The sequence below is a fragment of the Rosa rugosa genome, chromosome 5 (genome assembly GCF_958449725.1).
Source record: "Rosa rugosa chromosome 5, drRosRugo1.1, whole genome shotgun sequence".
In the NCBI taxonomy this organism is placed as follows: Eukaryota; Viridiplantae; Streptophyta; class Magnoliopsida; order Rosales; family Rosaceae; genus Rosa; species Rosa rugosa.
The window spans coordinates 25,097,457-25,160,885 of NC_084824.1; the positions used below are offsets into that span (position 1 = coordinate 25,097,457).

The 63,429-nt window shown below is 38.9% G+C and overlaps 4 protein-coding genes across 6 annotated transcripts; 2 read left to right on the forward strand and 2 right to left on the reverse strand.

Moving 5' to 3' along the window:
- Positions 1 to 4,848: 4,848 nt before the first annotated feature.
- On the forward strand, positions 4,849 to 11,996 carry LOC133712553 (uncharacterized). Of its 3 annotated transcripts, none has more exons than XR_009847472.1 (9): positions 4,849 to 4,997; positions 5,205 to 5,861; positions 6,512 to 6,955; positions 7,140 to 7,656; positions 8,427 to 9,886; positions 9,971 to 10,497; positions 10,813 to 10,881; positions 11,075 to 11,236; positions 11,590 to 11,996. XR_009847472.1 is itself a non-coding variant. In XM_062138653.1 (6 exons), exons 2-6 carry the CDS (start codon positions 5,327 to 5,329, stop codon positions 10,126 to 10,128), a joined length of 3,114 nt encoding a protein of 1,037 aa, XP_061994637.1. In that variant the 5' UTR covers positions 4,849 to 4,997; positions 5,205 to 5,326; the 3' UTR covers positions 10,129 to 10,598. The 3 variants fall into 3 exon arrangements, 1 of the variants encoding a protein (XP_061994637.1); XR_009847473.1 differs by having other exon boundaries at positions 11,075 to 11,164; XM_062138653.1 differs by lacking the exons at positions 10,813 to 10,881; positions 11,075 to 11,236; positions 11,590 to 11,996 and having other exon boundaries at positions 9,971 to 10,598.
- An 8,158-nt stretch (positions 11,997 to 20,154) lies between these two features.
- LOC133710977 (chaperone protein dnaJ 20, chloroplastic-like) lies at positions 20,155 to 21,946 on the forward strand. The gene is made up of 2 exons (XM_062137133.1): positions 20,155 to 20,810; positions 21,467 to 21,946. The coding sequence occupies exons 1-2, from the start codon at positions 20,352 to 20,354 to the stop codon at positions 21,614 to 21,616; spliced, it is 609 nt and encodes a 202-aa protein (XP_061993117.1). The 5' UTR covers positions 20,155 to 20,351; the 3' UTR covers positions 21,617 to 21,946.
- Positions 21,947 to 33,157: 11,211 nt separating this feature from the next.
- Positions 33,158 to 35,837, reverse strand: LOC133709663 (protein ECERIFERUM 26-like). The gene is made up of 2 exons (XM_062135472.1): positions 35,336 to 35,837; positions 33,158 to 34,149 (listed from the first exon to the last, which is right to left on the reverse strand). Exons 1-2 carry the CDS (start codon positions 35,762 to 35,764, stop codon positions 33,286 to 33,288), a joined length of 1,293 nt encoding a protein of 430 aa, XP_061991456.1. The 5' UTR covers positions 35,765 to 35,837; the 3' UTR covers positions 33,158 to 33,285.
- Positions 35,838 to 49,697: 13,860 nt separating this feature from the next.
- LOC133712866 (uncharacterized) lies at positions 49,698 to 57,859 on the reverse strand. Its single transcript, XM_062138982.1, has 4 exons — positions 57,541 to 57,859; positions 56,463 to 57,295; positions 51,026 to 52,067; positions 49,698 to 50,750 (listed from the first exon to the last, which is right to left on the reverse strand). Exons 2-4 carry the CDS (start codon positions 56,538 to 56,540, stop codon positions 50,266 to 50,268), a joined length of 1,605 nt encoding a protein of 534 aa, XP_061994966.1. The 5' UTR covers positions 56,541 to 57,295; positions 57,541 to 57,859; the 3' UTR covers positions 49,698 to 50,265.
- Between the last annotated feature and the right edge of the window lie 5,570 nt (positions 57,860 to 63,429).

The window sequence follows — 63,429 nt, forward strand, 5'->3', positions numbered from 1 at the left end:
CGGCTGAGGATCCAGCCTCGCTCAGGCGAGAGGGATCAGTGGTCCTCTGACGAACCTGTCAAAAGATACATAGTGAAGATCCTGCCCAGATTCTAAAATTTAAATAGGATAAGACGGGGCCGGAGTTTACCAATCGCATTCCCAGAGGTTCGTCATCTTCAAAACTCTCTTTGACGAATTGAGCTCGGTCGTGTTTGCGAGCTAAGACAGCAGTGGCCTGTACGAGAAAAGAATCACAACTCAAAAAGGGGGGAAGCACCAAATATACAAGTTTGGGATCATTCTTAACCAAATTATCTCAGCGGGATCTTCATCATGAGAAGACTCACCCTTAGGAGTCTCCTCTGCTATTGCCTTTTGTTTCCTGACCTGAACAGAGGCTGTCCTGCTCCCGGTAGTTCGCTGCAAAACACACTCAGGAATAAGAGCGGGAAAATCAAGACAAGGAAAAGGAATGGTGAAGAAAGACAAAAACTTACTGTTGCCCTAGGCTCGTGGATTTGTATCCCTAGACGCGATGAGCGAGAAGGTAGAATAGGTCGCGGGGGTTGTGCTGCAGGGTTGGAGAAGCGCTCAAGAATCTCGCGGTCCTCCGGACCAGGACTACTCATGCCACGAAAGATCAGGGTGAAGAGTTCGTCATATGGCAGGTTCCAACAGTTCACAGACATTTCTTTCCACCAATCAGCATAATCATCTTCGACATCGTTGAGGGGGTACATCGCTCTGACCCTAGGGGGAATCATTATCAAAGTAAACTGACTCTGAAAGGGGGCAGACCCAGGCGGGGCTAATCTTCGCCAAAAGGTGTAGTAATTGGCAGAATCAACCAGAGGCCAGGGTACCAACTGGGCCAACCCAAATTGGCTAGCAAAGTGGTTAGGGGCATAGAGCTCGTAGCTTACGCGGTCGGTGGCAAGACGAATATCCAAGCAGGAGATGGCGCGACGAAAGGCTAGGAGGGCTTTTTCGCTATGATCCCATCCACTGGGCAGAAAGCCATCATCAAGGGGAGGAGTGAATCGCCTAGAAAGGACTATTTTTGAGTCCGGCATCTCTTCCAGCAGGTACAAGTAAATAAAACACTCGGAGTAGGGTGGAGCTCGATACTTTACGTTGCGGCAAAGCCAGTTCCCTAAAAGGGAATTGACTGGAGGTTCTTTTGGAATATCACCGCGACGGAAGCGAGGGAAATAAATCTGCAGCCAAAAGGCAAGGATCCAGAAAGGGCCACTAATGTCGGTATCGAAGGGGCGCATTACGGCTTTATAAAGGGAGCGATATAACTCACCCAATACAGGTTGCCCAAGGGCAACGTAAATACCATTGTAGAGAGCAGTGGTCAGAGAATTCCAGGGCCCAGTAGGTTTGTTGGAAGAAGTGCAAAAGATAAATTTGCAAAGCCAGAATTCCAGGAATGCGATACCTCCTGTATGGTCGCGCTGGGTGTGGTAATAGTCGCGCCAGAATGGGTAGGATTTGCTGCGATGCCCCCGACCAGCCATATCCATTCTCAAAGGAAATTGAATGCCATCAAACTGACCATGCACATAGGGGTCAAAGTCAATGGGCAACCCCGTGATGGTGAGAACATCCAACAGAGTTATGCTCATCTTCCCAAACCAGAAATCGAATGTATTGCTGGAGGTATTCCAGAAGCAAAGAGCGGCGGCTAGCGGTGCAGGGCTGGTATTATGGGGAAGACATAAGCATAGATCGATGGTTTGGGTGATACCCACCGCATCCCAACTGGCCAAATCTCTCTCTCGGACCTCCTGATACCAATCATTTTCCTCGGGAGCGATGGTAAGCCAGAAACCCACTTTCCTCCTTGGCCCCCAACTGCTAAAATCACCGGGCACCTGCCGAAGAGCCGCTATGGGACGGCGGATTGGAAGCCCATAATTGGCCATAACATCATCTGGCAAACGATCGCGAGGTGTGGGACTCATACTCGCTTGATTATCACCTCCACCAAAGCCCATCAGTCGACTTCTCTCCTCTCCAGTCTGACTTCTGCATCGAACACCCATGTTAGTCCGCCAGGTGAATGCGGCTTTCTCAGTGATTTCATCTACCTGATCAATAACGAATGGTTTCTTGGGTGCCATTTCTGGGTTTCTTCGGAAATGGAAGACGACTGATGATTAATTTATTAGCTGGGCCATTGAGTGGCTCTAGTTGATAATTAATTAATCATTATTCCATCTTAAGAATTGCATCTGAGGCGGCGGTGAAGAGATGGCATTGCACCTTTCCCTACAACCGCAGGGTCAACGTAGTGGCCTGATGTTTTTAATTAAACATGATTAAAACCCATGCGGTTTTAGATGCTAAAGTTGTAGCAAGTATGGTGGTTTCACTTGGTCACATGTCATGATGTCGATAGCCATGATTCAATCATCCTCTTCAGCATAAGACTCGCGAAGGATTAAATGACAGAAAACAGTGTGCTATTCTGCATCTTATTTCGCCAAGTACTGTAGGCCTTGATTAAACTTGATTTAGCCAGTGAAGCGGCTCCAACACCTACATTTGAGAAAATCAACAGAGAGCCAGCGAACAAGGCAGATACTTGCTGCTATACATATGGCGAAGCTACCACCAAGGAAGAGAAGGATCCTCATTCGCGATCAAAAGCAGTCTCCTTCGCATGGGGGGCACGCTAAAGTTCTGATCTCCTGCAACCTGCCCAAGTTTCGTCAATTCACTGCATACCAGACATCAGATACATTGGGGACAATAAAGTTGGCAAAGAAAGCGTCAGTTCATGACAAAGGCAATTCAGATTGTGGCATTCAAGCTTTATGGCCTATTTAGAGACCTATATGGAATCAGCCAAGCCAATACAAGTGGCTTTGGAGCAACGACATTATAAGAGCAGTGCTGATTCAAGACCTCTTCAGTCAAGACGAAGATCTTTGACTTCGAGGTCTGGGGGGCAATGTTTGAACCCAAAATGGTTAAGCTCATCTCCATTACTGCTTAAGTGCTTAACCCTCCATAATCCTAATAAGTGCTCCATAATCCCATAAGTGCTCCATCATGATTTGTTTAAGGCCAACCACTATGGCTTGGTAGCCTATATATAGAGGCTACAAAGAAGTAACAACACACACAATTCATCAACTAATCTCTACGATTATCCAAGCCTTTCCAGAGCAACCCCTCTCCTTCTCTTACCGGTGATCACACTCTAGTCCCAGAATCCTCAGGAGCCGACTGTCAGTGCCACCAAACCCTCTGTCAACGTGCTTCGGTCCTAGTCTCCTCGGGAGCTGACTGTAGTACCGCGACCATAATGGTTACGGAACCAGCCAAGCAAGGGTAACGCCCTCGCAAACCAGCCAAGCTAAAGTCACGCTTTAGCAAATTCTCCCCACTTCCCAGTGATTTTCGCTCTACTCGATCTACGACATCAAGTATCGATTGTACGATTTTAAAGAAGCTTAGCCAAAGTCCTCACCACGAGGCATAAAGAATCCCGCGACGAGATTGGTGCTCTCCTAGTCCACAATCGCTCTAAAGAAGTCAGGTCAAGGGACAGCCCCGACGACCGCACCTAAACGGTGCTGGCACGCCCACGCAAGAAAAGAGACTGTTGACCAGCTCAAGAAAAACTGGAGCCAAACACATGGTATGTCTGTGAGATCCTATCTCCTACATGCACATGTCCACCTGGTCAGGTCAACCATATGCTTAGATCCTCCAAAGCTTTCTACCTTAATTTGGGGGCTGCCAGAGCCATATAGTATGCAATCTATTGCAGATTTGACCTTATTCTTCTCTAGGAGTTCTCTAGGTTTGGGACAAATAAGGTCCAGAACTTTGCTCATCTTGTCTCTTCTCATAGCAATCCTCTTCATCATCCTGACTCTAATATCTTCAAAGCATGAAATCACAGGCTTACTTCTAGCAGGTAAAATGAAAGCATTGAAACTTTCACACAAATTATTGAGAAGAACATCATATTTCAGGGTGGTGCCAAAATGAGCTCTACACCAGTGTTTAGGTGGTCTCAAAGGATCTACAAATGAAATACAAGACCATAATTAAACTTAGTATATCATCAGCATATACATAAGTACTAATACATGTGGCTTACAATAGATGATACCTGTTAACCAGTCATAAGTTTTGGGTTCCATTTGCTTCATCAGAACCAGCTTTTTGGTGTAGTAGTCTCAAAGTCTCCACTTGTTGTGCATCACAAAGAGTCTCAAACAGAAACAGGATCCGTGGCTTCTCCTGTCTGATGATATCGATCAGAGCCCTACGCCTGTAGTTCCATACAATGCCCCGACAATTCCAGGCCAAAACCCGAAAGCCATGCCGCCTCAGGCCGCCGTGTATGCGCCTCTAATTTGATTTCTCAGAGCTGGGCTCTGCTAGGGTTTAAGGTAGGGAAAATTATCACATTTTAATTCTCATTATGCTCTCTGAACAAAAAAATATATCCTTCTAAGCAGTACTACTATTCTTTGACATTGATGTCGTCCTTTCATGCGCAACAACATTCGCGCCCAACACCTTTTTCCATAAATTTCTCTTTGGTTATAAGCCCCATACCACATGTAAATCTAAGAAGATTTTTTATGCTCGTACTTTATTTTTTCCCTCTTTGCAAAAAAAAAAAAGAAAAAAGAAAAAAGATAGAGATCGAAATACATTAGGTGATCTTAGAACGCCACTAGAAGTGGCTGACTTGACAATGTTGGTGGCATATTGATAAACAAAAGGTTAAGTTCAGAAGTTTTATGTAAAAATCTTGTGAAGGGGGTCCAAATAATTAAATAAGAGTATTCAAACGAAATACTTTAGGAATAAAAAAGGAATAAATAGCATGTATGTAACAAAAAAAAAAAGAAGGATAAAAAGCTTGTAAACGAGTAAAAAAAAGGGTTAAAAGGGTCTGCGAATCTGGTGCCTCTCCCATTCGGAAATATCCCACCTTATCGCGAACCCAAATTCTACGCCGTCCGGAAGTAACACCGTAGGTACGTCCTCCGGCCACCCCTAATTCCTAACATCATATTCTCTCTCTCTCTCTCTCTCTCTTCATATTACCTCTAATTTTATCATACCGATAACTCTGAATCTTTGATAACTAAGAGAAAAGCTTCCCAAGTTATAAGATTAGGGTTTTTTTTTTTGGTTATTTTACATTTTTGGTAATGGGCTTTGTTTATTTTGGTTGATTCTAGGGATTTGAAGAAGAGTGTGAATGAAGGCGTTGGGTGTTTGATATAGTTTTGCACTCAATTGAATTGAAGAAAGGTGTAGTGAGATTTTAGGGTTTGGTATTTGGTGCGAACTAGGGGCATTGATGGCTGATCGAAACCTGGCTGTAGTGAAGCCAATATGGATGAAGCAAGCGGAGGAGGCTAGGGTAAAGAGTGAGGCTGAGAAAGCCGCTGCGGCAAAGGCTGCTTTTGAAGCCACATTCAAGGATGTGGACAAAAGCAAGGAGAAAGAGGTTGCGGCCGGGGCCGGATCTGATAGTGAATCGGAAGAAGCTGAGGACTTGGCCAACAAGCCAATTGGACCCGTGGACTCTACAAAGTGCACTGCGGCCGGGGCCGGCATTGCGGGCGGTACGGCCTGTGCGCCGTCTTCGTTTATGGTGGTGACGAAGGACTCCGATGGGAGGAAGGTTCCGAATGGCGGTGCGCAGATTAAGGTGAAGGTTATGCCTGGAGTGGGTGTTGGTGGTTCGGAGCAAGAAGGAATGGTGAAGGATATGGGTGACGGGACGTATACAGTAACTTATGTGGTTCCGAAACGAGGGAATTACATGGTGACAATTGAGTGTAATGGGAGACCTATCATGGGTAGCCCTTTCCCTGTGTTCTTCAGTGCAGGTAATTGCAATTTCTGAGCTTTTACATATCCATGTTACTGCATCTGGTCAGGTATTAATTGAAGTGTTGCAGGCTAATTGTTAGTTGGAGTTCTTAGGTTTCCGTAGTCAATTCGGGCTCTGTTTGGTTTTGCTTCTAAGACCTAAATATCATAAGAGCTTTTCAGCATTTGTCAAAAATAGTTGCAAGTGTTTTCGGAGTTATAGAAGCACTTTTTGGAGGTTTTTGAAGAACCAGTTTGTGTTTGCTTCTTACAAACTTAAAAAGTTTTGTAAAAGCTATATGTGCATCTGCTTCAGTGGAACCACTACATCACTACATAACTAAAGCTCTTATAGAGAATTGATCCCGAACGGAGCCAATTTTTGTGTGCATTCAGTGTGTATTCATTGTGAGCATATCAAATGCTGTGAGTTATATGTGGCTTTGGCTCTCTTTTTAGGAAAATCCAGTAAATAAAAGGCAAATACAATTTGAAATTGGAAAAAGAAAAAAAATTAAAATTATGTTTATGTGTAATTCTTTTGCAGAAAGAATTTGTATGTTTTCTTTCTTGTTCTTATTATTAAGAAGTACTGATGATAGGGTAAACTGCACATTCACGAGTTGCTAATAATCTTCATGACGGAAATTGCTTTATTGCCATGCAGGTAGTACTAGTACTGGAGGACTACTGGGTTTGGCTCCTCCATCCTCATTTCCAAATCTAGTCAACCAAACGATGCCTAACATGCCAAATTATTCAGGTTCTGTCTCAGGGGCATTTCCTGGATTACTGGGAATGATTCCTGGCATTGTTCCTGGTGCTTTAGGTGGGGCTATTTTGCCCGGAATTGGAGCATCTCTTGGGGAAGTTTGTAGAGAATACCTTAATGGTCGGTGTGCCAAAGCCGATTGTAAGTTGAATCACCCACCTCACCAGCTGCTAATGACTGCATTGGCTGCAACAACCAATATGGGAAATGTTAGTCAAGTGCCTATGGCACCTTCTGCAGCTGCAATGGCTGCTGCTCAGGCAATTGTCGCTGCCCAGGCTCTTCAAGCCCATGCAAATCAGGTGCATGCACAAGCTCAGTCAAACAAAGACTCCTCTGGTATACCTCTATAATTGTATCTGGTGATAAATACTATGTGATGTTATATTTGCTAGTTTCTTATGTCTACTTTGGCTTCTCTTTTACTCTTGTTTAAAGATGCGCTTGCCCCTTTTGTGGTTCTTATGGTTGCTATATTTTTATATGTAAATATGTTGGAACTGAATATGATTCTTCTACTTAGGTTCACCTGACAAAGCTGGGAAGGTTGATGTGTTAAAGAGAACGCTTCAAGTTAGCAATCTTAGCCCACTTCTCACTGTGGAACAGCTGAAACAACTTTTTAGCTTTTGTGGTACGGTTGTTGAATGTACCATCACTGATTCAAAGCATTTTGCTTATATAGAATACTCAAAACCTGAAGAAGCAACTGCTGCCCTGGCATTGAATAATATGGATGTTGGAGGCCGTCCTTTGAATGTTGAGATGGCAAAATCAGTACCTCAGAAATCTGCTATGAATTCTCAAATGACTTCTTCATCTTTGCCCATGGTGATGCAGCAAGCTGTTGCAATGCAACAGATGCAGTTCCAGCAGGCTTTGCTTATGCAGCAAACTATGACTGCTCAACAGGCAGCTAACCGAGCTGCAACCATGAAGACGGCAACAGAGTTAGCTGCAGCCAGAGCAGCAGAAATAAGTAAAAAATTAAAAGCTGATGGGGTGGAAATTGAAGAGACTGAAACAAAAGAGAAATCTAGGTATGCTACATTGATATGAAATGATGACTTCTACATTGCGTTTACATGTCTTGCTCCTCAATTAAGAAATATTTATATATTGTAGCAACCTTTCACCATCTAGAGTCTGACTTGAACCGTGTGATGCATTTTTTCTTTTTGTTTTAAGTTTATAAACGTGCAAGGCTGAAAATCCTACATTTGGAATTTTATATAGTATTGTTCACTCGTGCTTTTAGGAAGGGATGGTAATAAAACGTTCTGCAGGAATTTGTATGTTATGATATAAAGTTAAAAACAAAATTCTTGCTGAAGTTGAAATTGTGATTGAATATGTGCTTTTGTTGGAAGGTTAAAAGATTTTTCATTTTTTATTTTTTCTAAATTTTTTGTGAAAGCTAACAGAGCTAAAACTTATGCTAGCAGAAACATTCTATGCACAAATACTAATTAAAGATCAATGAAAATAAAATGGTAGAGAGAGATTAAAATGCCTAAGCAGCAGTGGCTTGTCCAGATTTTGGGGAAAGCGGTAGTGGTGGGCATGAATCTTGGGTTTTAGAGCAATGGTTTGCATATTCTATGACTTTCTCCTTTATTAAATTTTTTTAACTTTCTTTGCTGAGAACTGTAGACATCAACTGTGGATATAATTTGATTACATAGATAGGGAAGCAGATAATTGTATGCGGTTGTATTGAACATGCTATTTTTCACCTTCATTGGTATATGTTAAAAGTGCTTCTTTGGTTTAATCAAATTACTCACTAATCAAATTACTCTTTTTATAGGTCTCCATCACCTCGTGCAAGGTCGAAATCCAGATCGAGATCACCTATCAACTATCGCCGAAGGTGGAAGTCTCCTTCTTACTCTCCTCCACCCCGCTATGCAAGAGGTCGTAGATCCAGATCCCCATTCAGGTCACGCCACCATTCAATCTATGACAATGGCCGGCGGTCATATAGAGATGTTAGGAATGGCAGTGAAAGAAGTAGAAGGCGGGATTCAGATAGATCAGATGATCATCAGTCATATGCCTCAAGGAGAAATAGGAGTAGGAGTGTTTCTCCTCGAACAAGAAAATCACATCGAGTTGATTCGTTATCACCCAAACATCGACGAGAACGTTCTCCACGTAGAGCAACTCGTGCTGTGTCTAGATCACCAGGTCATCATACGGGGAGTAAGTTATCTCCAAGAGGTGATGAAGACAAATCCAAGCACAAAAAAAGTTCTAGGTCCAATTCTCCAGAGGATAAACGTCTCTTAAATGACAAAAAAGATGAAACCCGCTACGAAACATCAAAGCATCGAGAAAGAAGGCGATCCAGGTCAGTTTCGGTGGAAGGTAAGCATCACAGAAGGCGGTCATCTCCAAGAAGTCTGGATGAAAACAAATCCAAACACAAGAGGCGGTCTAGGTCAAAATCTGTGGAAGTAAAGCCGCGCTCAGCGGATGAAACTAGGGATCGTAAACTAAAACACCGCAGTGGAAGGCGGTCCAGGTCAAAATCTTTGGAAGGTAAGCATCTCTCTGATGAGAAAACTAATGAAATGAGAGATGAAAAATCAAAACATCGTGATAGAAGACGTTCAAGGTCAAAATCTGTGGATGGGAGGCGTCACTCGAAGGAGGTGGATGGAGGTAGAGATAAAAAATCCAAGCGTCGTGATAGAAGGCAATCGAGGTCAAGGTCCAGATCATCATCTCCAGATCCTAAGCTTGCCAGAGGAGGGGAGTCATCTCCAAGAAGACTTGATGAACACAAATTGAAGCACAGAAGGAGGTCAAGGTCAAGATCTGCTGAAGGAAAGCAGCGCCTCAATGATAGAGCTGATAAAAGTAGAGATGAAAAAGCAAAGAGGCATAGGAGAAGAAGGTCCAGATCAATATCACTAGAACGTGAGAGTCAGAGAGGAAGTAGGTTATCCCCAAGAAGTTCAGATGAAAATGATTTAAAGCCCAAGAGGCGGCGCTCTAGGTCAGAATCTTCTGAAGGCAAAAATCAAAGGTCTAAAAGAGATAAGAATGGTGATGATGAACTAAAGCATTATGAAGATGGCAATGAGGAATCAGGTTCTCTGATGAACTATTCAACCAAGAAAAGTATTGATCAGATGGTCACTTCAAGTAAAGAGGACTTTTCCTCAAAGGGATCGCTGGGAAATATGGAAACACAAGACAGTCGAGGTATCGGTGATCTTGACAGTGAAGGATTGAGCAGACAGGATGATCTTTGGAAAGCTGGTAATTTTAACAAATGTGATAGATACTGATTCTTAAGTTTTGATTATTGGGAGTAGCTAAATATTGATTTTTGCTTGCCTACAGGTCCGGAAAATCAAAGTGATTATGAAAAGTCACCTAATGAGGATGATGTTTCCAGAGCAGGCTCTGGGAAGGATTACAACATGCTGAAGGCTCAGAATAGAAGCTCTCTGGCATCCAAGGCGGATATGTTTTCTGATGACGCCAGTGCAGAAGAGTAAAACTTGTGAAAGTATGAATGGAGACCATGGGGCTTTAGATCAAGACTATCTCTCACTGTAGATGTTGATGAGTTTGGTTGCAATGATTGAGACTCCAGCATAATACGAGGGACTATTTGAGGAGCTCAAACAGTCTGGGGAATGGGCTGCTACTTCTCATAAGACGGGCGCTTTTTCTTGGAAGATTGCTTAGTGTTTCTATTGTTGTGTGCCTCTTCATAAGTACTCTCTTTCTTTGTTTATCTTGTTGCAGGTCCTCGTGTCGGTCTCTGAGCTGATCTGGATATGGTTTATGTATTTCAAGAGTGTTCTGATATCATCTGCAATCATCCATCCAGTGTTTGTAGTGAGCTTCTTTAACAGATTGATGTATGTTGGATCATTACCTCTATTTTTGCATTCTGAATTACTCAACTATTTGTTTAATAATTATTGCTACAATTTATGTTTCAATATTTTGCTCTTGTTAAGTTGGTGCTCAGTTGTTTTTTCAACAAGATATTCTTTGTCTTTAGTATCGTTTCCAAATTTTTTTGTTGGATTGGGGTTGTCTCTGATTCTACATTTTTCTTTTTCTTTGAGAAGTCCGTCCTTGGTGTGTATTGATATGGTTGGTCAGAGGTCCATTTTCTTTTATCTATGTTTGATGGTATGGTGGGCCTATTATGTCTCAAACACATGCAGGTTACTCATGGTGATTTTGGTTGGAGCTTTCTGAGATTCAATTTGGCAGGGTGATTTTCACTGACGAAGGTATGGAGAGCTTATGCTGTGAAGCGTCTGTCCAAGTTCTGAAAGTTTTGGGATTCTTGGTTGAGATTATATTAAATGAACAGAAGTAACATGCCTCAATGTTATAAATTGGTGTCTTACTCCTTCCGCATCTTTTCTTCTTCTTCTTTTTTTTTTTTTTTTTTTTTTTTTGTTCTTTTTCTCTTCCCCCTAGGACTGGTTCTGGTTAGGTAAAGCTACTTCTAAGTTCGAGTGATATCGGACGTTGCTGGGATGAATTGTGTCAAACTTGCACAATATTTGGGTATGAGCAGATCACCTGATTTACAATCTTGACTTAAATTCGTGGTGATTTGGAAATGTTGATTTTTAGCAGGTAATTGATAAAACTTCAGGGTTGAGTTCCATTTCTTGATATAACATCTGGTTTATACGTTCAGATATAGTTGTATCATTGGTATTGGAACTTTCACTAAACCAAACAAACAAATGTTGGTATGTGGCCAGCCTTTGATAGTTGGATTCAACAGTGGAATGATTTGTCTGTTTGGTCCGTCCCATATTATCTGTCATAGCTGCTTTTATGCTTGGAGTTCTAGCTACTATTGCTTGCTAGAAAACATGGAAATCCTATTATAAGTTGTCTAAAAGTGGCCTTTGTTGATAGCTGAACCATTTTCAATTTTTTTTTGTTGGTTGCGCTTCTTTTCCTTCTCCCAATTTCTTTAGGATGAGCTCTGGATGGTCTGACTGCTGCTGCCCCTTTTGGTCTCAACTTGGGATTCTGTAATATGCTCGACTGAGTATCCGTGTTTTATCTTTGACTGTGTTCTTCTCCCTTCTATATTTGATTACTTTTTTTTTTTTCAAGAAGAATTCATAGTTAGAGAGGGATCTTTAGGAGAGAACAGGTTTCAAGTTGGAAATGCATTTTGTTCTTGTTTGGCCTCTATTGTAAGACGTTGTCACCAATGGAGGATTTCGTACTTCCTCAGCTTATATACTTCCAACTTATCATGGTAAACATGTGCTTAGGGTTTGGGAAATGTGTCTACACTTCCTTTGAGATGTAGATCATTGCTGGTTGATCCGTTGATCAAAAAGAATAAAAGGTTCAAATCAATTTTATTTTTCTTCATTGTTGTCAATCTTTATCATGGGTGCAAGATTTGTTGTTGAGTTACTGTAACACTGCACATCGGCTGCAAACATAGCAACTCTCTTTGGTTAGAACCAACTAGTGAACATAACGTTAGAACCTCCAACTCTAGTGTGACCACTGCCTGCAATATCATCAAGGGTCTCAACTATATGAGGTGACCACTGCCAGCAATATCATCAAGGGTCTTAACTGTATGCGGTGACCACTGCCAGCAATATCATCGAGGAGAGTCTGAACCGTACGGGGGCTGACCACCTGGCATATCATCAAGGAAAGTATGAACTGCATGAGATCCCAGAAAATAGTTCCCGCTACGAAGTTTCGTTACAGAATAGGGATACAAATTACATTAAAAAAAATTCGTTTTGCTACCGAGAAGTTCGCCCTCCCTCACCATTTGAAAATTCCCTTGGGAGCTGATCTGAAGGAATTGGAATTCGATAAAATTATACGGTGCTATCGTGACACAGATGTCAATAGCTGCCATTGAAAATCTGAACTATGATCTGGATAGTTCTAGTAGGTCCCTGGGATTGTGTGCCAACTCCATGGTGTGGACTGGTTGGCCCAAATTCGGCAAACTGCTGTGTGAAGTTGAGAAACTATGGGCTCGTCTGAGATCTACAGCGGCAGAGTGCAGAGGTGCGGGCCTAAGAGGTGGCGGCGCCCACAACATAGACTCTATCAGACGGTTGAGAGTTAGGTATGACTTGTAATTGAGCCAAGTAGCCAAAAAAACCGCCAATATTTGAACAAACTCCCCCTGTGCCACTCTCTTTTGGTAACATGTATTCTCTGCTTGACATCTGTATTACATATGTATATTCTCCTTGTCACTATTTCTGAGCAAAAATAAAATTAAGTTACACTAGAAATGTATACAGGGCTTATCGTTAATTAAAAATAGCAAACATTCGATGACTGGTTTAATCACGCCACAGCTGGGTTCCTCTGAGATCGCCACAGTTGGGTTACACTAGAAATGTAGTCAGACAATTTCATGTGTGGGTGCAAATTTCTCCCCAGTAAGGGGTCTACAACTACTGAAAAGTCCCACATCGGGCACAAGCAAAAGGAAACATAAACTTTCCTCATTAATGGTATGTATTTATTACTCACTCCCTATACTCTTTTAACATTATTACACTCATTGACTTTGGCATCAAAGAGATGTAGACCGGCCGATCCAATCTACCTCTTGACGCCCGTATATCACATTTTACATTTGTCACCCACTGGTCACTACTTCATTTGATCGATCAAGCATCTGTTTTGGGTATTCACTTTAATAAAATAAAGATAGTTTCGAAACACCACTTAAAATTTTCTGGATTTTAATTGGGCAGCCCCACCGCCACGTGGTTCATTTGCCCTATATAAGAATCTGTCACGATGATGAACACTCGGCAAACCTAAAATGTAAAAGGAGTACTACTTGACAGCAGTTGAATACTTATCGACCAATGTTCACTTCCTTGCTTGAACAATCCTTGAACCTTCACATTGAAAAACAAAGAAGCTGACAGAATCCGAGGGCCATCGGCTTGGAAAACCATTAGAGGGAGAGCCACTGCGGTCAGAGGGCCTAAAAAAGATACCATAGTCCCAATTGTTGCACCTACAACATTAATTTCCAGGGCAATTTTTTTTGTTATTGACGAGATTAACTAAAAATTAATTATTGGTAAAACCAAACTAGTTAAACTTCAAAATAAGAGCAAATTATAATTTAGTAACTTGTAGTTTACACCGATAAATAAATTTTATTCTCGTAATTTAATGAATTATTTTTTAAAAGTAAATGATTTCATTCAACTAGCGATTGGCATCGCTCAAAATGACATCCCTTATAAACTCGAGAGCATACAAAAACCAAGAATGAGATACATTTGACTGAAGAGCCGTCTGAGCAAGAGTATGAGCTATAGTATTTGCTTGACGGTTTACATGAGAGAGAGACGTGAGGATAATTTAATGAATATTTTAAATTTGTCTGATTAAACTATTTTTTTTAATTAACAATAATTTTCACCAAAAGTGCCACATCACCCCACTATTATCACTTAACAAACACTAGAGTAGTGAACCGTCTAAATTGACAGAACGGGTATAAGTTTGTAACTTTGTATTCGGGCGTAAACTATATGGTTGCTAAATCAAAATTGGGTGCGGCTATTTCCACTCTACTAATTACTTTATTCATCCTATATTCTATTCTCACCTTACATATAATTTTTAATTTCAAGTTTACTTCGTTCACCCATTTGCAGTACCAAAAATACCCTTTTAAAATATAGAGTTTAACTCGAATTCTTTTTCTATTTGGCTTCCTCTGCGTCTCTCTCAATTTTTGAGAAGGAACTTCCTCCTAGTCTCTTTCAGTCAATCAGTCTCATAAAGTCTCAATCTTTTAAGTATTAAATTGTGAGCATTAATAATACAAGATACAACAATTTGTTCAAGAACATAAGCCGTAACATTTTCTATCCTAAAAAACTGTAACCCTTGATTATCAATCTTATATACCCTAAATTTGAGTTTTAACTACTACAGTGAGTACGCCTTGTCTTGATATATATTATTGGGACTTTTGGGACTACATTTACAAGTTCCAGTGAAGTTGGATTTTAGTTGTTTAAATAATTGAGACAAGAAGATTAGCCAAGACTTTTGCAACTATATATGTGAGTTAATTGGTAATGGCTAATCATGGTAGATGTGAGATGATCTGATGACTGATGTAGTTAGGGGAGTTGTGTTTGAGGCCTTATAAAATGAAGTTTAGGGTTTAACGAAGAATGAAAAAATTGAGAATGAAGTTTAAATACGTGTTTTGCAGGGTGTAATAAGAAAAATTATTATAATATTTAGTAAGATATTGTCATTTATTGTAATTTTATATTAGGGTATTATAGTTTTTCAATAAGTAATAAATTTGTAAGGTGAACAGAGTAATTAATAGGGTGACAATAGCCGCATCCATCAAAATTTGTCCCAAAAATAAATAATTTTTTTCGAAATAAACTTTTAGAACATTTTCTAGTAAAAAATTTTGGAAATATCTTGACCCCCCATCTATCAAATATCTTTTCTGTAAAGAAAATGTGTTTGTACTTCTGCCAACGCATATGCAATGATATCATTATAAAGCAGGTATGAAACTTGTTCATACCTGCACTAGCAAGGCTAGTTTGCTACATCACCAAGCATAATTAACACCCTCTTTGGGACACCCACAAGCCATGGTGAGGCCCAACCGCTACTTGCATCTTGTAGCCCTATGTTCAAGCTACGCTACGGTATCTGGAAGTCACAAATCCGCCGCCGGGAAGCCACCTTTCCGGCCTTGCCAAGTTGCCTCCGCAACTAGGCATTTCTACACTAGAATAGTTATTTGCTTGTCCCACATCGAAAACCATGTAAAGGAGATGGCTTCCTTCACCTATAAAAGGAATGCCTCCTCCCACTTAAGCCCAATCCAATTCATTCACTCCATTACAACACACTTTGTAGTCATGTTAGGCCGCAAGGCTCGACACACACTAGTATAAGCTTTCAAGTGGACGTAGTCTCCCGCTAAGGCGGGAGGTGAACCACTATACATCTCGTGTCAATCTCTCTCTCTCTCTCTTTCTCTCTCTCTTTACTTATCGTTAATTAGATCCCCACGGATCCAAGCATTAACATTGGTGCCGTCTGTGGGAAGCCGTCACACAAAGGCTTCGTCACACTTACCATTGAGTTAAGACATCTCAACATATCCTTAGCGGCCAAGTCAACGCCGACCATGGCTGGTCAGCGCCCGGCGGAGTCAGTCAACGCCCATCATGGCTTGATCAACTTTTGATCTCTGCTGACCATGGCGGGTCAACGCCCAACTCAAGAGTCAACGCCCAACAGGGTATGAACATAACGATCTGCTCCGCTGCACAGGTCTGATCAACATCACCGCCGCTCCGCAGCTCCTCTTTGGAATCCTCCGCCAACCTCCAGGTCACCGCCGAGCATCTCCGCTGAACTCGAGCTCGGAGCCTCAGCTCTACTTTGCAGCTCCGCCGGACCCAACTGCTGCTCCCTCCGCTAGCCAGCTCTGCTCTACCAGGCACCACCGCTAGCTGGCACTTCAACCGCCGAGCACCACGCTCCTCTCCGCTAGGCAAGCCTCGACCGGCAACGCTCCGGCAACCGCTAAGGCAACGCTCCGCCAAGAGCACCATTCTCCAACAAGCATCGCAGCAGCTCCGCTTAACCGCCGGCGAAGACCACCGCTGACTAAGAGCTCTGCTAACCAGCATCCTCCGCCGGCGAGTCTTCCGCTGGCCAACCAGTGGCCATCATCGCTGGCTTCTCCGCTGTCCTCCTCCGATGGTTTCTCCGCTGCTCTCTCCTCCGATGGCTACTCTACTGGCATCCTCCGCCAGACCTCTAGCTTCACCGCTGGGGGGCACCGCTGGCCAAGGTACCGCTGACCAAAGCTCCGCTCCGCCAGCGCGCCATCCGCTAGCGACCCTACCTCCAGCGACCCCTCCGCCAGCGAGAGCTACCGCCAGCGAGCCATCCGCCAAAGTGCCAATCACCAACAGACCTGCAAAACGCAACAGCTAGCATCGACCGCCAGCACAAGCTCCGCCAGCCACCATGTTGCTAGGAGCAACCACCAGCGCTCGTCAAGCAATCAACTTCCGGCTAGCTCCCGGCCAAGCCAACACCGCTAGCAGCAAAACAACGCCAGATACCGACCATCAGCGGCAACCTAGCACCGCCGGATTCCCCCGCTATACTCTTTAGCGGCAAGCACAAGGGCAGTCCGCCCAGCAGACACCGCCAATCTCCAGCGGAAACTCATCCAGACCCCGCTAGCCAGCTCCGCTCCGCTGGACTGTCTCCGCTCCGCCAGACTGTCTTCGCTAGCTTGCCTCCGCGGGCCATGGACAGAGCACCGCTGACAGGCTCCGCCGACCAAATCGAGCTCCGCTCCGCCGAGCATCCTCCGTTAGCCAAGGCTCCGCTCCGCTGGCCAACCCCCGCCAGCAAAAGGCCGACACGAGCCTCCGCTGCCCCTCTAGGAGCCAACGCTGGACTGTTCACCGCCGAACTTCTCCTCAGCTGGACTGTTCACCGCCGAACTCCATCTCCGCTGAGCATCCCCAACCTGGTCTGGGCACCCATGGAGATCATCTGTTCACCATGGCCACCACCATTCCATCTTCGATCATCCTCTCCGCAGGTGCTCTGCTCCGCCGAGCTTCAACGCTGGCCAAACCTCCGCTCCGCCAGACAAAGCTTCCGCCAGCCAATCCTTCCGCCGGCGAGTCCTCCGCCAGAGGGATCACAATCCGCCACCAGCCTCTTCTGGAACGCTACCGCTAGCACCAGCACCGGCCGTCACCTCAACACCGCCAACTGTAGCCTCGCTGAGCTCTGAGACACCGCCGGCCAACTTCAACGGCAAGGCACAGCTCTGCCTACCCCAGGCCTCCGCCCACTGCCGGCCTCCGCCCAACTTCGACATCGAAACACCGCATCCGCCAGATAAGTGCCTTCCTCTTATCTCTTGCGCTCTTGCCATTTGAGTTACCGCTGATGCCATGACTATACATGTCTCTAACCCTTAAGCATGCCTGCAACATGTTATTAGTTAGCAACTTTCCTACAAGTACATGCTACACACATACATGCTTAAATTCACTTTCATGTGACATTGATTGTGAACCTTGTGACACTTATAGCTCAATTAAACATGCTCGGATAAACGCTTGCGAAACGGTTACGACTCGCTTGGGTATCAAAGCATGGCCGCGACTCGCTTGGGCTACGCCCCGCACGCTCATACAGCGCCTACACACAACTCGCTCGAACACCTAACTCGCTCCGCTTATCCAACATGCTTTAGTTACGTACGCTCTCGGCTCACAATGCTTCATACATGTGGTCTAGCCTCCGGGCACCACACTTTTTCACGTTTTCCTACATATGGTCTAGCCTCCGGGCTCCACGAGTCTATAGTCTACGACCTACCGCCGTGCGGCCGGGCGACGCCCCATTATCTCATGCACTTCATACATTAGTGCACCGCCGATGTAACTACATATACGACCTTTTTTGTCTTTTGTGATGCAGGACGGCGAGTCCCTTCTTGCTTGCGGAGCTCGGGGACTTGTAGGGGTCGTGCGCCTCTCGGATGTTACTTATGCTTGATGACTTCATGATTTGAACTCCCTAACCAAGAAGCTACTCTTACTCGGGGACTTCGGGACTTGTTCATACCTGCACTAGCAAGGCTAGTTTGCTACATCACCAAGCATAATTAACACCCTCTTTGGGACACCCACAAGCCATGGTGAGGCCCAACCGCTACTTGCATCTTGTAGCCCTATGTTCAAGCTACGCTACGGTATCCGGAAGTCGCAAATCCGCCACCGGAAAGCCACCTTTCGGGCCTTGCCAAGTTGCCTCCGCAACTAGGCATTTCTACACTAGAATAGTTATTTGCTTGTCCCACATCAAAAACCATGTAAAGGAGATGGCTTCCTTCACCTATAAAAGGAATGCCTCCTCCCACTTAAGCCCAATCCAATTCATTCACTCCATTACAACACACTTTGTAGTCATGTTAGGCCGCAAGGCTCGACACACACTAGTATAAGCTTTCAAGTGGACGTAGTCTCCCGCTAAGGCGGGAGGTGAACCACTATACATCTCGTGTCAATCTCTCTCTCTCTCTCTCTCTCTTTACTTATCGTTAATTAGATCCCCACGGATCCAAGCATTAACAAAACTATTGTTGGAGATGTTGGTTGCTCTTGTTTTGACGAAGTAGTGTTAGCTCAGTGGTTAGAGCACCCACTACCTAGGATCCATGTCCTGGGTTTGAGTTACCATGTGAGTAGGAGTGAAATCTTTTGATCCTCTTAAAAAAAGTAAAAGAGAAGTAAAAAAAAAAAAAAAAGATTGCTCTTGTTTTGCACCTTTCACGAGCCATAAACAAAAGAAATGGAAGAGGGTGAGGAAGAAGGAAATGTAGGTACGTACCTTCCATATAACTATACTATTATTATTATCAAGAAATCATGCTTCTGAGACTAATATATATAATCAGAAGACGTTATAAGGAACAATTTTTAGTGATTTCATATTGATCATGTGATTTGTATATGGAATTGGCATGGGTCGTTTAGAAGAATTGGCTTTTTTGGAATTTAGTTTTAATGATTTCTATTAACTATTGTAAAACATATAAACTAAGAACAAGTAGCAAGTGTTTGCCTGCCTTTTCATGAACAAAAGGGTTGTCACTAATTATTTCATGATATTAATGATGGTATTTGGTTGACAACTTGTGCAAGTTTCAATTAGTGTTCCATTTAAAAGTTAAAACTCACTTCGTTTTCAAGATTATTTGCTGATCATGCTTGCCGTACAAGATATTTTAGTTTAAGTTTCTAATTAATATGAAATATTTATGCAGCTGTCAATTAGTGTATGTTTCAATCTAGTGCTTGATGGATGACATTCTAAAATAGTTAATTGCCTTAGTTTTCAAACTTCTTTAATAATTAATTAATCAAATTCAGATAGTAATTTCAGACCCAAAAAAAAAAAAAAAAAGGTTCAGATAGCTACTTTCCTTTTTATAATCATTAGTCTATAATCTATCCACATCTTGCCAGAAAGTTCAGATAACAAATTAGCTAATTTTGAAAATTTAGATAAGATATTAATTTTGAAAACATATGTAAGTAAATTGGCTAAATTTGAAAATCTAGGACATCAAATTAACTGAAATAAAACTTTAATAGCAAATTAGCTAATTTTAAAAATTTAGTGGAGCAAATTGACTAACATAGGACAATAAATTAACTACATAAAACCTGGTGCATCAAATTAACTAATTTGAAAATTTAAGATTGCAAATTGACTTAAATACATGAACACTAAAGTAAAACCTAAAATAACAAACCGCCAAATTATATCAATAATAAATGAGTCCATAGATTAATCATCCCAAAATTAGAAAAAGAAGAAATTGAAAAAGACCCCAACCTGTCACGTGAGAGGAAAGAAAAGTACGAAATGACCCTTTGCCATTGTAACCCAATAGCTATACATAACATAGTGCACCTCTCCTCTGTAACCCAATACCCGATCAAATCCACTCCACAGACGTCATTTTGAATCCGTCCCTTTCTAAAATCTTCGTCTCTTATTTATATATTTCCTCTCCAAATCCTCCATCCTCAATTTTTTCTTGCTTTCCTTTCCCCAACTTCAAATCCTCATCTTTTTCCCAATTTTAACCGCAAAACCAATATTGATCGATAGAAAAGAGATGCCAAGCTACGGCTTGACAATCCCGGGAGCCGATTCCCGCCTCTACGTCACCACCATCTCCACCGCCCGACCCGCGCCCGACCCGAAACCCACTTCGCTGCCGCTGTTCTCGTCCCGGGCGACCCGGTTCGGGTCGATCAAGGCCAAGGCCGCGACGATGAACGATGCTGCGGCGGCGGCGGCGGAGGAGCGGAAGGAGCTGTCGTTTTATGAGCTGCTGGGGATACCCGAGTCCGGATCCATAACGGAGATCAAGCAGGCGTACAAGCAGCTGGCAAGGAAGTACCACCCGGACGTGTCGCCGCCGGGTCGGGTCGAGGAGTATACGGAGAAGTTTATTCGGGTTCAGGAGGCGTATGAGACGTTGTCGGATTCGAGGAGGAGGGCTATGTATGATCAGGACATGGCTAGGGGTCTTCACCTTGCCTTCTCTGCTAGAAGATACCAATATGATGAGGTAATTGGATCTTTTATTTATTTATTATTATTGTATTTGATTTTAGAATTTATCTGGGGTTTTCAGTTTTGGTTTTCAATTTTCGAAATTTCTGTAGTTTTTGAGCGGAACATTTTCTTTTATTTTTTATATCAGTTTCTTTTTTTTTGGGTCTGTTTCATTCTGGGTATGTAATAGTTTTTTTTTTTTTTCTTTCTTATTCTTAATGAAGTGGGTTTTTAAAAGATAATTTTTTTTTTTTTTTGTTCTTTTTTATGTTTCTGTGCTGAATTGGGTTGCAGAAGAATGAAGAATGAATTTTATAGATAAAGAAACAGGGTATTGACTTGTATGGGGGAAAATAGAAAGATATGAAGAATTCACTGGACTTGGTCAGTTGGTCAAACAGCAGCCAACTTCTGTAGATGATTTATATATTCGGTCAACTTGAGCCAAATAAGGGTGTTTTGATTGAAAATTCAAATGAATGTACCAGTAGTTATATGTTATGTGAGGTCAATGTTGCCAAAACCATCAGGAATGGAGCTTTGTCTCAGTATGGACTCTAAGATTTGTTTAACCAACTCCTTTATTGAAAATATGTGTTGGATTAATTCTGGCTTCGTGGGATTTCATTCTTTGGATCAAGTTTTAATTGGAATTGGTCATACTTTCAGGGAATGGAAGCAAAAGGTGACTGGAAGAATCGCTGGCAAAGCCAGCTATCTGAGCTGAAGAGAAGAAGCTCATACAAGGATGATCGACAAAATATGTCATGGGGAGCTAGAATGCGTCGGCAAAAAGAGGGACTGTCTGATGAAGTATAAATAGGTTCTCTGTTATGTCTGATGTTTATAGTTATGTGAACATATCTTCCCTAGCTTCTTAGTTATGGTTGGTTTTAGAGAGGAAACTAAAGCTGCCATCTAGTTACCATTGCCACTGCCAAGCATAGAAAGTACTAATAATATGCTGAACCAGATGGATGTTCGAATAGAAAAATGTAGAGTTGTTTTTCTGCTCTTGACAACCATAACTATAGGCAAGGTATGTACCATGTAGTGTACATAAAGTTTTGCCAGATACTTATTTCCACCTAGTCATAACCCATTTTCTCTCTGTTACTTGAGCAAACGTTATTGCTCAATTTCATTTGAGTATGTTTTGTTTGAGTATTGGTTCGGTGTTCTTATGCATGTTGAACAAAATTTTAATAAATTTGTAGATGAAAAAAATAAAAAGATTTAGTAAATGACAAAATCATCTACTAATATGACTACAGTTGAAAAATTGTTAATTATAAGAAAATGATTGAAAATTCTGAATCTAATCCCCCCTTACCAAGTTCGACCCCTTTAAGTGATAAATCGTAGTTCCGCCCAATTGAGCTCTTAGAAGACTTAACTTTCGAAGTATTGGAAGACCAGGCTGTCCTGATATTTAGTAGTGCAAGTAGTACGAGATTTGTATACATAAGGATGGGGTTTGTTTTGACCAAGTTGCACAACCTACCAAGCCGAAATTGAAATTCTTTGTGGATTTATGTTTGGTTTGGAACTTTCAATTGAAGTTAGGTTTTTCAAGTTTCTCCAATCTGACACAACCATAGTTAGTAAAATATATATTTCCCGTATAGTATAGGATAATTATTCGGACAAATCCATCAAATAATTTGTTGAAGAGTTTGATAAAGTATTTTTAACTAATTAATTAATTTTAAAATTTTAAATTTATAGTCATTATAAATTATGTAAAAATACGTAAAAAAAAATTATTTATACTTTTGGATTCAGAAGTATGAAAAAATACATCAATACATATATTATTTGCGTATTATATGGAAAACTACTAGCGTAGCATAGCTATGGTTGATAATGCTGAAAGGACCCCTCAATTCAACTTGATTTTCCTATCTTAGGGTGAAAGTTTCTCTTCGGTAAATTCTTTATTGTAAACATGGGTGTTACTATTTAGGGTCGAAGAGGTCAGCTGACCTTCCTGTCTTTACCTCGGAAGGAGTAAATTGTAACGTCTTTAAAGAGATAAATTATAACGTCTTAGGATATGGAAGTTTCTCTTGGGCAGTTATTCATTTAAATTGTAACGTCTTCTTGGATAGAGTAAATTGTAACGTCTTTATTGAGAGAATAAATTGTAACGTCTTCATTGAGAATATAAATTGTAACGTTTTCATCGAGAGAGTAAATTGTAACGTTTTAATAGTTAAATATGAAAACAAAATTTATTTTGTAGGAGAACAACGATTTAAAAAAAAAAAAAAATCAATGAATTTCTGAAAGATGAGGTTCAGAGTTGATTGTCGGCATTTTGCTTAATGCCACCAATGTGAGCACAGATAATCTAGGTGGATACTGGATAGAGCCGAGTACATAGTAAATTCAAGTCCAAATCAAGCTCCATTGTGAGACACAGTTTTGTTTGCAAATCAATTTCCATCTTTGTTACTATCTAAAGTCATCCCATCAATGACTCATCAACAATATTTTTTTTTTGGTTACAACTCATCAACAATATTAAACACAAATGAACGCATTATCTTTTAATATCACTAACAATGCCAAAACATGCATGGACCTCACCCACCAAGATCTGAGGGTATTTTATAATCCTGGTCACCATCACCCATTTGGGTTTTGGAGCTTTTTGGTTGAACCACAAAATGAGCTTTCAAGCTGTGAAATAATAATGGAGAAACTGAAGGCATGCAGATGCAGATCCCAGCAGGTGGCTGGTGGGTGACTCATGTAATTTCAATTAAATTTGGCTTTGGTTGACTGTTAGAAGGAGGGAAAGGGTTTGTTGGGAAATTGGTAATAAACTATACTCGGACCAAGAAACCAAGAGCTGCCTCCTGCCTCCACCAAAAAGGTTTTGAGTTTTGGGTAGTTCGTTTCCCCCTTGAGATCAACGACTTGCATCGATACGATGGCTCCCACATTTGCTATGGCTTAAGGCCAAAGAACGGTGGGATCATTTGAAGAGCCGAGTTGAGTCAACCTTAAGCTTTTCTCACGGGGAGTCTCTTATTAATTATTATGTTGTCCAAGGGTTTGTATTTTAGGGGATAAAATCAACTGTCTCCATTATTCTATCTCAATTCTGTCCCCTTAACATGATTGGTTCACAGAGATTAAAAAAAATATTTTCTTGAGACTAACCAATTTATGGAAAATTCTAGTATATGTTGACGTATGTCATACATCAAGTTTTTTGAATATTTTAGACCGTTGGATTTAATTAAAAGTTGAATATATCTGACGGTCTGGAATATTCAATAGTGGTAACCTGTATCTACTTTTTTTTTTTTTTAATATTCCCAATTACATATCAAAAAAAAAAATTTAGAAAACCCTACATTGAAAAAGAGAAGAGAAGACGAAGAAAAGAGGAAGAAACTCAGTCCAGTTTTGTTCTTGTACGTACAAAACGAGAATTGTCCCGTTAGCCTGTGTAGCTGTCCTCTCCTTTCTGTTTCAAGTAAACACCACAACCAGGTATAGAAATAGAACAGATTGTCCTCTCCTTTCTGTTTCATATAAATTGGATGACGTGGTTCAGGGATTGATATTTTGTGTGATTTGAATTGGATGATGATGTGCAATAACAATTCTGAAAAGATAGTTCATAGTCCTCCTTCTTTCTATTTCTATATTGATGGAATTCTCTATGTAACTTCAGATCTACTGCACAACTTCAGTTTTGAAAAGATAGTCCATTGTCCAATATCCTGTTTTGAATGTCTACAGCATTCCCCTTTAATTACTGATGGGAAATACAAGAAATAACGTGAGACAAACTTAGTTATTCACTGTTTCTATCTGTTAATCTAATCAGAAAAATAGTTTGTCACAGTCGATGTTGAAATCATGTATGGTCTTGTCAAACATGTTGAGAAGCTGTTACCAATCCAGATATTGGAGCAATGGACTTGTTTTTTTTGGGTGTTTAAGACAACTTTCCTTACATGAGTTCAAACATCAAGGTAGTTGGCTATTCGCATAAGCTTAGGACTAAGATTCTTGGAGAGAAAATCATAATCACATTTCTTTTGTCCATTGTTTAAAAAACTTGAGCACATGTGTTGAGAATTTGAGTTGAAACATCAAGGTAGTCGTATAGTTGCATAAGCTCGGGACTAGAGGGTTTGAAGAATGAATATCATTTCTTTGGCCATTGTTTATCCTGCTTGGAACGTGAGATTGATATATCCTTGATATGGGAGTCCTGTTAGGATCAAGCAGGAGCAAGCATGAACTTTAGTTCACCAAGATGTTAATCAACACTTAATCACTTTATGTGGTGGTTGTTTAACATTTCGAAATAATTATCTTTTGCAAGCAGGGACCCATCTAGACTTGCAGTAAAAAACTGAACTGAGTTTTGAAATTATATTAATTGTTAGAGATGGGTAATATTTTCGTACATATTGCTTTTATTTCATATAGTCTGGAGGAAAGAGGAACTTGTAGAAACTTTAGTTACTGCATTACATAATATATGAGATGAAGATCTCTTTTTCTTCTCTGTTCAGGTCAATTTCCTTCTGATCAAGTCTCAGTAGAATTCATTGCTTCATGTCAGAATTATGACTTGCAGAGCTAACTAGAAATTCAGCAAGTGAAGCAATTTTCTGAACTGCTCATTGTTATATTTCTTATGGGTCTTTTGTTTCAGATGAGTGGAGCCACATTGTTCAATCTCTCTATTCTCACATCTGATATGTGGGCTGTGGTTGTTCGCATCTTTATCTACCACCAGGAGGTACCTTAATGATCTGACACTTTGTTTTTGAAATGATCACTCATCTTATCGGTAATGTTCTTGATTTGCTTTCGCCTCCATTGCTTACCTGCAAGGAGAAAACAATCATATAACTTACACTTCATAGAAGTATACAAATAGAAAAAAGAATGCTGGCCAAACAAAAGAATATTTAGACATCTATTCAACTAGGTAGTGGCTTACAACAATCAATTATAAGGTGATCTGAGACTTTCATAGTTTTAAGTTTGAAAAGCAAGCAAGATGCATCTGAGTCTCCAACAACTCAAGTGACTAACCCAATTATAATGCAATCAAAGTCTAAAAGTTTACCTCAAATAGCACATATTAAAGTAGCTTGATGAAGTTGATGGGCCAAGCCACTGTGCTTCCTTTAGCTGCAACACGCGTAGTGAACTCTTGGGTTGGCCGAAACAAAGGTATGTCATGAGAGACTTCACGCACCCAAACTTTCCAACAACCAAGACCAAGAGGAACACAATGTACTTTCTCGTTTGGATCCTCTGAGTGAAGGTCTGCAGCTGCAACAATATTTTCCTCTTTATCTAACCAACTTAACAAGTGTAATTTCTTCATCTTTACTTCACTCCCACCTTCCTTTTCTTTGGCTGTTGACTGAATACTTGCATGTGTCTTCTGCTTGCTATGTTTGCTTCCTTCTTGTTCAGAACCTCCAACTCTACGATCTTTTTCTTTTCTTTTCTTGCTCTCTGCAGTGGCATTTACTTTTTTACTTTGTGCAATCTCAATGGCAGAATGCTGAGCACTGCTAGTTTCCTCTTAACGTACGCGTACCTCCCAATATGGCAGATCAAAAAAGATTGATCTCTTCTTCCAACGTTTTGTAAGCTTAAAAGGATTCTCACCATCATCATCCTCTAAATCATTAGTCTTATCTTCAGCCCTCTGTCTTTTTCTCTTTCTTTTGCCATCCTCCCCATCTTTCTGTTTTTTTTCTTTTCCCCAATCATTTACAAAATCCTTGAAGAAGCTTTAAATCGAAAAGGATGATCTTCAGGAAGCCACCTTTTATGACCCATGTAAGCATGTTTTTTTTCCATTTTCTAGCCATTGTGAGCAGGTTTGGACACCACAAACAGGGCAAGCTTTTCTGCCTTTTGTGGAATAACCCGATAAATTCCCATAAGCAGGGAAGTCATTGATAGTCCACATTAAAACTGCCTTCAAACTGAATGTGTTATCTCTCCACGCATCATACACACTTACCCCTACCCATAACTCCTTCAAATCTTCAATAAGTGGCTGCAAATAAACATCAATATCATTTCCAGGTTGCTTTGGCCCTGGGATCAGCAATGTTAACATCATATTTTCCTTAGACATACATAAAGATGGGGGAAGATTGTATGTCATCAATATCACCGGCCAACAACTATACCTAGAACTAAAATCACCAAAAGGATTGAATCCATCCGATGATAGTCCAAGTCTCAGATTTCTAGGTTCTGATGCAAAGTTAGGCCACTTATTGTCAATGTTTTTCCATGCCGGAGAATCAACAAGGTGGCGCATCTTACCATCTTGACTTCTGTGATTATAGTGCCAGGTATTAGTTTGGCCATCTCCGTTGACTTAAACATCCTTCTAAACCTGGGTATGATTGGAAAATACCTCAACACCTTTGCCGGAACTCCTTTACAAACTTTTTTGTTGTGCTTATGAACCTTCCACCTCGATGAACCACATTTTGGACAGGTCTCCACATGCTCTAGTTCTTTTCTAAACAATACACAATCCCTTACACAAGCATGTATCTTCTGGTAACCTAGATCGAATGCTTTCAAGAGTTTTTTAGTTGAATACAAGGAATTTGGAAGAATGTTCTCTCTTGGTAGTAAGCCCCTAACCAATTGGAGGAGGTCATCAAAAGCATTATCAGATAAACTGTGTCGAGCCTTATACTTAAACAAGGAAACTGTGGAAGACATCTTAGTAAAATCAGACCCTGAATATAATGGTAGTTCTGCCTCCTCTAATATATCTCTAAAGTCAGCCTCATTCCTTTCATTTTCAGGTTCCATAACAACATCATCTTGAAAGTATGCATCTTTCAAAATTCTGTACGTTTCTGGAACTTGAACATTCTCTTCTTGTACATATGTTGTCGACTCACCATGTAAGATCCGACTAACATGAAGAGGATGGATCTCAGCAAACCATCGATCACACAAAATCAAAAAAAAAAAAATCCAGAAATGCATAGAAGAAGTAAACCCTTACACTCGATGAACAAAATCAAAATCAAAATCAGAAATGCACACCAAGTGTTCGACGAAATAACGATAACAAAAACTTCAAGGATCAACTGCAATTACTTGTAGAAAACCAGAATCGAACACCGAGTATGTAAAATCAAAGCTTCGAAGCTAACAATCACAGAAAATTTCAGCAACAATCACATGCAATGGGAGAGCGGATGAGAGAGAAGAAAGTACCGCGGAGGAGGAGGAGGTCGGAGGACGCCGGAGCAATCGGAGAGCGGAGGAGGCCGGAGCAATGGGAGAGCAGGAGATCGGAGGAGGTCACTGCGTTTTGAGAGACGAGGTAGGAAGCAATGTAGAGGGAGAGAGAGACGAGGCCTGTGTTAAATGGGTGGCTTTTTTTAACGGGCTAATTTTTATAAATGGAACAATTTTTTATACGCTGACATCACAACGTGCAGTGGAAAAACGTCGTAAATTTCAATAAAAGTATGATTTTACGGCGTTCTTTGCAAACACGCCGTAATTTTCTTCAAAAAATTGCAAGATTTACGGTGTGCATCTAATATATGTCGTAACTGATACTTATTCACGGCGCGCATTTGATGCACGCAGTAAATCTTGCGTCGTGAATGATCCATTTTCCTGTAGTGTAAGAGAGACTGAAAATTTTAGGGTTTGGGAATTCTGATTTAGGGGTTTTGGGGCTTCTTCGATTAGATTTATGTAAATTCAAAGACAAGAGAAACTAAGGATGGAGAGAATTGCAGCGGAGAAGTGATAGAGGAGCGATGTTCAGGTAGCTATGGATCTGAGACGCTACAATTTCAACAATGGACCAAGAAGGAAGAAGGAAGAAGGACGCTGGAAGATAAAGGCAAATAGAGAACCCCAATCCTCAGTTCTCTCGAAAAAAAAAAAAAAAAAAACTTGAATAACCATGTTCGATATTCCAACCCGACTTATTGTAAAAAGTGGTAGTCAAGTTGTAATTAGTGTTAATATTTCACTATAACAAGTTTGAGAACCGTTTTACCAATAAAACAATGAATTGTGGTAAAAAGTGGTAATTTAGTCATAATAAGTGTTAACACTTCATTATTACAAGTTTTCAGAACCACTTTACTAATAAAACAACGAGTGTGTTGCTATAATAGTAAAACTTCATATATTTAAGTAAATTTGCGGTGAGTCCTTTATAGTGTAATAAGGTTGTCTATCTTGTAACTATTGTCCTTTATGAGTTATTTACTTATTTAACGATATTTTTTCCTGATTTTACGACAATTGAGGTCCAAAGTAGTAACTAAGGTTGTATTTATGGTAATTCTTTAATATTACAAGTTTGAGAACCATTTGACTGATGAGACAACGAATTGTTGTAGAAGTAGTAATCAAGCTCTTATTTGTGGTAATTTTTTATATTACAAGTCTGAAACCCATTTTACTAATGTGACAACGAATTGTTGTCAAAGTGGTAAAACTTTATGTATATGTTGTAAATGAGGCACGAGTCCTTAATTGTGTATTAAAGTTCTATATTTTGTAATTTAATACTTCTCTTGTGTAAATCTCATCATCCATGAGATAATTACTCGTTTGACAATGCATTTTACTATAAATTACAACAATTGAAGTATAGCGTTGTAATTATGGTTGTTTTTATGATAATTACTTGAAATGCAATTCTATTTACAAAAAAAAACGATCATTTTACCACTGCTACAACAAATGTTTCGTTTATATGGTAAATAATCATATTAGACCTAAAACTTTTCAAGTCCTTATTCTTGTAATCCAGTTGTTCTTTTTGTAACTAGAGTCCTTTCTTTTGTAAATTATATCATCGATGAGACATTTTACAACAAACAACCACATTGGACGTATTTAGTGATAATTATAGTTGTAATCAGAGTAATTACTACATTTACGATCTTCATTACAAGTTTTTGAACAATTTATATATAAAACAATAAATGAGTACTTAGTATGGTAATTTTTTTTTTTTTAGTACACATGTCAAATTATAAGTGGATAACCTGTTGACCGGTACAACAGGTTTCACTAACTAATTTAATTTAATATATATTTATTAAAAAGTTGATGTATGACAAACATCAACACACCTTAGACTTCCCCCCAATTTATTACCCGGATGTTTTCTTGTTGTCAATGTGTACACTAGTTCAAGGGGATATTGTTTGCATTATGTCATTATGTGTGCTATCACTGTTTGTTGAGCACTTGAGCTTTATACTTAAATTTATTAGTTTATTGTCATTTGTCAGTAAATGATTGAAATATTTACTTTTTATTTTTATCTCGAAAATTAGAAGGAGTTATAAAATTGACTTTTTGTTTAGTTCATTTTTTTAGAAAACTTGCTTCAAGAAAGATGTATTGCATGTTAAACTGAGTCCGTGGACATGCAACATGTTAAAAACGAAGTTTGTATGAGTAAATTAAATACCCTTTACAGAAGGTTAATGATTTCGTTGGAGTTTTTCAGAGACTTATATAGGGGTATTATCAACATTTCCCTATCGTGTGTATAAAAAGGGCTAACCCTAGCATTTTGGGACAAACCCCCTTCTCTCCCTTAGGCTATACACAAATAGACTGCGACTCAGGTTGACCCAACCTGCATCACTACCCGAGACGTGACCCGGCTTTTCCGCCGTCTTCTGGCCACCTAAGCTCTCGCCATTGGTTGTGAAAGGAACTGCTTTGCATGCTGATTAGATCCTTGTCTATGGATTTCATCAATTTGAATCCAAGAAGGGGGATAAAAGCAGTCTTGTTCCGCTACGGATCCGTCCACTCGACCTGGTTCTCCCATCGTGCTCCGATCGTTTCTGGTGGCGTTGCTACATGGGTTTTGTAGCTCTCAGCATCCTCATTCCGCCCATACAAGTCTCACTCATCAATTTAGCCGGAGGAAGGAGAACTGAACTATGGAAACTTTCGGGTACCGAAATGTTTGACTTAAATTTTGAACCCCTCATTTGAAATTCGGTTTAGGTGTAGTTGAAAAAGTTGTTGGGCTCGTTGTTATGAACATTTTGGCATAGGTATCAACTCCTGATTTGGGGTTGAGGAAGTGGCGCGTGGGGGCCCGTGCCAACATTTCTGGCCTTGTGTTTTAGTTCATTAGGTAGAGCTTAACCTTACAAACAAGTTCAGATGATGTTTGTAGTGATTGGTAAACTTTTGGTGAGTGATCAGATTGCAGTAGTTTTAGGATACTTGGGTTTCGATTCGTGATAATCCGACTGTTAGATTGTTGTGATTTTTCATTAGGTTGTTAAAATTAGCGAGTTGACGAAATCTGAGAAATAGAGGCTGATTTCGATGTGATTTCAGATTTTTGGGAATTACATGAATTATTAAAGGATTAAATACTGTTTACTCCCTATACTTATAGGGTTTCATCGTTTTAGTCCCTAACCTTCGAATTTCACCTAAAAAGTCCCTAAACTCTCAATTTCCTCCTAATTGGTCCCTGCCGTCAAAATTTTCTGTTAAAGTTGCCGAAAATGTCTATTATGCCCTCACTTACTTTTTTTTTTAATTTATTTTTTCTCTGTTTTATTTCTTTTTTTCTCTGTTTTATTTCTTTTTTTCATTTTACCTCTTGAAGGTCTGTGGATTGGAACCATCTTGATGAGGAGATGAACAGAAGGAGGCGAAAGAGCCGGAAGAAGAAGAGGTAAAAAGAAAATAAAATAAAATAAAAAAAGAGAGGAAGAGAAATATTTTTTTTGAAGTAAATGAGGGTATAATAGACTTTTTAGGAGAAGATAACGGAGTTTTTGACGGATGCTTGACGGTAGGGACCAATTGGGAGGAAATTGAGAGTTCATGGACTTTTAACTAGGTGAAATTCAAATGTCAGGGACTGAAACGATGAAACCCTATAAGTATAGGGAGTAAGCAGTATTTAACCCATTATTAAATTTGGGTTTCGGCGTTCATTTGAATTCGTAGTTAGCTAACCATTATCATATTCTAATGAGAGTGTCAGATTTGAATGTTGATTATGGTTTGCGTTTTCTTTGGATGTGATTTCATAATTGATTTTTGATTTTTGATTAATATTTCATATTTGTGTTTATTTGTAATGTATGGTTTTCATCGAATACCTTGGATTTGAACTTTACAGTGATTTGGTATATATGCTTGGGATTGAATTTTGGTTATGATTATAGGTTGTCAGATTATGAATGTTATGATCATTGATCGAGTTATTTTGTGTTGTCATTTCAATTATTATTTTGATTGGATGTGATATGTTGTTGGAGACACTAGGAAGAGGGGATGAACTAGTGGTTTCAATTTGTGGCACCAGAAGAAAGAGTACGTACTAGTAGTCATAGTTGGAGATGAAGCACTAGGAGAGAGTGGGTGAACTGGTGGTTGATATTGTTGTTGTGACACCAGGATAGAAGGGATGGATTGTTGGCCGATGCTGTTGTAGTGGCACCAGGACATAATGGATGGACAAGCGGTCATTATGATTGTTGATTTGAGTTATGTATGGTATATGTATGTTGTGATTTGAGATATTTATGATTGATGATTGTGTGTAAATTTATGTCGATCACCTAATGATCATCGATAGGTACTATAAGTAATGCAATTTAGTATCTTCATGTGGCCGCCTATCGAACACTATTATTGAGTGCTATTGTAGAGATGATCATAGTGTTTGTTTGGTGAGAGTTACGGAGGATGTACGATGCATTTATCAACTCCCGATTGTTAAATAGACTTCTCGGAATTTCATTATTAGGCTAATAATGTATTTCGGTCAAGATTTAAGTGTTGTATGGTTATAATTATGGGAAGCAGGTATGCTTTAGAAGTTGAGGTTGAAATTATCCTATTAAAAGGGTTTAGTTTGTTTGCAAGTTTGGGTAATCCATTTTTAGGGAAAATTCTGCCAAATTTTCAGTCAAATTTCTCCTAAAGTGGGCCCTGCATGACCACTTGATGAAATTTGGGGCGAATCTTGTCACCATCGATCGCATCTAATTCTTTTTGTTCTTTTCTTACTGAGCGAGTCATTATCTGTAATTTTCACTTTTAATAAAATAAAATATGATATTTCATTAAAAATGAGACTATATCATAATATACTCATGAACACAAAAGAACCATTTCACAACTTTAAGTCACACCCTAGCATGCGATTATATCAACCAAGAATTTAAGTTTGAATTTCGTGACCATCTTGCCTAAGAATTGTCATAGCCTATGAATTTATCTCTCACCAAACAAAAAAAAAAAAATCCTAGAAATTTATGTTTATGTGAATAATCAACCAGGACACCAGCGACTATCGATTGCAATAATAGAAACAAAATAGCTTAACATTATTATCACTATCATTAACATATAATTATACAGGCCTTATTAACCTGGAATGACATCACACATAACATTAAAATACCAAGCACGCACACCAAACCCTAATTGATCTCAACCATAAGATCACTCTTTCTCAACTCAGCTTTCAACCCCAAAACTTCTTTTTCTGGCAGAATAACATTCACCACTCTTCCTTCACCATTTGGCCCTGGCAGAACCAAAATAGCTCCTTCATCACCGACACCTTGTATGCTGTAATTCACACAAACTGGCTTATGTCCATCAGCTTCAAACCCATAGAAATCTGCATCTTCCCAGTTCACAAATGTCAAGTTCGCCCCGTACACAATATAATCCGACACTCCATTATCTCTGTCCACCACTTCTCCGATGAGGGATTGCTCGTCACTCTCGTCACGCTTCGCCAGCATTGCTGCTAAACTTTTCGGATCCACATCCGCAACATCTGCAGCCTCGACTGTGCTTATTATCTGACAATTGCCATATTTCCCAGCCGCACGTTTAGTACCATTTCTGCAGATTGTCACCAATTTCGGCTCCGACCCTTCTCTCACTTTGGCTACACATTGCCAAATTACGCCACAAATGAGCTCGAAAGTTGGGATTTCTTCAGCTGGGTTTGGATTCTGACCCAGTAACTTGAGCTCCAAGCTGTTTAGCTGGGTGGGAGTGATGGGGAACGAGAATGTTTCCATCTTGTGGTTATTGGGTGTGATCCAGTGGTCACCAACCGATTCTACTTGTTTTAGGGCTAGTGGTGAAGACCCTTCACGTTTCTGAATATTTGTTTTGGATGTTTCCGAGTAAGGTAGCCTAGGAAGCTCCTTACCAGCCATGGTTCGACTCAAGCCATTGAAGAAGTACTCTGAAGCAGCTATTGCATCTCCCAGAACATGGGCCCAGCTAAGCCCTACTGACACTCCTCCGCACTTAAAACGGGTCCACTACACAACAACATTTGATCAACTCAAGTTAATGAACATAAAATGGGGATAGGTTTATAAAATTTTCACCAGATGATGCGACTGTTTTATTTTGTGGATCGAGTAATTGATCAAATTACACTTGAGAGCAAACAAAACTATTTTGTATATCAATTCACCAGATGACAATGTTAGTAGCATTACCGTTGATTAAAAAGTCATCTACCGTAGATTAAAAAGTGGGTATCCCAAACCGTTGATTTAAAAGTTTTTAACTAGTTATCATTTTAGTGGTTTTCATTAAAAGGACTCCCTTACAAATTATATATTACTTTGTCTAGATCAAGGTCTAAATCGAATTCTCCAGATCAATGATACGTCATACGTCATAACACCAAAATACCAAATATAAATAAATTATATATTATTTATTCTCACTTCTTTTTTATCAGATGATTAAACTAGAGAGTTTAGAGCATCTTTAGCAATACTAGCCCTTTTTGAGTTAAATTTTAGCCAAAGTAGCTAAAAAGTCATTTTGGCTAGTCATTTTAGAAATACGTTTGCATCAGTGCTTTCTATTATAGCTAATTTTGAATTTATATTATTTTTTAAATGAACATTAAATAGTTTAAATATATTTATAAATTATATAAAATAATTCAATAGGAATGTTTTAAATTATAAAGAGCGAGAGATAGTGAAAAATTATAATAGAGAGCCATTTAAGAGTCTGGTGCAGCAGTTAAAATATACAAAAAGCTAAACATACTTTCTAAAATAGCTAAGAAGTAAAAATAGAGAGTGCTAAAAATGTTCTTAGCAGCACAAACGACAGATACCTATTCAAATTCAGTTAAGGAATACCCCAATAGTCCAATACTTTATCAGTGTTTCCGAGAGCCAAGGCTAGCGTTCACGTCATGTGCATTTCATGAGCTCAATATTAATGAAACTGCCATTAAGGTTGGTGAATTTGGACTTTGGAGTACTTTTGGTCCATCCTAATTTCATTTTACGCAAAAGGTGAAAACATTCCTCTGAAAAGCTAATTACCCAGATTTTGTGATACAGGCCTTGTTTTGGCTTTTAAATGGTTAGAAATAGCAAAAACAAGTAAACAACTCGAGTTGGTTTCCCATTAAATAGGTAACTTTGTAAGAACATCTCTGTTTCTTCTGTGCTCTTAAACATAAAACGTAAGTACCTGGAAGAGAACAGGAGGAGAGAAGAACAGCTCAGGGCCAATGATTTGGTTAGAAACAAGTAGCTTGTGGAGAGACCAGTCCATCCCTAACCATTCTTCAAGGGTCTTATCAGACTGAGCCTCAATGAACCTCGCCCCACAGTCGTTACACTTAACATACGGCCGTCCGGAGGATTCGGACCTCCGGAACCGGCCCATTTCCCGGAAGTGTGCACACAACCAGTCGAACATGACTTCCTTTATTTTCAAGACGCTTATCCCTTCGGCTGCCTCACTACTGAAGAAGTAGACTCCTCTTAGGTAGTGGAGCTTCATAGCCAAGTCTATGCCACTTGGTTCATGAACCGTATCTGGCTCCGTAATCTTCCCCGCCCCAACCGAGGAAAGCCTGAAGCCGTAGACCAAGTTATCTTCCTTGGCTAAAACCATGGTGTAGAGAAATGAGAAAGGAAAATTGGGAAAGTGAGTTGTGCGTTGTGCCTAAAACTTGAGTGTAGTAGTTTCCTACTTTTAAGAGTGACAACATTATATAGGGTTTAGCAACATCGGTGGGGTAATTAATGGGCTTTTATTGCACATGAGATATAATTGGGGGGTTCAGAACAGCTGGGTCCTGAGCCTGCATTAAATATCACCAGCCCAAACCTACAAAAGAGAGAAAAAATTTTAATTTTATTTACCCAAAAGAGAGCCTGCAATATAATGGTATTGGTCTTACTTTTATTTACCCAAATTTTAATTTATTTTTTATTTTTGTGTCTGTGTTTGAACATCGAAGCCAAATTTGGTAGGGAAGTACTCCGCTGTACCAATTGCAGTACATTTTTATTTATTACTATTTTTTTTTTAAGAATATCATGTCGATATATATTAATACTCAGGCCAGAAAGGACCATTACATATCCTCCCTCTACCATCTCTGGGTAGATAAAGAGTTTATGGAAAACCACAGCGATACATAGATTAGATCCGATCATTTGACGGTACCCATGCTCACTTATTTAAGCGAACCTGCAAACTATGAAATGACATAGTAAATAAGCAAGCCTAAAGATAAAACTTATAGTAACCTAAAAACAAAGGAAATAGAGTTCCCTAAACAAAGGGAATTATTGAAAAAGACAAACTACAACCCAAAATAGCAGCTCAACAGCCTTAAGAAAGAAGCCCAGCTCATGCCCAAACAAAGAATGGCTTGACCCAAGCCCACAGACCATCTGCAGCCTCACTGGTCGATCACCGCAACCGACGCCAGACGCCGCCGCCGCGAAACAGACGCCAGTCCTTGCCTCTGCCACCTAACGCCAGATCTCGCCACCTCAATTCACCTCCAGACCTTGCTGCCTCAAACGACGGCGAAACCCGATCGAGCCACGCCGAAACCAGTCCGATCCAGCACGCCGCCACCACAATCCCGCCCCACCAGCAAGTCCCCGATCATGGAGTTGCATCGCCGCCCACCGAGCCCGCCGACCCACGTCTGCTGCTTGTCGCCAAATCCATCCCATCCAAAGCCCGAGTCAAAACCCCTCTCCAACCAGCTCTCAAGCCTCTAGTATTTCAATTCCCTTCCGGCAGCAGCCTCTAGCCGGCGAGGCAAGCCACCGCCGCCCATGAGTGCCGCCGAACAAGAAGAAAATTTGCAAACCCTAGACCAAGTGTAGAAAAACTCTTCACATCTTGACTTCACTCTATTATGAATTATTGTAGAGTGACTGTTTATTTGCAGTACATTTTTATTTGAACTACAATTAATAGAATATATGAGATAGTAGAGTGCTAAAATCACAAAGAGTCAAAGAGAGATCGAGTAGGCCTACTTGACTAATGCACAAGGACAAATACGAATTACAAAGATACCATGCCGGTTGTTAGCTTGTAAAGGTCAATCACTAACCCTAGAGAGTCGAGCTAACTAGCTCGGAGTAGCCTCCTTAGGCCATCTCCAACCCAACTACATCAAGGGCTAAAAGCCTATTTTTTTTAGCCCTTTTGGTCTCCAACCCAAACAACTTAGGGCCAAAGTGTTAAAATTGAGGGCCAAAAGGCTAAAAAGAGGGGCAAATTTAGTCTTCAAAGTAGCCCTTTAGGCCATCTCCAACCGGCAGGGCTAAAAATAGCCCTGGGGCTAAATTTTAGCCTTAAATTTTATACTGTTCATCGATGTGACATCAACCATCTCCAACCCATCAAGGCTAAATTATAGCCCTAAAATATATTTTAACATTGTGGATATATATATATATATATATATATATATATATATATATATATATATATATATATATATAATGTTCTTATTTTTTTATCAGATTTTTACTATAGTAATTGAAATCATTTTTATGATAAAAAATATTTTTCCGGATGTTTTTTTTTTTTAAGATAATCAAAAATATCTGTAGTTGATTTCGAAATGGAATAAAGCTAATTTTGAAATGGAATAAAGAAGGTTGAGGTGATATGTACTTATGGTGTAATTTTTTTTTTTTTAAATCCCAACGGCTATATGTGTAAAAAAAAAAAAAAAAAAAAAACCAACGGCTAGATGACGTCAGCAACCAGCAGTTGCTGATGTCATGCACATGTCACGCAGCACCCATAGGTGGGCCTCCCATTTCTGATCCATCCAACCCTAAGAGCAAGTCCACCGGTCTCGTTTTGACCGAGCACCAGCAGGGATTGATGATGTGGTGACCGGGCAATTGCAAAAACTGTCCTCCACCGGCCCAAGATTGTCCAGCCAAGTTTTGGCTTTTGATGACCCTAGCCAAAATAAAAGGCAAGCTCGTGACTAATTGTTCGACCCATGTTGCCCAGCTGCCAGCTCGGGCCAGAAGCAACGTGGCTGACGTCAGCGTCAGACAAGCAGAGAGAGACGCGGAGGAGATGACGCGTTGTGGGCACGCACGAATCAAGGAGCGCCGCATTTGCTGACCGCGTGGAAAGCATGTGTTTGTCGCCTAGCGACAAGAAGTGGGACGCATCAACTTGACGCGTGGAATGTAGCCGTTGAATATCACCAAATTTGAAAGCAACGGTCCTTTGATCTGGGCCGTTGTTTTCAATTAAACGGGTGGATTTGACGGTAATGGAATTAATAGCTATGTATAGGGTTGTAACGTTAAGAAACGGTAAGGAAAAAAAATTGTAAAAAATTCTAAAAATTTCTCTATAAATACCTAGCATTTTCTTTACATCTCACACCCAAAAAATTAGAGTTCATAGTTACACCTTCCTCTTTTTCATATAGCTCTCATCATCCAAAATTTTCATTATCCAATATGGCCGAACAGAGGGGAAACACACGTCCAGTGGCCGGACACGTGGGAGATCAAAGTTAAGATAATAATACCGAAGAGAAAAGGAGATGGACGGATGAGGAAGATGTTCAATTGTGCAAGTCTTGGAAAGCTGTAAGCCAATGTCCGGCGCGCTGTGGGCACAAATCAGAAAAAAAATGACTTATGGAGGCGCGTGAAGCGACACTTTGACCCAAATTGGCCCAAGAGCCGATCAGCCCAATCTTTGCAGGGAAGGTGGAAAATTTTGAAGGTTGAACTCTTTGAGTGGCATTGTGCATTAAGGCAAGCGAAAAATTGGTACAAGAGCGGTTCGAATGCGGTTGATAAGGTATGTATTTGTTGATAAATTATTTAATTTGTTGATACATTATAGTAAAATATTACATGATAAATAATGTAGTAATTATAATATCGTTTTAATTGTAGTAATTGCTTTTCGTTACAATTAAGATAATTAGTTGATAAATAATGATGTAATTACAACGATGTTTATATTTTTACTTATTGATTTTTATTGTAAAACGGTGAGATACTTTCTTATTAAAATTATGACCTTTATATTTGTTGATAAATCATTTAATTTGTTGATACATTATAGTAAAATATATCTTGATAAATAATGTAGTAATTATAATATCATTTTAATTGTAGTAATTGTTTTTCGTTATAATTAAAATAATTAGTTGATAAATAATGATGTAATTACAACGATGTTTATATTTGTACTTATTGATTTTTATTGTAAAACGGTGAGATACTTTCTTTTTAAAATTATGACCTTTATAATAGATGACCCTTCATAATAGCGTTTATATTTGTACTAATTGCATTTTTTATTAATTTTTTTAATTACGTAGCAAGATGAAGCACAGAAATTGTGGCATAACGGGATGAAGAAAAAAGGGAGGACCAAAAGACACCTGTTTCAGAGTTTTGATAGTTATGCTGTTGTGGAGGGCTTTGCACAATTTAAAGACATCCCTAGCCATACATCTGGAGGAACATCAAATGAAGGAAGTCAACAAATGCACACACAACCAATTGCTGAAAATTCTCCCATCAACTTGGACATGGATGTAGATGAGGTAATTGCAGGTGAAACTGCAAATCCTAATGTGAGGCCTCAAGGAAGGAAGACTACGAAAGAAGCAATTCGGAAAGGAAAGAAGGCAGCGAAAGATCAAAGTCCTTTGTCAAGCGCTGTCGAGAGTATAGCGAACAACCAAATAGAGGTAACCGCTGGCAAGAAAAAACTCGATAAGGAATTCACTCGAAGTCTCCAAGAGGAAAATCAACGAGAATGTATCCGATTGCAAATGGAAATGCTAAAATAGGCATTCCTATTACAAGAGAGGGAAGAGCGTATTATGGAGATTGATACAAGTAAAATGACGCCAACTAAAAAGTGTTATTGGTCAAGAAGGCAAAAGAAGATAGCGGACAAAGAAGATGTTGCTGAGCAGACACCACATTCTATGGGTGGATACTATCCGCAACCCAATTTTGGTGGTGCATTCCCACAACCAAATTTTGGTGGTGCATACCTACAACCTCCTTACCCCGGTGCATACCCACAACCACCTTACCCCGATGGATTCCCACAATCTCCCTTCACCGGTGGATTCCCAACACCTCCCTTCACCGGTGGATTCCCACAATCCCCTTACCCCGGTGGATACTATCCGCAACCACCTTACCCCGGGGGATATCCTACACAACCACAATTTTCACCTTTCTCTACGGGTGATTCCACCAACCCCAACCCTAATGATGATCCTTCAAACACAAATTGGATTTCTAGAGAGGATGAGGATCATGATTTGAATAATTAGGTGATTATGCATGTTGTGTAATTGTATTGTACTTATTCCTAGTTTTTCATTTATGTAAGCATAAATTTTATGAAATAAAAGTTGTATTTGAAAATTACTCTTATTAAAGCACACACCTCTTAGCAAATTGCACAATTATGACATTAATTATCCATAAATATCCATTATTATCATCTATTTACATCAAATATATTTTAATTTTAGAATATAAAAAAAAATAGTAAAAATGAATAGTTAAAACAATCAATAAACAATCAAAATGAACAGTTAAAAATCGATGAACAGTGATACATGAACAGTCTTGACTGGTCAAGAAAAAAAACAGGTGGAAACCCATGTCCAGTGGCAGTGAGCAGTTACTTGACTGGTCAACGCCTCGACTTTTCGACCTTGACATTTTTTGACTACGGGTGAACTTGCTCTAAGGGCTAAAGGGCTAAATTTGCCCCTCTCTTTAGCCTTTTGGCCCTCAATTTTAACACTTTAGCCTTACCCTGTTTGGGTTGGAGACCAAAATGGCTAAAAAATAAGCTTTTAGCCCTTTATGTAGTTGGATCCGGCTTCTCTGCTATAATCTTAGATGCTAGGATCTGCTATAATTTAATATAAGGCTGCCACATCAGCAAACCATGATCTAATGGTTCAAGATGAAAAATTTCCAGCACCCCAATATTGATGTTGAAGCAAAAGATTATTCTCCCCCCCCCCCCCCCCCCTCTCCTCTCTCCTTTCTTTCCTTCTCTCTTTCTTTCTGTGTCACCTGAGATCCCTTTCTTTTTTCAAACGGATGGTCTCCTCCTTTCTCTTTTTCCAAGTCTGTAATCAATGTAATTCCAGGTAAGATCTTTCAACTGAAGGTGCAAGAAAAGCAAACCCAAGAATTAAAGAATAGTCCATCAAAAATGGAAAAAGAAGAAAATAGAGAATTCAGTTTGATTCAAAAATGGTGTTAGGATTTTTAACTGATTCAAGGGACAAAATAGCTTCTTTTTCTCCAAATTCTTCATTGCTCTTCTCTGTCTTTACTCAAATGGCTAGCTGTTCAATACAAGCTTTCATGTTTGGCTTCTTATTGGGTCGTTCCTCGTGCAGTTTCTGGGTTGGTTTACAGAGCAAGGACGAGAAAGACATGCTGCAACAACAAGAAAATTGATTTTTGTATCTTTTTTATTTTCAGCCATTCGATTGTATTGTGGGGACGTGGTGGACTCACGTAAAAAGTCTAGCAGATCCTAGCATCTAATATTATAGCAGAGAAGCCGGATCCTATGTAGTTGGGATGGAGATGGCCTAGCCCTTAAGGCCAAATGGATCAGAAATGGGAGGCCCACCTGTGGTAGTGCTACGTGACATGTGCATGCTAGTTGCTGACGTCATGTAGCCGTTGGGTTTTTTTTTTTTTTTTTTTTTTTTTACACATATAGCTGTTGGGAATTTTTTTATTTATTTTTTATAGCCGTTGGTCAATTTTTTTTTTTAAAAAATTTTACACTGACCCTCAACCTTCTTTTTCACATCTTCCTTCTACTTCCTCATATATATCTCTCTATTCTATATCTTTCATTTTCTCATTTCGAAATCAGCTTTATTCCATTTTGAAATTAGTTTTATTCCATATCAAAATCAGCTAAAGATATTTTTGATTATCTAAAAAAAAAAAAATACAACCAAAAAATTATTTTTTATCATAAAAATGATTTCAATTACTATAAGTAAATTGCTGATAAAAAATAAGAACATATATATATATATATATACGAAAATGTTCTGAAGAGGACGTCCGCAACCCAGAAAAAGTGCGGACGTCGCGCCTCCGGCCTCGATCGAGCGGCGACGGGGCGGCGTGGCTTGCCGGAGGGACACCGAGGGTCGTGCGGAGGGGCCTGTGGTCCGGTGGAGTCGCCGGCGACGGTTCTGCGGTGTTACACAGAACCTGCAACTGCAGGTGAGATGACTGCCCAGAAACCGACAAGCCCGACCTCCTCCGACCTCGAACGCTGCCCAGAACCGTCCGCCAAGCCCCGAGCCGCCATCGCAGCCTGGAATGCCGCCGCTACGTCGCCGTCCGCACTTTAGCCAAGTGTGGACGTCCGCTTCAGAACCCGCCTGTATATATATATATATATATATATATATATATATATATATATATATATATATATATATATATATATATCCAAAATGTTAAAAAATATTTTAGGGCTATAATTTAGCCTTGACAGGTTGGAGACAGTTAATGTCACATCAATGAATAGTACAGAATTCAGGGCTAAAATTTAGCCCCAAGGCTATTTTTAGCCCTTTGGGTTGGAGATGGCCTTACTAGCAACTGATGAAGAGGGATTTGATCGGGACCTAAAACATCATGGGGATCATCAAACTCCACTATAGACAATAGTCTTGTCGTAGAACCAACCACAACTCTCGTTCACAATTTGTTGATGCTTTTCTGAGCGTGAGGACTTAAATAATAACAGTTTGATCCATGCTCCCCTAATGGATAACCGATTCTTCAAACCCCAAAGAAAGAGAAAAAAACCTTAGCGGGCACTTAAATATATATCTGGTGTGTGACAAGGAGGATTAAACATAAAACCTTTTACTTATAAATAAGAGATTTATGGCAATCTAATTCTATATATTAAGCAAATAAGGATTGTGGTTAAATTTCTAAAGTATCTAAAATGTTTTTTTATTTATTTATTAGAATAATAGGTAATCAAATAAAGAGTATGATGGTAAATTAAAAATCAAAAACATAAAATAGATTAAAGGACAATAGTCAATATCTAAATATGGGGTAGTTTACCCACATTTTTTAGAATTTCTTGAACAAATTAAGGATTTGCAACGTACTCTCTCTAAAAACTCGGACGGTTCTTGGTCTAGGGTTTGCAAATTTTCTTCTTGTCCGGCGGAGCTCATGGGCGGCGATGGCTTGCCTCGCCGGCTAGAGGCTGCTTCCGGACGGGAACTGAAATACTAGAGGCTTAAATACTAGAGGTTTGAGAGCTGCTTGGAAAGGGGTTTTGACTCGGGCTTTGGATGGGATGGATTTGGCGACAAGCAGCAGACGCGGGTCGGCGGGCTCAGTGGGCGGCGGTGCAACGCAGGTCGCTTCGTCGAAGCATCTCCAGGATCGGGGACGTGATGGTGGGGCGGGACTGTGGTGGCGGCGTGCTGGATTGGACTGGTTTCGGCGTGGCTCGGTCGGGTTTCGCCATAGTTTTGAGGCAGCAAGGTCGGGAGGTGGATTGAGGTGGCGAGATCTAGAGTTAGGTGGCAGAGGTGAGGGCTGGCGTCAGTTTCGCGGCGGTGGCGTCTGGCATCGATTGCGGGGATCGACCAGTGAGGCTGCAGATGGTATGTGGGCTTGGGTCAAGCCATTCTTTGTTTGGGCCTGAGTTGGGCTTCTTTCTTAAGGCTGTTGAGCTGCTATTTTGGGCTGTAGTTTGTCTTTTTCAATAATTCCCTTTGTTTAGGGAACTCTATTTCCTTTGTTTTTAGGTTGCTATAAGTTTTATCTTTAGGCTTGCTTATTTACTATGTTATTTCATAGTTTGTAGGCTTGCTTAAATAAGTGAGGATGGGTACCGTCAAATGATCGGACCTAATCTATGTATCGCTGTGGTTTTCCACAAATTCTTTATCTACCCAGAGATGGTAGAGGGAGAATATGTAATGGTCCTTTCTGGCCTGAGTATTAATATATATCGACATGATATTCTTCAAAAAAAAAAATATGGGGTAGTTTATTGGAAAATGCTTATCACTGCAATTGCAGCAGAAAAATAAATAAATATATGCACATAATATTCTACAAGCATCTAAATACGTTTTCCTTTCAAGTTGGTGTAAGAAGCCAGGACGGAACTAGGATTTGAAACTTAGGAGGTCGAGACATAAAGCATGGGGTTATTGAAGAAGCTAAATTTAATATACTAAAATTATACTAAAAAAAAGAACTCATTTTCCATATTAATTAACTCAAACACACCTTATTAACTTTTTAATAATAAAATAATTGAAGAAACTAGACATCGATTGCAATAAATTATAGAATATTCTAAATAGAATTTCTATTCTAAATTTGCTTATTTGACCTCTATATCTTTAGAATTATTGAATTACATATATATCCTCTTACAAAATGACAATTATAGACAATGAACTATAATCAACTAGTATTTTCTTTACAACCTTTCCGCCTAGTTTTAACACAAATTAAAGACTAAGAAATTGTTCCAAAACTTTTATTGAGTTCCTAGTCTAGACTTCGTTAAAGGTGTGGTTGGAGGATGAGAGTTTTGGGTGGGAGACGATGATTTTGATTTTTTTTTTTTCTGCATTCATGAGCTGCGTGTTTCTTTCTTTGCTTTTTTTTTCTTTTGTATTCCAATTTATATCAATTTCTGTAACGTTTCATTTTTTAGAAGGGTTAGAAACATAGGAATCATTGTCTAACCATTTGATTAATTTATGTGTTATGACCGTTTGATTCATGGTTTAAAGTTCTAGAAACCTATTTTGGGCATTTTTTAGGGTTGCATGCAAAAAAAAAAAAAACAAGGAATGGAGGTGTAGTGAGTGAATTTGAGGTATAATGAGTATTTTATTGTCTTGTATGTGAATAGTATAATTAAGGTTATTTGAGGAATTCAAACGGAGGTTTACTGAGCAAATATTTGTATTTAAAAGTAAAAAGGAGGTGTAGAAAGTATAAGAGGTCAAATGAGTAAATTTAGAAGTCTCAATAGAAACTCTCTATTCTAAATCTACAAAACATTTTCATATTTCCTTATTATTAATTTGAGTAAACACTATTAATTATGAACTATTCTTGATAATTTTAGAATTCGCCTTGCTGATTTGTTTTTTTCTGGAAGAAGGCGGTGGGGGAGGGGGTGGTTGGCTGGTTTCCAGTAAGCGAGTTAAGCTCAGTCAATTACTATGTAATTGTATGAGGTAGAGCTGATCCAATGAATGTATGGTTTGAGGGGCGTAACTGTCTCCTGTGGTGTAACTGTCAAGTAATCAAAAGCCCTACTGTATAGTTCAGCCGCCTGGGGTGTAACTGTCTCCTGTGCCCAACTTATCAAGTAATCAAGTTATGAAATTCATTAGTCTATTTTAAACCTATTCCATATTGAAGTAGCTTGACTAGCTACCACGCGAAAGATCTATGTAAACTTGTTCTTTAATCACTAGTAGTCATCCATTCAGGGTTTTTCTCTTCAAATTGCAACAATAGAACTTAGGGAGCAGCATTTTATGAGCAAATATTTAAGATCAACATCAAAGTTTCAAGAAATGAAACATCATTGATTGACCGAAAGCTTGAAAGCAAAAAAAAAAATTTATTTGAGGATAACCAATTCATTTAAAAACAATACTGTTAGGGGTTGAGGAAGGCCACATGCATCTTATGACCTTTCTAAATCAAATTTCAATTCTATCAGCTAGCTAGGGTTGGGAGAAATGTTGTTAGTAGCTGAGAAAAGTACTGTTGGAGGATTGAGAGAGGCCTTTCACATATATTAATTTCATATTCTTGATTAACTAGCTATAATTGAGAGAAAATATTGTACCTACGAGCAATATGATTGAGACCATCATTCATGGCAGTTCATGTACCATTTTGAAATTTTACTCATAGAATTATAACTGCATGAGTGAGATCTCTATATAGATAGGAGTCATAGGACACTCTTTATGTACCTTGTTAGAAGGATCCGCCGGATTCTCTTCTCGGCTGTTAGTTGGCTTTGATTGATTATCGTTGGCTTTTACTCTCAACAGTTGATAACATATATAAGGACTAATAAAACTCCACATCAGCAAAATCTATAACAAATGCAGAATTTTTACACCCAACAGTTAACAATGCTTAACGCCGGCTGCAGGGTAAAAATTCTGATAGCATATTGGTTTGCACAGATGAATGACAAGATGGGCGGTGATCTGCAAAAGATGACCGTGGGTTGTCTTCAAATCATTTATTACTAATTTCAGTTTGACAAATTTGTAGTTTATTAGAAGTGGTTTGTATTGGCTGGAATAAGCTCCAAGATATGTCTCTGTTTTGTTCTCTTGGTGTTCAATTCATTGTTTCAGGTTTCATGGATTTAATGGTAAGTGCAGGATTCGGGTGTCACGGAGTGTGCAAGAGATGAAGGGGAGGAAGACGGTGAAGGGGCAAAAGGAGGAGATTGTGAATGGCGTTGAGTGTTGTTAGCTGATGTGGAGTTTTATTAGCTATTAGATATGTTAACAATGGTTGAAAGTGAAAGCCAACGATAACTGAGGCCAACTAACAGCTAAGGAGAGGATAATAACTGACTCATAATGTCTCCTGCATATGTAAATTAATTTGTGCAGATTTTGGAGGACCATAGTAACTTGAGCAGTGATTATTTTTTTGCCACCAAGACATCAAAAAGTTCAAGTAGCACCCAATATTTATAAGCAAGCTTATATGATAAGTCATGGGCATGCGTGCATATACAGTTATAGACGCATACTCCTGCTGGCAAATTTATGAAATGCATAATCCTCTGTACAACCTACCAATGACAAAGCAAAACCAAATTTGGGGGGTGATGCCATCATGGCTCTTGATCACAACAGGATGGAACACCGGTCCAAGCAGCTTTCTTTCTCTGTGCTTCCTACCTTTAATTTAGGGCAGTTTGGTCTAGGCTCCCATCGTGGCTTCTTTTTGGAATCCATTCTGCTTTGGATAAATAAATAAAAATTCAAACTTAAAAAAAAAAAAATTTGACGAAATAATTGAGAACACATTTGATATTTATTACAATTTTGGATAAAATTTGTACATGGAATCAATTGAAAATATGTATGTGTGGCCTAGTGCCGACCATGACTTAGAACCGGCTCAGAGGTTGTCATTGCCATGCCATAGCCTCGCCCGCGAGACCAATGAACTCACTAATGGCCGGACTTTCATTTGGATTCAAGGTCAGGGCCGAATATCCGAGGATGCGCCCTCACACGCTCGCCAGACATGGATTGAAGTGCTAACATCCGGACATTGATCTCCTACACACTGCCCACAAACTAGTTGAACAATTCATGCCAAGAGTGCCACATCGAAGGTAAGGATGGGTGCGGGGTGCCAACTCTCAGCAAACTATATATATGAAACTAGTCCTCATTTATAAGGGTAATCAACTCTTTACGTTACTTAGCTATTACTTTGCCCAATTCGACATCCACTGATTTAAGCATCGAAGGAGCAAAGGCCGGACAACTCCGGTCTCCCTCTTGACGCCTGTTGCTACTCTCTGACGATTCTCAGCAAGTAGCATCTCACAGTGGGTAATCCATTCGGACAGACCGCTAGTCAAACACTTTACTTTCCCCGAGTTAGTCCCAGCGGATTGGAACTTCAACAACATAAAAATAAAAAGAGAAAAAAGGTTTTTGGTCTACTTGAGTTTTGTTCTCCTCCGTAGCGGTTATGAGCTTTTCCTGGTCGTCAGGACTAGAAGGTTGATTCGGAGGGTGCCTTCATATCAATGATTTCTTCAGTTAAAAAAAATTGAAAACTAAACAAAATATTAAAATGATGTTACATTTAATTTAGGGGGGTGTATTGTATTTGGATTTGTGCAGACTTTTTTAAATGACAGACTTTTTGAAAAGTCTACAGACTCTTTAAAAAGTTGATAGACTGTTACGGTGCGTTTGGATGAGAAAATTATAAAATCCGTAGGAATTTATTAATGATGGAATCTTTAACTCCATCAATCTAAAATTCCATTAATTGCAATTTCTATTGTTTGGTTGCATCTATTTAGGATTTGAAATGTGTAATAAATTAAGAAAGTTTAAAACAAATAAAAAGATAAAATAGAAAAAAGTCTTGTTTTGGAAATAAAAATTGAATACTGCAAAAGAATTCGTAAATGACACCTATTTTGGTGGAAATTGAAGTGAGGAATTTAAATAACGAATTCCTTCGTTTTTTTTTCACAGAGAAATTTAAAATTTCCAATCTGATAATGCCAAACGAGGGAATTGGCTTTTAGGAATTATGAAATCCTCACTTTCAATTAAATTCCATCATTTTTTCCCTCATCCAAACACACTCTTATAGATTTCTTAAAACCATTGATTTTAGCAACAGACTTTTATTGATTCATGAAAATCTATATACTTTATTATGAATGACTTCTACAGATTTCCTAGCATGTACAAAATATAAAAACAAAAAAAAAAAACAAAACAAATGCAGCCCAAACACAAAACAAGATAATAACTCGTTGCCTCTTCAATGCTTAAGTATCTTCTAATAGAAATTGACTCAAATGAATGATTGTTAGTCTGTCTAGCGAGTTTGTTCTCATTCCTAATCTCCCAACAACATAAATATACAATATAGATCACTTGATGCTAATGGTTAATTATTCTCATCAATTTTGTTTTCGCCGATTAACATATATTTTAGCAATATTGGTCACTGTCTTGATCTATAATCAATCAATTGAAATTTAATTGTTCAACGTTTCTTCGTGCGTAGAGATAAGAACTTTGATAGACCCTTTTTTTTTTTTTTTTTTTTTTTTTTTAAGAGGAAACTTTGATAGACTTTTTCAAATCTTTGGTCTGGAGGCTGGAAAATTATTGGAATTTGGTATGTATAGTTAACACTACAAAGTCCATGATTATCCATGATTTTCTAATTCCATAAGTATGAATGATATTTTGAATACCTCTACTTTTATTCATTTTTAAAAGTCCTAATTGAATACCCCTAGATTTTGGTGGAATTCATGAAGTCTTTAAAAATCCTAATTGAATACCTCAAGACTTTCATGGACTGCTAAAAGTCTATATTGAATAACCCAGAATTTTAAATTCCATAGATTTCTTTAAAAGTTCCACTAATTCCATATACAATACACCCCCCTTAGTATCCAAATCTTTTACAAATCAGAAAGAAAAAATTTATCGACCTTCATTTCTCATATCATGAGGCTCTTCAACCTTAAATTATGCATCTTTTCAACAAAAAAAAAAAACCCGTAAATTATGCTATGTCGCAATCACCTGTAGAGATGTGTAGTCAACTACCTTATTTTTTATTTTTTGGATATATGGGGACCCAAAGTCAACTACGTTATTCTGCATACATATACGGAACCCATCGTGTGCAAACTCGTAGCTGTTTCTCAGTTCGCAAATATTTAGCCATACTATGCAAGATGGAAGCAAAGCGAATTTGTATATCTGGGTTGTGAACAACAACCATGAGAGATCAATGGATGAATGCAACTACTATACTTTTCCTCTATCTTACATTTCTTGTAAATAAGAGTTCTATGTTACAAATCAAAACTGTGGTGGAGTTGCAAAGACCACATCTAGTTTCTCTTAAATTCTCAATTAGAAAGAGCTTGGCAGCTCCTAAGCGAATCAAAAACAAAAATCGCACAACCTATATATCCCCCTTCCTACGCAACCTTCACTTGTCGCGCTTATGAAAACTTCCATTTTGAATGAATTAGTGGTGTACTGCTGTGTGGGGAAAACCTCCCTTCAAATCCAAATAGCCCTCTCCTGGTCCCGGAGCATTTGCCTGGTGTGACGGATACCTTAGCAATTTAAGACAGTTTGAGAACAAGGCCATCGGTCCTACTCCCTGCGCAACCGCCAATCAAAGGCGAATGCAGGTAGACAGATCAAAACATCCATGACCAAGCACCGGATGCCATTCTAGCAGAAAATTGCTGACAACGGAGTTAGGAGGTGAAGCATGCCCATTAGAAACCAATCAATATGGAATGACATATGGCAAAGCACAAACATCAGCTGACTCTATCCGCAGAGCTTCTGACCACACTTCTGCCGTCTCCTCATCCGGTGAAGATTCCATCTTAGGCTTCTTTGATTTGGTATCGCTGCAACCAAACAACCAGTCTTGATCGTCATCAGACAATTTGTCCATTTTTGGAACCATATAAACCTCACTTAGATATCTGGAATCTGGATGGGGCGGTCTCATAGATGCTTCAGCAAATGGATCAGCTTGTGCAGCTATAGAAGTAGGCTTTGCAGGGGAGACAGATGACGATCTAGCTTCAATAATGCCATTCTTCTTACGTTCCTTACTCTCCACTTTAACACTATTGGCTCCTCCCTGCTTATCTGAAACAAATGGGATGGACGTTTGGCAAGGCTCCAGTGTCCTTCCATTTTCCGTCAATGGATGAGAGGAAGAAGAGGGTCTCAGCAATTTATTGGGCCTAATTTCATTGGCTGTAAGATCAGAAAAGGAAGCATCATTAGTCAGCTAGAAGAAACTTACCAAAATTTCAATCTGCTTCACTTAATTGAGTCAAGAGCACGGCCAATTGACTGATACCAAGTGAAAAATAATGCCATTCGGGATCATAAGGAAACAATGCATAACAGGATCTGATTCAAAAAACTACAACCTTCCTCAGTTGTAGGGGAAAATAGCCAAGTTGTGTAAGACAACTATATAGCATTGATTGGGCTGCAATGACGGTACATCATGAAAAAACACTCACCATGCAAAACTCCATTTGTCTGCAAGTCCTTTCGTTTCTTAAGGTTCGCCTCCGCATCAGCAGATTTGTAGGTGTCCTTCGGAAGTTGGGAGGGTTTTCTGTACTGGGAATCAATACAAACCTCTTTATTGGTCTCTTTAGATTTGTCTGGTTCTGCATGCTTAGAACCATTTTTCTCATTTGCTTTGTCTTCCTTTTTCTTCTCTTTATCTGGCTCTGCAGTCTTTGACGCATTTTTCTTTTTTGCTTTCTCCTCCTTCTTCTTCTCTTTATCTCTATCCTTATCTCTCCCCTGGGTTTTCTTCTCTCTATCTTTATCCTTGCGCTTTTCCCCTCTTTTATCATCACCTTCCTTCTCTTTGGTCTTTTCTTTTCCATCAGTCTTTCTTTCAACATTGCTCTCCAGTGGTTTGGGAAATCCTTGAACTTTGGGTTGAACCATTCCGCCAGGGTTCTGCACCATTGCACTTCCACTAACCCGTGTTGCAACTCTGACTTCTTGCCCATCAGGCTTTCGGATATCAGCTCTCTTGTCCTTGCTAGTTTCCTTAACTTCAGCCAAAATGCCAGTTCCCTTGGCCACCAATCTGACCATCCCCTCATCTTTTTTGCGGTCTGAACCAGTAATCTTCTCAACCAACTGGTTTCCAATTCCTCTGGCCTCATCCTTAGTCTTCCTAGCCACCTCCACCGATACAGAATTCCTGTTCTCCGCAGGCAGGTGACTGTTCTGACCAAGCTTTTCTGGCTGGTAACCTCCAACTTGGCTAGCATCTCTCTTGTCTCTGTCATCTTTATGAACGAGTTTCTCTGCAACATGATTCTCAGTTTTACCTGGAATTCTAGTTCCATCTGAAGTACCAAGTTTATCTTTAACTTTGTCTGTGTCTTTCTCCTTATCCTTCTTTTTGTCTCTGTTCTTTTCCTTCTTGTCTTTCTTTTCCCGATGTTTTCCATCACTTCTATCTTTCTCACTTTTCTCTTTTTCTCTTTTTTCTTTGTCCTTCTTATCCTTTTTATGCTTCTTTTCTCTCTGCTTCTCCTGTAAATTATAAGGACGTATAAAAGAATAATCGTAAGGATACATAATAAATGAAAGGACATACTTGGAGAATTGATTCAAGGTTCAGACGTTTCACAAATAGATAAAAACTAAGAGCTTCCTCGGACAAAAGGCCAATATAAAAGAACTATAACTAATTGAAGATCAGAGTGAATTCCCTTTGTCAAGACAGTATAACCCTAGTAATGACTCTGGAGTATTTAGGAAGTCAAAATTACTAATCCACCTTCCACAAGTACTGCTATACCAAAGAATCATTGTATGCCTTTTCATAAATCATCACCCCCAAAAAAAAAAAAGGTTGCATCTTTCACAAGAACAGAAAAGTAAACAACTCCAGTGTTACATCATTAGGATTAAGTAGTGTAAATAACAGATTTACTGACATGTACAATAAAGTGTCATTCTAGTCCCCAAAAGCAAAATATTCTACTAGCACACCCTTAAAAGGATACTTGAATTCATGATATTCATACATAATGCATTTACAAAGGAAGTCGTAGGACTTAATTAGCAAAAAGACTATCAAGACAGACCTCGAGACACAGTGCAAAGTACTAAAAGACAACACTGCTAACCTTCAATATTTCCCTCTCCAAATCAAAGTGCATCTTTAAGAGAAGTAAAATCTAGTTGCATAAGATGTAGAATTGAGACATAAGAAGGCATGCACCCCAAAACAAAGTTCAAAACAAGAAAATAAAATAAAATATGATAATAATAAAACCAATTAAGAGGACTATAAAATTTCAAAAACAATATGATCATCACCAAACCATCATAACAGTTCACACAGTACTCAATAGCACAAAAGGATCATCACAAAGCCATCATCAGTAAAAAGGAAGCCCTTTCTTCTCTTCAATTATTGATAAGAACTAAAAGACATATGAGCCAAAGGAACCCAAATACATGAAGAGAAAACTTCTATATGTCCTATCCAAAGTGCAAAACCAAAAAGAACTTATGGTTTTTAATCCAAGAGACCAGACAGAAGTGGAGTAAACAGTTATTTCCTCCACTCTTGTAATATCCCATTATACATAACAAGAAATCCAAATGCACTAAACTAAGGCATACGCTTTAAAATAAGTGCATCTAATTATCTTTACCTTATTTAGATAACAAAAACATAAAAGAAGAACAAGGTACAGTTGAAAGCCAAGGTAGCACGCAAAGTGGACCCAAAATATGTTTTCATTTTTCATAGGAAACAAATTCATTAATAAAAAGATTCTACATAAAAGAACATTGGAATCCACAGAACGAAGAAAAAACAAAGGAAGCCAAACAACCAACAAGAAAATAAAAAATCCTAGACAACAGCAGCTCTCCAATTTGTAGAAATTGAAAAAAATGAACTATCCCTAAACTCTAATGAAACGAAGCTCATGAAAAGGCTAAAAAGTGAACCCTCTCCCACACGTTACCCAGCTCCTCCCCCCTCCCATCCTAAAAACTCTTCTGTTTCTTTCCATCCAAATCACCCAAAAATGGCCAACATAACAAATCTTCCCAACACCCATCCCTTCTTCCCCCAACAAAAAATTTGTGCTTTCCACTCACATGATCCCGAAACAGTCTTTAACAGAGGTCCAAAGTAATTGGACAGTGTAAAAACATCTCAGCTTCAGCTTTGCACATCACAAGACAATGAGGAGAGAGACAGAGATAACGTCTTCTCCTCTGAACCATATCACATGTATTGATCTTCCCATGACCAATAATCCATGCTAACACTCATACCTTAGGAGGTGCGTTGGCCTTCCAAATTGCAGTAGAGGGAGTAAAATGAGAAGAGGAGAGGGTTGTCCATCAACTGCTAGAGTACAGGAACAGCTCCCTAAAGATTCCAGCACCCATATTCTCCTATCTAGCCTAGATGAGGCCAGCACCACAGTACCTAACTTATCTAGTACAGACATAAGTTCCTCAACTTCTTGATCATTCATGTCAGCTCCCTAAAGATTCCAGCACCCATATTCTCCTATCTAGCCTAGATGAGGCCAGCACCACAGTACCTAACTTATCTAGTACAGACATAAGTTCCTCAACTTCTTGATCATTCATGTTCCTCCAGAACCCAAAATCCCAAGCTAAAGGAAAATAAGACGAATTAACACTCATTCTGGCAATATAAAATTTTTGGAATTGAGAAAAGTGAACCTTGCACAGAGAACTTAACTGATAGACAATTCTAAATACATATCATAGCACAAAACATTTGAGATGTTTGACGCCAGAGCTTTTCATAATTTTTGAGATCAAGATATTAAGAATCACAAAGTATGTATGACGAAATAAAAGACACAAATTACAAATAGAACAGAGACAATTTAGAACATTCAAAACTTGGGTATCAAAGTAAATTTTGGGCATAAAAAGCAATGGCACCAGCAAAGGCAGAGCAAGCAAAATGTTGGTCAGATACCCTCCTAATGTCAGAAGTTTTAAAAAGCTTAGTTGACATGATAAGTTCAGAGAACGATTCAGGAAGAACAACAAGAATAGGCAGCAATTCAGAAAAATTATATAGAAAAAAAAAATCTCAAATGTTTTACACTCTGCCTGCTATGATTCATAGTTTCCAATAGCACACGTCTACTCTGAACTTCTGTTACCAACCATTTTCCCCTTATCTGCCAAAGCTTTAGTAGTTTATGCAAACATTGCTTACCAGAATATGTTTACCAATTAATTATTGCCACCATTGGTTTATGCCAAAACTAATAGAATAAGTGTAGCCAATTACTGTATTATCAATAACACATGCATCTAGCCCTTTCCTTATTCCCATACTTTTGGAATTTGAGCTTCCCATGGCTAACACCACATATCCATATCAAAACATGCACATGAAATCCTATACGACACTTAAGAGCCTTTGTGAAAACCATTCAACTAACATCTCTCTTCTTCTTTTTTAATTTTATTCTCTTTAGTTAATTCAGGTACAAAAGAGGCCACAAAACCATCGCTGTTGGCGAAAAATAAATTTTAATATTATGTTGTAAGTGAGGTGCAGGTATGGTTGTCAAGATGTTCACTGGAATTAGACCCCTACAACCAGCTACTTAACGGCATACATCCTAAACTGTGCAATTATAGCCCGAGTTAAATTATTGCACAGTAGCTAAGCTGAGAGAAAGAAAGAGACCACCGCCTTCCAATATAACCCGAAAAACCAAGGAAAAACGATCAAATGCCTCCAGTTCTACCCCCTAAATTTCAAAAGAACCTTTTAATTTGGGCCGTCCACACCACTGCCAGCATACCTGCCAAACAGTGCAAGGCTTTTTGCTCATCTTCTCCCTCCAAAACAAAATGCTTCTCAACAAACAAATGCAAAACTCAGATATTGCCCACATCACAATAACAGCATTAACAGGGAAATAAAGGAGCAGATGAGTATATAGTTTCAGCTTCCTTTTACCAAATGGTGCACCAGTTGACTCACATTAAACCTCCTGTTTTAAACAATGCTCAAGTATATGCTCTACCATGAGCAATACTCCAGCCAAGAATATGTACCTTACAAGGAACTTAAGCATCCCAAATCATGTGAAAAGCGATGAAAATGGGGACCAGACGACTATGCTGTGAATTTATTTGACTGACATAATTAGTATCAATCTAAAACTAAGTGACACCTAATACATTATGTAGTAAGAAGTCGCTTGCACACTATAACCAATCTGATGGTCATGAATTTAAAAACAAAAATGTCTAGGTATTGATCCAGTTTAGAGAGCACCTTCAACTATCAGGACCAGTCAACATGAACGATATAGAAAATCAACGCAATGTTCGTTTATTACTGAAACCCCATGGTATCTGATTAGCACCCCACTTTCACATTCCAACAAACTGACAAGTAGGTCTTAATTCTGATCATTTCTCACTTCAGCACAGGTAACAAAAGCATCCAAAATACATGTACTCGAGTAGAAATAACATATTCAGCAGTTTTGCCCAACCTTCCATAGTTTTCCCTGGAAACTAAATTATTTCCTAAAATCTTTATCCTGGAATTTCAAAATTTAGCTACTCCTATACTACAGCACCAAGCAAACAATCTTCAGACAGAACACTAAGTTCAAACAATCTTTACAGCACGGAGCAAATTTTAGCTACTTTGCATCTTTAATTGAATGAGTCACTAAGGATTCACTAAGTTCAAGCAAAACTTTTACACAAGTGTCCCATGTAAATGAATGAGCCATTATACGGTGCAGACTGCAATTATGTTCATATGTGTGCCCCTAATGAATGATTATTTCTTTTCCCTTATTTCTTTTTTAAGTACTAAAGTTATCCGTAACGAATGCTATACCAATTAGGAGATATAAATGCATACAAGGAAAGCAGATTAACCTTTTTTAGCACGTCCACATCATCTGTCCTAGCTTTTTTCTCATATCCTGGTGGTGGAAATGGAAAGCAGCGCGACATTGCACAAACTCACACAATACAAGAAACCAGTGCCTTCCCGAGAAGAAAGTTCCAGAATTATGTTCGTGTAGCACTGTTCCAGAGAGGGAACGAACCAGCAACTATGCTCCTGTCCATGCACCATGCCCCCACATTCATACCCAGATCAGAATTCCTCCATAAGCTTCTTTCAGCAATCCAATACACACTGAAACCAAGCCTTTGGATCCTTTTCAAGTTGGGGTATAAAAGCAGATACTATCAAAATCAACCAAGGCTCATCAAAAGAATCAACTCAACCAAAAAACTGCAAAGCTACACCGAACTAAAAACCAACAAAAACCTCGATAAAATTAACAGGTCCAACAAAACCTCTTCCGGCCAAGAATCTTGCTCAAACTAAGTTAACCCGAACGACTTGTTGAGAAACAAAAGCTACCAAATTCATCCCCAGCTGAAGATCAAGCTGGTCTTAAACAGCAAAAACCCAGAAATCCTTGTCCTCTGGAATACGGATTCGGCAAGTCTGTGATCACTCATGTAATATGCAATCTTGTTCCATGCTCAGAAAAACAATGGTTCCCATAACTCTTTAGGCAATCTGAGAGTTCATATGCTCAACCCAACAGCGCCAAATCCACAATTCCATTTCCGGGAAAGATCGAGCTCATGCGGGCAAGCAATCACTAGGTCCCCCAAATCTGAAGTCTGATCAAACCCTAATTAGTCCACAGGAGCAGAATTGAAGGAGTCCCCAGTTACGATCCAACGAAACCCTAACAATCCAGCAAACACAAAACATGCTGAGCATAGTTACCAACTATCAAAACCCTAATCCCAACTCCTCTAAACACACAAAAGCAAAGGCGAGAGAAAGAAAAAAAAAATCAAAATTCGAAAAAGGAAAATTTTTAATCTTTTTTATGGGTGGCGTTTTCCAAAGGCAATTCTATGATGGGTATTGATCAAAAGCCAAAATTGGTGAAATCCAAATTGTGGGCATTCGAGAAATTTGAATTACCTTGTCCACTACAAAGTGGGCAATGTAGGATGACAAAGGAGATCTCTCTATCTCTCTCTGTCTCTCTCTCTCTCTCTCTCTCTCTGTGATAAGAGAGAACAAGAATGAATGGGGGGGAGGGATAGATAGATAGATTAGATAAAGCAGATTCTGGATTCTTCTTTGTCTGCTGTAGAGCCTCTTCCTCCTACTGCAATTCTATGATTGCTCTGAGTCTGTTTTGAGGCTCTCTCTCTCTCTCTCTATCTGAGGGGTGTTTTCTTCGTGTCTTCTGTTCTAGTAGGCTTTTATGCTATTTTTTGTGTTCGGAACTTACACGCGACAGAATTGAGAGATGGAAAGAGAGAAAGAAAAGAAGCGAAGGTTCAAAGCCCATATAGATTATTTGTGAGTGATCAAAATCAACCCCCACGCTCTCGATGCATTGTTTGTGCTCCAATTTCTCTTTTTGGATATAATTTTGCTCCCACATATATGGTTATATATCTATTATAATAAATTACATTCGATCAAAGCATGTTTACTTACTTGAAACAAGAGAAGAAACAAGGATGCGAAAAGAAATTATTTTCGTTAAACTCTTTAGGAAACATGATAACTAAAATAACAACTCATTCTGATCAGTACGTTTATTAATTCTCCTGAATCGGAATCAAAACTAATTTGATTACTTATTACCCATGCACAGATAAGTAAGCAATACAAGGCTACCGTAAATATATAGGAATCATTCATTTCTACTGGAAGTGATTTTCATTATATACACTATGAGGAATCAACTTACTTTCGGTTAAGCTGAATTAAGTTACTGAATCAGACAGGAGATCTATTTGTATTCCAATTATATGGGTGTTAACTAACGTTACGGAAGTTACGAGTTAAAATCTTTTCTTTTATTTTCATAATCATTTAAGGCAAGTAAATACATCATAAAGTGCTTGTTTATCGAACTAGAGAATATTAGACACTAATTAACTATAAGAATATAGATATATCTGTATGAGTTCGGATCACGGGACACATTACTTTATATGTATATAAAGCATGTTAATGAATTTAGATATAAATATCAAACCACCATGAAAACTATGATAATAAAATAACGCCCACCAAAACTAACTCTCTCTCTCTCTGCTACAGTCAGGTTTCACAAGCACCTTTTTTAAGGTGCCTTTAAGATTTTCAGTGATGTACCGAGCTCCTTCCTCATATCTTTGGTGATTCTGGGCACAGAGGGCTTGACTCTCTATTTTCCTGGTGTTTTTTTCTTATCAAGGGTTGTATTTCTCGACTGTTTGAGGTTGTTTCAAGATTCGTCTTTGATTATTTTATGTTTTTTTTTGTGTGATGGGTTTCATCGTTTTGTTTCATACTAGTGCATCTTGGTGGTTGATTGTTTAGTTGGTGTTAGAAGAGATGGCGATGGAAGTTGTTGTCAATAGGTGAATTGTTCAATTGGCGTTCTTTTTTTTTATATAGCTAAAATCATTTTACCGGCCACCATGAACTTTACACTTAAATCAGTTGTGTGCCCAAACTTCTAATTTGATCGCATGTGCCTTTATACTCTCTAATTTGATCAATTATGACCAATTCTTCACTAATCTATCAATTTATTTATATATTGTTGTCCACTCAAACTAGTTTTTAGCCTTTAATAAACATACTATTTACATGATCAAGACTAAAAATTGACCCTAAGTGGGCATGCATTGTCACTAATTTATAAAGAAATTAAGGAATTAGTTTACTAATGATTATGATTGATCATATTAGAGAGTATAATGGCATATGTGATTAAATTAAAAGTTCGGGGGCACAGACGATTTTAGACATAAAGTTCAAGGCGGTAAAATGAATTAATCTTTTTTTTATATTTTTTTTAATGGTTTTGTGGCTTTGGTGGTCCGAGCCTTGGGTTGGGTCATGATGGTTTTGGCTATGGATGATATTTTGGTGTGGTGGAGGTTTGTGTGTTTCGAGGCTGGAACACCACTTTGAGGGCTATTTAGACTCAACAAGCCTAAGAAAAAATCTAGACATGGTGTTTTTATGACAAATTTGATGACATTGGGAGTTTTGACTCCAACACCGTTAGACAGTTAGACAGTGAAGAAGGTTTGGAGGTTGGTAATAGCGTTGGTGTGAGGCACATGTTTTCGGCATTATGTTCTTACCCTTCGAGTATCCTTTGGGATAATGCTACCAGCATCAATTATTCTCCTACGAGGTAGCATTAGTCTTTGCCTTCGAGGAAACAAAGAAGGTGATCCAACTAAGGAAGGAAAAAAAAAAGTCTTATGGACCTAAAAATCCGGAGCTTGTTTGAGTGAAATGACAACAATTTGCTAAAGGTCTAAGTTCATTGTTTTTTTTTTTTTTTTTTTTTGGTATAATTATTTTATACATGAGTTTCTCTATACTGGACCTTACTTTAAAAAAATTAGCTAAAATTGTGAATCTTTTTGTCTTGATTTGGAGAGATGACTTATGACGTGTAAGTATTGCTTTTCTGGTGAAGAGTAAAAAGATCAAGAAATAAAAAAAAAGAAATGATTTGATCATTTTGGATTGTCATTATGACTTTGATTGGATTTTGGTTCTCAAATAGTGCTTTCTTTACATAAACAGAAAAACAAAAAAAAAAGGATAAAATACATAATATCTAAAAATAGATTAAAAAAATAACTACACTAAATACTATTTTGCTGAAGAGATCGATTAAATATTGCGAATGGTCTGATCACCATATAAGTTAGTCTAAAAATGTGACGAGGAAAAAACTACACAAAAAACGCTTTTGTAACATGAAATATTCAATTTTTGTTTTTTAGTTTTAAATTATAGAAAAAGAAAAGAAGGAAGGATGGTGGGCACAGCACGCGCTGTGAAAAGGGCGGTGGGTGGGCTCCGATCTGAGGAGATATTAGGCCAGACTTATTACACGAGCACATGCGAGAGTTGGTTCTCCTCACCACTCTCTCTCTGCCTCCTGCTGTGCTACCAGGTGGCACCACCCCAACCTATCACACTCTCTATCTGTCCACACACGTGTCACTTCATCACTCCCTCAAATTCTCGATTTCATTTTCCACCTTTGTCTAAATGAACCATTTTGCTCATTCTCAAAAAAAAAAAAAAAAAAAAAGAACCATTTTGCTTACCAAGTGATTTCTCCTCTCTTGCTCAAGGACTTGTTACTGTCCTTAATTATTTTGGGAACTGGGTTTTGGTTTTTAAGGGATACTACCCACCTAGGAGGATAAGTACTGGGTCCTAAAATTATGAGTGAGATAGTTAGTGAAGGGATCGAAGAAATTGGAATGGTTATTATGGTTTTGGCTTTATGTGTATGGAGTAGTTAAGGCCAAATGAGGAATGGAGTTGTATTCACTATTCAGAGGATTGAGGAGAAGATAGGTTTCCAAGCGTCCAATACTCCTAATATATGCACTTTGATTGAAGCTGATGTTTGTATTACTATCAATTGTGAGACTTTGTCCTAATTGCTTGGCCTCGTGTAATTCTCTAGTGCTTTGTCCTAAATTTATGTTTTTTTTTTTTATTTATAAAAATTCAGTTACCGTCCCTAAACTATGTAGTCAAGGTCAATTTGATACCCGAACTCTCAAAAGTATCAATGTGATACCCAAAGATGTATTTTGACATCAACGTGATACTTCCGTCAAAAATCTCTAACGGCTCCGTCTATTTGCTGACGTGGCAAGCACGTGGGTCCAAAAAAAAAGTACAAGGGCCAATTTACCCTTTTTTTTTTAATTCATTTTTTTTTCTTTTAATTTCTTCTTCTTCTTTTTCTTCTCCTTCTTCCTCTTCTTCTGGAATTTTGTTCTAGCCAAACCACTGCAACCTCTGCCGCAAGTTCCGCCACCCCAAAATGAATTCCGACTCCGTGTTCTGTGTCGGAGTGAAGTCACCAAACACTCATCAACCTTTGGTCGAAGTGAAGTCGTTATAATGGTAAAACCCAAGTTAAAATGAGAAAATCCAATCCCTACTTCAACAATTAACCCATCTCATCTCCTCTCTTTGCCTTCCGATCTACAATTGTATTTTGTACCCACCACCAATTCCAATTCCAAAAACCGGTCAAGATTACTCCTTGGCATTAATATGGGATCATGCCTGCTTTTGCTGCTGATTGTATCTCTTTCTTGCTTTCCCAGCAATGTAAAACCTGTCCTCTCCACTAACATTTCCAAACTGTAATCTTGTACCCAACATTTTCCAAAGCTCAAAACTTTAAGCTCGAGAAAATCAGAACCAACACCTCCGTTTTTGTAATCACAAAAACAGAGGAAATTACAATCACTAAACAAGAAACCAACAGATACCCTATACCCTTTTCTTTACTTATCTGATTTCCCAAGTTAGAGAAATGGATAAAAACCCAACTCAGAAAACAAATGAAAAGGTACTGGGAGCTCAGTGAGGCTGAGGTTTTTAACCTTTGTCAAAGTTTTACAGCAGGAAACAAAATTGTTATCTTTCCCTTTCTGGGTTAACCAAAACCAGCAGAGCAGACCCAAATTCTATCTTCAAAATCCCAAATTGAATCAAGGATTGTACCCAAGTGATCAAATCAAACAAACCTGAAAAAAGTTTGAAACTTTGGATCGGAAATTTACAAGGGTGATGAACAGAGTTACAGAGCAGTGCGTATTAAACAAGCTAGAGCCGAATGGGATTTGTGTGAAGGATCATTACCTGCTAGATCCAGATTCTGCAAACTAATGCAGTACTCAATTGACTTGGGAATCGTGCCTGACAGAGACATGTCTTTGAGCTCAAGGTTGTAGTGCACTTGAACACTCCACAGAAGCTAGTGAACTCAGATCTAATGCAAAAAGGAAAAGAGAGAAAGAAAGAAAGAGAGCTCGTATCTTTCAGAGGTAGAGAGGGGGAGGACTTAATTGGTTCTTTGTTATCGGTTCTCTTCTACTTCTCTATATCCAGTTGGTTTCGGAGATGAAAGAAGAAAGTGGAGCGAGTTCGAATGCCTCACTCTTTCCCCATATTTATAGCTAAATTACTCCACACTTACATGCTCCGGCCCCAGAGCCTCCTCCTCGTCGTCGACACCGGCGGTGATCTCAGTCCGATGCTCTGACTGTTCTTCATAAGCCACAAACACTTTTGATCAAAAAAAATTTCTCCATTTTGGCTGTTCTTCATAAAGCCACAAATTCATTCCCAGAAGATAAACAATAATTTCATTTTATTGGAAGAACAAGACATAGATTGATAGAAAGGAGAAGGGATCAGATTGGGAAAGGAAGGAGGAAAAGCAAGAGAGAGAGAGAGAGAGAGAGAGTTCGATCTGTTTTTTCTTTTTTCTTTTTTCTAATGAATTAGTATAGAAAGACAATTTTGCCCTCAATAAAAATATCACGTGCTTGCCACGTCAGCAAACAGATGGAACCGTTAGAGATTTTTGACGGAAGTATCACGTTGATGTCAAAATACGTCTTTGGATATCACATTGATACTTTTAAGAGTTCGGGTATCAAATTGGCCTTGGCAGTATAGTTTGGGGACGGTACCTGAATTTTTCTTCTTTTTTTTTCCTCCCTCCCTGCTAAAAACATATTAGAGTTTTTTTTTTTTTTTTTAAGAAAACGAGAGGAGGACAAGCTCAACGTCCTCTCTCGGAAAATTAATGAGATGATGTATTGTTTCTTCAACATATTAGAGCTTATAATTGAGATGAATTCAATTCTGAATATTTAGTAAAAAAAAAAAAAGAATTTTGTCGGGTTGTCTTTCAAAATTCTAGAGTTTGACAAAGTTTATTAGAGTTTATTGTTGAGTACAATATATAAGTTCAAAACCTCATGCTAGAGGCCTAGAGCTTCTTGTTGAGTGACT

Bases quoted from the DNA above. Each gene is read 5' to 3' on its own strand.
- LOC133712553 (XM_062138653.1), top strand. From the start codon at position 5,327: ATGGCTGATCGAAACCTGGCTGTAGTGAAGCCAATATGGATGAAGCAA. The intron at 5,862-6,511 runs GTAATTGCAATT...ATTGCCATGCAG, and splicing joins CCCTGTGTTCTTCAGTGCAG to GTAGTACTAGTACTGGAGGA. The intron at 6,956-7,139 runs GTATACCTCTAT...TCTTCTACTTAG, and splicing joins GTCAAACAAAGACTCCTCTG to GTTCACCTGACAAAGCTGGG.
- LOC133710977 (XM_062137133.1), top strand. From the start codon at position 20,352: ATGCCAAGCTACGGCTTGACAATCCCGGGAGCCGATTCCCGCCTCTAC. The intron at 20,811-21,466 runs GTAATTGGATCT...TCATACTTTCAG, and splicing joins GAAGATACCAATATGATGAG to GGAATGGAAGCAAAAGGTGA.
- LOC133709663 (XM_062135472.1), bottom strand. From the start codon at position 35,764: ATGGTTTTAGCCAAGGAAGATAACTTGGTCTACGGCTTCAGGCTTTCC. The intron at 34,150-35,335 runs GTACTTACGTTT...GTTGTTGTGTAG, and splicing joins CTCCTCCTGTTCTCTTCCAG to TGGACCCGTTTTAAGTGCGG.
- LOC133712866 (XM_062138982.1), bottom strand. From the start codon at position 56,540: ATGTCGCGCTGCTTTCCATTTCCACCACCAGGATATGAGAAAAAAGCT. The intron at 52,068-56,462 runs GTTAATCTGCTT...TATAATTTACAG, and splicing joins ATGTGGACGTGCTAAAAAAG to GAGAAGCAGAGAGAAAAGAA. The intron at 50,751-51,025 runs GTGAGTGTTTTT...CTGATCTTACAG, and splicing joins GACAAATGGAGTTTTGCATG to CCAATGAAATTAGGCCCAAT.